The sequence below is a fragment of the Aedes albopictus genome, chromosome 2 (genome assembly GCF_035046485.1).
Source record: "Aedes albopictus strain Foshan chromosome 2, AalbF5, whole genome shotgun sequence".
Classification (NCBI taxonomy): domain Eukaryota; kingdom Metazoa; phylum Arthropoda; class Insecta; order Diptera; family Culicidae; genus Aedes; species Aedes albopictus.
This window is the reverse complement of record NC_085137.1, coordinates 191,184,617-191,256,705: the sequence shown is the minus strand read 5'-3', so window position 1 is coordinate 191,256,705 and position 72,089 is coordinate 191,184,617. Positions and strand designations below refer to the sequence as shown.

General features: G+C 38.3%; 1 protein-coding gene across 1 annotated transcript; it reads left to right on the top strand.

Annotated features, from left to right (window-relative positions):
• The first annotated feature begins 37,688 nt into the window (after window positions 1-37,688).
• On the top strand, window positions 37,689-64,638 carry LOC109408136 (uncharacterized). The gene is made up of 4 exons (XM_019693242.3): window positions 37,689-37,842; window positions 37,934-38,368; window positions 55,263-55,509; window positions 63,192-64,638. The coding sequence occupies exons 1-4, from the start codon at window positions 37,813-37,815 to the stop codon at window positions 63,476-63,478; spliced, it is 999 nt and encodes a 332-aa protein (XP_019548787.2). The 5' UTR covers window positions 37,689-37,812; the 3' UTR covers window positions 63,479-64,638.
• Window positions 64,639-72,089: the final 7,451 nt, after the last annotated feature.

Sequence of the window (72,089 nt, the reverse complement as noted above, 5' to 3'; positions counted from 1 at the left end):
GATGTGAATCTCATTATTCACCCTGTTGGATCATACTGTTGGAAGGAGATTCTTAGAAACCCGCGGATTTCGCGTAAGTGTCTCTACTTACGGGTCCGCCACACCCTCATTTGGCCCTTCATACAGCGGTATGTTGAATTCAGAGCGGTAATGAAATTTATTCTTCACTGTTAAGTGGAACTGCATGCAGAGCAAGACTCAAGCTAGGATGGTGGCTACCTACAGCATTACCACCCAAGCAACACACATGTCATATAAGAGTTCAACAGATCGAAAAAGAAGTGTAAGATTCTATGACATATGATGCACTTATTTGGAGAGTGGTATATCACACAAGTTTACATGACGTATTATGTAAATGTCATAAAATGTAATGTAAACTTCCAATATATGTCATGTAATTCAGCATGCTTCAAAATAGTTACATGATATATAACACAAATTTAGACAATGTATCATGCAATTCATCATAACACGGAGTTTACATGACGGAAATGAAGTATACATGTGTATTACTGGTTGTGTATTAGTAAATTTGACGTTATTCCAATATTATGTTAAAATGACGACAAGTTAACTCTCTTATAACCAAAACTTGAGCTGCCGTAATTCTTATACGACATGCGTGTTTGCTTGGGAATCGCCCACGCTGCGTTTTCTCTTCCAAAATCGCGCAGCACTCCAAGACCCAACTATTCTACCTCGAGCTTTCCGGTAACGTTCAGAAACTTCTTTGCTTAAATATTATTCAATATCATTTTATTGCACAAGTCTTCCATTATCAATGCGTTATATGAAAATATGCAACCCCATCCAGAGGCAATTGAACATTCTACGCATTTTACTTAAAAAAAGAAATCACTGTCCTGAACATAATGCCATGCTTACCATTCTTACCCAAAAGAACACTTTCTTATGCAATTAAGGCAGAACAGCTCTTCCCAACAGACCAATAAGTGCAAATCGATACTATCCCATTCACAACGTTCCCTTTGCTTTGTCCGTCTCACTGACTATGGAAAAGGGTTTGTTTGTGATGCTAAAATCCAGCGATAATCCGATTAAAAGCACCCAGTCGTTATCCAATGAACCATCCTCTTCAGGTCTAGGGTTGTCAAACGAATGCCTTGCCTAATCATCAGCTCCGGAACTCATAATGACCACCACCCTAACGCAGCGTCCCCTTTGTCCGTTTTTAATCCTTATCGGTGTCACAAAAAATGGCAAACGGATCGAAGTGCTAAACCAGGTCAGTAGCAAGCATCAGCTTCTCCTAAATGAGCATTATGCTTGGCACAGTCGGACTGCTGGCTGCCCCGTCGCGTCGTTGCTGGTTCTGGTTGTTCTGGAGAAGCAACCGCAGTCGAGCCGAGAGAAGCAACATTCCGATGCGGCGACAACTCTGCAGGGAGTCGTAGTGCGGAATCCTGCAGCTAATTGAATTACAGCCACCCAGGGTCCCACTCTCGATTACTACTTTAGTAGAGCTTCAGCAGCGATACGGATGGCTTTAGGACAGAAGGTCGAAGGACAAATGGTCGAAGGACAAAAGGTCGAAGGACAAAAGGTCGAATGGACAAAAGGTCGAATGGACAAAAGGTCGAATGGACAAAAGGTCGAATGGGACAAAAGGTCGAATGGTTCATGTTGTTGCTCATTGAGAGAAACATTAGGGTGCTTTTATAGTAATCATATGTATTTCAGCCACTGACATTTCTATAGGAAATTTTTCCTTCTTTTGTTTATAGGCTATTCTTTCAAGTTGTGTTGATGTAGTATTTGATGACAATTTAGTATGATGTTTTGTTCAGTAATTTTTCCTTCTTAAATTTATAGGCTGTTCTTTTAAGTTTTGTTACTGAATTAATTATCGACTATTAGGTACTTATCCTTCAATCCTTCAATCAGAAATTTTGCCTTCTTTAATTCAATAGCTGTTCTTCCTATCTCTACTGCAGAAAAAAATACTACTTGTGATTAGTGATCATCGGGGATGATTCATCCCCTCTTGGATTTACAGGTAGTTCCGACGAATTACACTGTATAAGTATAAATAATTTTTCGAATTTCGACTGCTGATGATTATGTTGGGAGGTATGGCGTTCAGTCTTTGCAAGAATAACTCAAAAACGGATTCTTAAGCTTTCATAAGTTATTCCTCCAAAGATTGAAAGCCATACCTCCCAACCCGTGAACCGTATAGTACATTTTTTTCATTATCGGATTTTGGAGGCATTCCAAAGAGCTTTAGAGCATTTTTCGGCGGATTTCACAAACGTTACGGAGGCGTTATATGGCGTTTTTGAGGGTTTCGGAGGGCCTGAGGTGCGTTACATGGGGTTTCTGGGGGTATTAGGGGGATTTTGGAGGCATTCCAAAGAGCTTCAGAGCATTTTTCGGCGGATTTCAGAAACGTTACGAAGGCGTTACATGCCGTTTTCAGGGGTTTCGGAGGGTCTGAGGTGCGTTACATGGGGTTTCTGGGGGTATTAGGGGGATTTTGGAGGCATTCCAAAGAGCTTCAGAGCATTTTTCGGCGGATTTCAGAAACGTTACGAAGGCGTTACATGCCGTTTTCTGGGGTTTCGGAGGGTCTGAGGTGCGTTACATGGGGTTTCCGGGGGTATTAGGGGGATTTTGGAGGTATTCCAAAGAGCTTTAGAGCATTTGCGGCGGATTTCACAAACGTTACGGAAGCGTTACATAGCGTTTTCTGGGGTTTCGGAAGGTCTGAGGTGCGTTACATGGGGTTTCTGGGGGTATTAGGGGGATTTTGGAGGCATTCCAAAGAGCTTCAGAGCATTTTCGGCGGATTTCAGAAACGTTACGGAGGCGTTACATGCCGTTTTCTGGGGTTTCGGAGGATCTGAGGTGCGTTACATGGGGTTTCTGGGGGTATTAGGGGGATATTGGAGGCATTCCAAAGAGCTTTAGAGCATTTTTCGGCGGATTTCAGAAACGTTACGAAGGCGTTACATGCCGTTTTCTGGGGTTTCGGAGGGTCTGAGGTGCGTTACATGGGGTTTCTGGGGGTTTTAGGGGGATTTTGGAGGCATACCAAAGAACTTCAGAGAATTTTCGGCGGATTTCATAAATGTTATGGAAACGTTACATAGCGTTTTCAGGGGTTTCGGAAGGTCTAAGGTGCGTTACATGGGGTTTCTGGGGTTTTAAGGGGGATTTTGGAGGCATTCCAAAGAGCTTCAAAGCATTTTCGGCGGATTTCACTTTCATGAATAACATTACTTTACATCCTTCTATTGGCTTCTACATCTACCATTCTAGGCATCTATTTCGGATTGCAATGCGGTAGTAAATAGCTGCATATAAGCTAATTGTCGTTTTTCTGTCAAATACTGACTACTTTATCATGTCTTCCAAATTGTCTACTGTCAATTATACCATTTGTTCTATTCGACCTTTTGTCCATTCGACCTTTTGTCCATTCGACCTTATGTCCATTCGACCTTCTGTCCCATTCGACCTTTTGCCCATTCGACCTTTTGTCCCTTAGACCTTTTGTCCATTCGACCTTTTGTCCATTCGACCTTTTGTCCATTCGACCTTTTGTCCATTCGACCTTTTGTCCATTCGACCTTTTGTCCATTCGACCTTTTGTCCTTCGACCTTTTGTCCTTCGACCTTATGTCTTTCGACCTTTTGTCATAGATTCTCCCAAAATGGCCGCCACAATGGCCAACTTTGGCACCTACTCACGATGTCGAGCGCACAAATCTCTTCGTAAACAAAACCAGCGCACTTGAGCCTCTTATTTTAAGCTTATTACAAGTGAGCAAGAACAGAATAATGAACTGCACTATTGTTTGAAGCTTGCCTCTTGAGATTTGTGCGTCTGAAGTTTTGATGCACTGTTGAAGCGGGATTTCATGACGTTTGTCCTTAAAACATTTCAAAACTCAGATGATAGTTGAGAATTGATACCATTGGTGTAGTTTGATAATCCACTAACACAAAACACGAAATAATGCTCTTGATTTGATAACTGCAAAAGTGCTCAAATAATATACCCCCCGTACGATCTTGATATTTACCGTATTTTTAAATATTCCAAGATCAAAGTTTTCTTGTGTTTTGTAGTATTTGTGTTTCAATGTACTACTAATTAACATTTTATTTCAGCAGGATTAAGGTAAATGTATCGTACGATATAAATAATATTTAAAAATATGTAACTGTGGCGAGCGTATCACTAATATGTAGCTTATTTGACGTACGATGTTAATATTATTTTATATTTCAGATTATCAAACGAAGAATTCAACCAAATGCAAACAAGATGACAAGGAAACCAGGATGAATTGGGCAGACAACTAATTCGAAGCAGTCTAACAATGGTGTGCCTGAACGTTGACCAAGCGTATCCTTTGGAGTTTACCCTTCCACTAACAACACCCAAATTCCCGTGACACCTAGGCCTGAGAGATCGTAGAGTTGTCTACATTTTTCATAGGTGTCCAAAACTAACCATCCTTTCCCATTCCTCAGCAGTCGCAAGGACGTGGCCAGGACAGTGCTCGACCATTGGAGGATTGCGTCAATCTTGTCTAAGAGTCAGAGATTAGTCCCAAATCTTTGTGCTTTGGTTCGGACGGGAAGGAGGCAACCCTCATAACAGCGGTCTAGGACTGTACCACCTACGAATTTGTGCGACTCGCTTAATGCTAATGCAAAAGTGCTCAAATAATATATAGTTATTTAGCAGGTTCTTCAATACAAAGCAACATTTGAATCCAAAATTATCCTCAGTAAAGTAAATTATGCTTCTAATTACTTACGACGGCCCAATGAAAACTTTGGTCAAATTCAATAACTCTAGAATCTTCCAATAGTGACACATTTCGCTGCATTTTATCTCCCTTTATCCTTAATCATAGTGTTTCTACAGCGTATTTTTACTATCCATTTGAAACACGCAATAAAATTTCTGCAAACAATTCACAAACTGCATTTTGTCAGTCTTTAATTTAAACAAAGCGCCAACTTTTCCGAAATAAAAGGATTCGAAGTTTTTAGGCAAGTTAAACTTTGCTAATTTATGCTTTTTCACCCTTGCTGCCAACCCTCCCTGATATCATGCCCGGCTTCTATCAACTCTCAAGGGCCCTGTAAAGCTTCCTGCTGACTCCGGGTTTCATCTTTCTTTTACGTTTATTCTTACGGAGAGAATGGCGACAGTCCCTGCAGCGTGTGAATAGTGTAGGAAGTTTCCGGGGACTACCTCCTCCCGCTGCCATATTAGCCAAACGACTGGTGGCGGCACGTCACCATCCCCACGTGCACTACTGTGAACGAGGATGATGGTGACAACACAGGGCACGGAAGTAGCCTCATAAATCAGTGAACGCTCACAAGTTCACGAGCAACTTTTAACGAGTGAGTTTTATGCGATTTTTGTCCCGGCGCCTGGTACCGCCCAACCCATTGCCGCACCGGTCGAGCCGAGCTGTTGAACGGTGTGCAGAATTTATCACTTTTAAGTTTTGGTCTGATGTTCCCTGCCGGCTGACTGTACTATCTAGATAGGTACTAGGGAATGGGCTTTTTCCACAGTGGTGGAACTCATGCACGCATGACCGTATGGAATTACACACTGTGCAAAATGAGAATGGTGCTACTATAGACAATTGAAATTATTGGGCAGCAAAATTTTAACATATACTGCTCGGAAATCTCGGAATTTCATTGATAATTAAGTTTTAGTCTTTGCTGCAGGACATATATAAGACCAGGGTTGGTCAATCTCAACATAACTCAGTTTTCAAAGTTTACTGTTTCGGTCCATCTAGGGGCCAAAACTTCCCCAAAGTTGGGGGTTCAAAAACATGATTTTTTCGACGACAAAATAATGGATTCTTATAAAACAGATGATTTTAGGACTCTAAAAGCCCAAACATGTGCTTACAATTGCGACATTGTCACTCGCTTATCCGGAAAAATAGAGCAGGTTGGCCTACTGGAAAAAACTTGTTGATTGACAAATTGATAGATCAATCTGAGAGAAAAAATCGTGTTCTGGTGGGATTCGAACCCACGACTCCGTATTCGCTAGACCGGCGCTTTGACTAACTAAGCCACAGAAAATGTAACTACAGGTCGGACTCGATTATCCGGAGTCGGGTTCTGAAGCTTCTCAAACATATATCTGGGGCACGTAATGCTCTATAAAGCTGAAATGTTGACAACTATGGCCATGGTCTCGGAGAAATGAGCGAGACCCAGCTAGGTGAGAAAAACAAAATTATTGCGGGTTTTGTTATTTTGTTACAACGATTTTTGTAACAACGGCTGTTATTAAGCATGTACCGTTAGTGATAACAAAAATTCTAACAAAACTCTCTCCAATTAAAACAAAAAATAACATATTGAGATAGGATCATAACAAGATTATATCAAACAATGTTGAAATATAACAACATAATAACAAATTATGTTTTTAGAACAAATTTGACATCATTACTGTAGGAATTGAGCTAAATTGATTAAAATTCGAGAAAGTCAAAAACGTTCCAAAAGCTAGCTTTTCGGGGGCGCGCAGAAAGTTGAAACGCGTCAGGACTGATATTGATGGCCAACACGCTTGTTTGTTGACATCCGCAATAGGGATAGCCAAGGCTAACTACAAGGAAGCAAAGCTACTACGTTCGGTACAATTTCGCGTCCCAGCGTGTGATTGGCCCCAAAAAGCTAGTTTTTGGGACGTTTTTGGCTCTCCCGAATTTTAATAATTTTTGCTAAATTTCTACAGTATTGATGGTAAAGAAACAAATAACCACAAAGCATTGGAGAATATGATGCCGTTTTAAAATATCCAACTTATCACGTACACACTTAGAAAAAATCATGTAAATTTCCGTCACTCTGGATGCACATATTCAAGCAACACATATGACGTAAATTTTAACGCCCAAGTGACGTAATTTTCGTCACATTTAACTGAGTATTTAGGCATATGAAACGTAATGATGCACGATTTACAAATTGTTTACGTCACATTGAACTCAATTTCACAAGAATGACGAATTATTAAGTCAGATGACCTATAAATTTACGTCATTAAATTGATTACGTTCTGTGGAACAAATTTACGTCACGAGTAATTTTGATGTTTTCGTAGTGTGTATATTAGGGTGCTCCAGAATAAAATCTATCACAAAATCCACTTTTTAAGGTTTTTATGATTACAAATGAGATAATTACATATATTTTCTTTAATTTTATTGAGATACATTGTTTGGAGAACTTGCAGCAAACAAGTATATCTTTCAATTTCTGCCGGAAGAATTAATTTTTGACAAGTTTTATTGTAGTTATGATTTTAGAAGTTCGAAAATAGTCGAAGAACACAAAATTGATTTGATGCACCTGATGTATTTGGCTGAAATTTTGACCAGTTACTTCTTTTAGGATGCCAATCAAAATATGGGGGTGGACTTGAGAATCAGAGAACATTTTTGAAAAGGTGGACAGGCCTAATGAATATCTTTCATTTAAGGGTTGATCACCTTGAATTTTCGAACACAGATTTTTTTTTGAGACAGTCTAATGCTCACTTAAATGGCTTGCTTATGATTAATTTATGAAATTTGAAACAGTATATCCTGGTGTTTCAAATTATCCAAGCAATGAAATCTACAAATACATTTTATTAACTGTATTTTGCAGCCTTATTTAATTGAATCAATATATTAATCAAATTTTGATACAAGTTGCTATCAATGTTTTTTTTACCATTGCGAAAAAAGGTGTTTGAATAGGATTTTTCCGAAATTACATACTTCTATGCAGACCAACCTACGATTGAGTATTAAATCTGATCAACTTCATTTGACATGTGATTGTTTGCATCGACGACAACGAGCATCACCAAAGCACTTCACTGCCAAAAAGAAGTACTTTTCAGGATTTTTTTAGTGATGAAAAGAAGACTGTTTTTTTATCATTTTGCTAATTTAAAAGTTAACTTTTTTATAACGCTATTGCAATATGGCAGTTTCATCTAAATTGATTTACTTCCTAAATAAATTTTGAAGTTGCAAAGAAGTTTAATAAGGGAGAGTATCTAGGTAACACACATGTAACAGAAAAGTCATGGCAGCGCAAGGGTTAAGAGGAATTTAGAAGGTCTTTCAGGGGAGATTCAGTGAGGCTTCAGAGGTGTTTCAGTGTGGTTCAGTTGGTTTCAGAGAGTTTTTCGAAAGATTCAGAGGGCTTCAGGGGCTTTCAGGAGAGTCACAGAGGAGTTGCCGATGGTTCCATGTGATTTCAAAATGGCCTTAAAGAATTTCAGTAGGTTTGAAGATGTTTTGGGTGTTTCGGGGAGCATAAGGAAGTTTCCCAAACATTTCAGTGAGGTTACCGTTTCCAGGGGTTTGCTTTAAGATTCTTGAAGTCTGGGAAGGAGGGGCTCTTCAAATCTCGTGGCGTTTCCTAAAATTTCGGCTGTGTTCTCCGGAGTGGAGAGTGGAGAGAGAGAGAGTAAGATGAGGCTGATTAGCTTTAAGGTTTAAAAGGGATTTTAGAAATGGTGTAAGGCGTTTCTAAGCATTACAGTATACCACAAAAGTTCAGCTTGGATGCAGTGCCTTAATTTCCTCAACAAGGGAGGAAAAAAAGCCTTACAGTGCCTGGAAGTTCACAAGTTGTTTCTTGAAATCACAGGAGTTTTGAAGGAGCAATCGAAGCGTTTCAAATCATTGCAGGTAATTTCAGGGGACTTTAGAGAATTCTGGGAGTTTCAAGGGGTTCCAGGAGAGTTTCAGAAAAGTTTCAGTAGATTACAGAGGGATTTGAAGAATACATTTCGTAATTCTTCAAATTATTAGTTAGTATAGTTAGAAAGTCCGATACCTCATACTCAAGCGAGCTCTTTGAAAATCTTAGGCTTTTCAATAGGGCCCCTTGCCTCCCTTCTCCCTTCAACTTCAACTCGTCCTAAAACCAAAAACTCTCTCTTTCACTCCTATACTGAAAACACACCACAAGTACCCTTACTGCTCTAAATACAATCAAATACCATTTAGCCAATCAGGCCAGAGGAGTCATATATGAAACCCGAAAGAAAACAAATTGTATAAATTACCCACATGATAAAAGTGAACTATGTCTTCGGCAATCTTATTGCGAATAATGTTACATGCACTATTTTTCAGATTTTTTGTGATTATTAAACAGTTGTTTTATATCTTAAACGTTGCATAACTTGTTGGAGTGTGTGAAATTCTTGAAAGTTCGAATTTCATGCTGAGACATAACCAGATACACCAGGTCGTCCAAACTAACTTGAAGTTCAGAACCCGGGATATAAAGGGTGTTTGTTTTCGGGTGCAGTGCCGATTCGTTCGTAGCCCAAGTAACATTTTTTAGGCAAATAGATTGGAAGGGTTCTTAAAATCATCATAGAAACAGAATAAAAGGTTTTATGACGGTTCACAAAACTGCTACAAGTGTAATTGGTCATCATAATGTCACTTTGGTGGGGCCACCAGAAAGAATAACTGAACTGAACTGAAATTTTCCAAATATTCTTTCGGAAATGTCATCGGATCCTTATAGGTATTCTTCCAAAAATGCCATCGTCATTCCTCCAGAAGAGGAAATCATGAAGATTGATACGTCACACGGCATGTCTGGTTGCAAACCAGAAATGTCTTCGATGACACCCCCGTGGAACATGTGCTAGATGTTCCGAGGTGGCCAGATTAGTTGATACAAACTTCAGTCTATTGTTTCTGACTCAGTTATTCGAAATTATGAAGATTGATACGTCGCACGGCATGTTTAGGTTGAAAACCAGAAGTGTCCCCAATGAGGCCCTGCGGAACCTGTCACGGGGATCCGGATGGGTCAACTTATTCAAATCTGGTTATCGCAGTTATGTTTCACTGTTCGCAACAAAAAATTCGCTGAAAATCTATAGTTCAAGCACAGCAACACACGAAATAATCACTTTTGACCCCAGTACAATCCGGAATATCCCCGGAATGGTTCCGGATATTGCATGGCCACTTGAGTATAATAAACTCAAACCAATTTATGATCGATTGAGGGTGGCTTCAATAAAATCAAATGAACATTATCGAAATGCCAGCATTTTGAAAATAAGTTGTCGGGTCCGTGAAGGTAAATCCAGTTCCGAGGGCATCTCTTCAACGCGTTCGCCACTGCCCACGAAGTCATTGACCTGTACCTGGTTTACTGATAAAGAATGTTTTGGATATTATGTCTTCCAACATTCTTACTACGTATCCAGCCCACTGGAGTCTGTCGATTTCAACGAAAATTTGACAGTAAATCACACCTATATTTTATTTGTAGGCATTAGCGAAGCCAGCATTTTCTTTTTTCTTACTCACTCTCCTAAACATACACGAGAAAGAGCGGGATGAAAGAGGCGGCAAGCTGCCCCCTCTTCTATCTTTCTCTTTCTCGTGCATGTTTAGGAGAGTGAGTAAGAGAAAAGAAAATGCTGGCTCCGCCAATGTAATGTAGGTATCTAAGGGAACCATTAGATTTTTTTAAGTTCAAGATTTAGATTGGAAAACCCTGAAGAATGTAGGGTACTCCAAAAGTGATAGTTTGAGGGGAACAAGTGAAAACATTATAAAGTTGATTGTATTTTTTCCAGATCTTCCCAAGTAACCAAAAGTTCACATAAAAGGGTAACTTTATAAGCTAAGCAGCTCGATCGAGGTTGCTCATTAACCTTCTCAGCAGCTTAATTTTTAAGTAATTTTGGAACTTGAAAGTTCACATAAGCACGCTGGATAGCCTTCTGGTAACCCTGTTGGTGGGTTTGTGATTCATGTCTGGAAATTTAGTGCGTTTTCCGCGGAAGCAGCTGCGTTGCATACCGCAGTTTGTCTAGCAACCAATACACCAACTATCATCTTGTCAGATTCCGCCAGCTGCATAACCGCTCTCAATGAAGGGAAATCAAATCATCCATTCTTACAAGCTGTCGAAAAGGCAGCTCTAAAGAAGAACGTGGCCTTCTGCTGGATACCAGGACACTCCGGCATTGACAAGAACGAACAGGCTGATCGTGCAGCCAATCGGGGAAAGATCTGCCACCAACACCAAGCATGATTCCCGCAAATTATGTCATCAACTGGGTTCATCATCTCTTCAAGCAGGCCTTCCAGGTTACCTGGGAATCGCATCGGCTAACGTGTCTGAAACGATGTAAAACTACAATCGAGAAGTGGAGAGATACAGAACATCGGCGAGATCAACGAATTTTAACTCGATGTGGAATTGGTCACACTAGATTGACCAAAGATCATTTCTGTATGTTAAAACATATTTCCAAAATTGTGACACGTCCCGAGCAGAAGGGCATACCTTACAAATACCATTCGAAGAGCAACATGTGCTCCAATACCTAAAATTGTTATTGCTGCGTTATTCTACGAAATGTTATGAGAACATCACAATAACAGTTGGAGGTATTTGAGCAGAGTTTGGTATTGATGTTGTATTTGTTGGTTTAGTAGTGAAAATAACCGAAGAACAAGATTTGCTATAACGTCATCTCTCTCTCTTTTCTTGGCGTAACGTCCTCACTGGGACAAAGCCTGCTTCTCAGCTTAGTGTTCAATGAGCACTTCCACAGTTTTTAACTGAGAGCTTCCTCTGCCAATGACCATTTTGCATGTGTATATCGTGTGGCAGGCACGAAGATACTCTATGCCCAAGGAAGTCAAGGAAATTTCCTTTACGAAAAAATCCTGGACCGACCTGGAATCGAACCCGTCACCCTCAGCATGACCATGCTGAATACCCGTGCGTTTACCGCCTTGGCTATATGGGCCCTATAACATCATGAAGTCATCGAAAAAATTAAACATTTAAGGACAAACGTTTTGAAATCCCGCTTCAAGAGTGCATGAGAACTTAAAACGCACAAATCTCAAGAAGCAAGCTTCAAACAACAATGCATTTTGTTATTCTGTTCTTTCTCACTTGTAATAAGCTTAAAATAAGAAGATCAAATGCGGTGGTTTTGTTTACGAAGAGATTTGTGCCCTCGAAATCGTGAGTAGGTGCCAAAGTCGGCCATTGTGGCGGCCATCTTGGGATTCTAACAAGTCTGTCCTTAATAACAAGAAATGTTACTAGTTTGTTATTCAATAACTTTGGAATAACAAATACAGCACTTAAAATTTTAGGTATGCATTCATTATTGAAATAACAAGATTTGTTATTTTGTAGGTGTTATTTATACAAAATTTTAGTATTCGTTTTTATTATTTTGCCTTTTATTACCACCTAATGAAGGGCATATCAAGGTATGGTAGTATTTAGTATAAAAACCTTGATAAGTTATTTACTTGTTATTTTCTTCTGCTCGGGGTGCCACACTGAACTCACTGTCGAACACTTTTTGTTAAACTGTATCAAATACGACTATATTCGTGAACAATTAGGAATAAGTAACAACCTACAAATTGCACTAGGAAACGACAAATTCGAAGAAGTCAAACTGCTGAAATTAAAAAAAATGTGATCTGTATAATAAGCTATAAAGGATTAATTACTAATATGAGGTGAATGAACCCGTTGGTTTGAAGTAAAAAAATGTCTGGAAATTACTTCTGATAATTATATTTTCACTATGTAGATTTGAACTGGATCCTCTTGCGTGAAAGACTGCCGACTTACCGCTGAGCTGCTGAAAACACTTGACAGAGTCAAGCTAACTTCACTACTGTGCAAATGTGCAAAACTACACACTCATTTTTGGTTTCTCTGTTCGGTAATATTTTTTACGGTGTTCGAACCGTAAAACACCGAAATCACCGAACTATCAGCTATTCTGTTGAAGAATAACTGATGTTCAGTTATTTTTTTTACAAAATTGCAAAATTCGGTAATCACCAATACTGAACGCACGGTAATATTTGCAATTTGCCGTATAAAATCAGTAACCCTGAAAAGTCAGTAAAATCGTTAACCGAATTTTCAGTAAAAATATGTTATTACTGAGATCTCGGTAAAGCTCAATCAAACCATTATCTGACACGCGTTCATTACTGTCAGGCGGAAAAATCCGGTAGAGGCGACTTCGACGAGAGCAGAAAAATCTCCGATTGGCTTCTGAGTAAAATTTAAAACGTTGCTACACACACGCAAAGGCCGCTGCTAGAGGAAAGCCGTGCACCTGACCGCAACAACTTACAAATGACGGCAAGAACTGGAGAGAAACCATCGCCCAAAAATGTTCGGAGAAACTTCATTCGTATAGCCATCAGATCAATTACGGACAGCGGGTTCCATTTTTTAAATCAAAAATTTTATGTGAAGTTGTACTACGATAAGCAGCTGGCCAACGTGTAACCCAACTAACATTTTCAGCGCTATAAGCTTCAGTCATTTGCTTTCTGTTGTGTAACCATCGAGTAAAAGCAGTCAACGCTGAATAAAAGGAAAGCATAAGCTAATACACGACTGCAGAACAAGCACCATCCAGCTACCAAACTCGGTTTTCAGAAATCCACTGGTTGTCACTGGGGCTGCCTTTACTCCACTCTATACCAACTCCGGGAGCTTTCCCGGAAGATGTGAAAACTTGAACACATCGAATAGGAGTCCCCACTAACAAAACAGCTGCTACTATACAGAACAATTCGTTATACTGACAAATCCCCAAACCAGCAGTGCTTTAAAGGCCGTTATGCGATTTCATTACGGCTAGAAGCTGTAATAAAGAAACTGTTGGTTTACCAACACGGCTTGTCGGATGTAAACATTATTGTCAAAACAAACTTTAAGCGGGATATATAGCTACTACACAAATTCTTTACAGCTATCCATCTCGGTGCTGTGAAATTATTTGGGTTGCTTTTATTGCACTTTAATTCAATGCCGGAAGATTTTCCGGAAGATGTGCAAATCGAGTAAGAGTCCCAGCCACTACAACAGCTGCTTTTATACAGTACGTTTTGTAATGTTGCCAAAACACAAAACAGCAGCGCTTCGTAGCCGTTTAAAGAACACTCTTTCAGCTAGAAGCTGTGAAGAAGAATCTGTTGGCGCAATCACACAGCTTGTTCAATGTAAACATTATTGCGTTTGACGTTCCACAAGCTTTTGCAGCAAGATGAAGTTGGGTAAGGTTTCTTGTGGCACAATTATGAAGCTTTGTCTGGAGTAAAACAAAACGGGCTATTTTCTATGTCATTTATATATAGCAGTGTGGCAGCGAGGACATCATCGGGACCAGTGGATACGGAGATCGGGAGTTCGATTCCAAATAGCGGCAAGTACTTTAATTATTCAATTTTGAAAGTGATAATTCCAGTTCCACATGTATTGCGTCACGGTATCCATAACCTAATTATATTTAATCGTTTAATTTGGGGATGCCGTATAACTGTTATTTAACAACTGCGAAAAGGCTGAAAAAGCGCCTTTTCAAGATGTTATTCAGTTAGTGGTTACATAGGAGCCGAGAAAAGAGCTATGACTTGGTGGCATAGAAGTTTCTCGAACAGCATATACATGCTGATTAAGCTCGCCAGATTCATTGGTATAGGGCTTGCATAGAAGCTTCCATTTATATGTACAACACAGTAACTCAGCATCAAGCCGTATTGAGGACGCTTTGTTGACGTTTACATTCACAATAAATGTTAGTTGGGAATGCAATGATAAGAAACGGACAAACGTTTCCGAAAAAAATAATATTTGCAAATGTTTGGGTTTCGCAGGAGGAGGATTTCTGGGTACACATATCATTAGCTGAAAAACCCAGTAAATCATTGTAAACAATACTTTTGCTGAAAAAGTCAGCATGTTTAGGGTTGCATTCTTTACTGACTAAATCGGTAATTATTTAACAGCTCAGGAACCCTGCACCTTACTGACTGTTCGGTAATAATATTTTTTACTGAGTTAACTCTGCTGTTCAAAAACTTAGTAAAAATTTACCGAGTTCGGTAATCAAATCTGAGTGTGTAGCTGCCGACAGATAACACTAGTTTACAGCATTTTTGAACTTGGTAAGCTGATGATCGTTTTTGGTGTAGAATCATGCCCTGAGTTCGAAAACGCAAAGGAAAAAAATTACAGTAGAGCGAAAAATTTTTCGACTTTCCATACAAGGTTGATGATTTGAAATCGATGTTTGTTCTATTTTTAAGCAACGTCGCTCACTTCACACATCTCATTCTACGTAATCAATGCTCCGATTGAGCTGAATTTTTTACTGTAACTCGCCTACATATGATATGTCAAATAAACGTTGAGAAAGAATTTTTAAATGGTTTTTTTCTTATTGAAAAAAATACATTTCTTCATATATTTTTGTAAAATTTGCTAAAAATTAAGGAGATCGTCCCTAAAACTCGCCAATATCTTGAAATTCATCAATCTGACGCAAAACCTGCATTCAGATGATCGAATGGTATTATATTCAGCTTTTACTTTATGGAAAAAGATTTAAAATTGGCTGATCAAAACGCAAGATATTTGAATTTTATTAAATTCCATATTTTAAAAAGTTATAAAACTCGATATTGAGCTAAAACTCAAAAACTGTTCTACTTTAAATTTTTTTCGAAATCAGCGCTAAATTATGCTTCAAAAATTTTGGTCGTTGACAGGAGTTCACGACTTTCGTTTTATTTTGTAAACTAGTGTAATCGATTCAAGTTGGAACCTTATCTGAACTTCGCGGAACTTGAAAGTGCATTTTGTCATGTGTCATGGGAAGCGGAACTTTTGGTTACTTGGAATTATTTGAGAACACATGTGCAGCTTTGAGACAGAAAGCCTGTTTCGGCCATGTTGTCCATCGCTCGACGGCTCAAAATTCATGACTGACTTTTCATCCACAAGCTGCTGGGAGTCCTTACCGGACCCGGTTATCCTGGTCTTTACAATCCTTCTGTACACTTATCTATTTTTTTTAGTTTTCATTATTGTGTTTTTTTCATTGTAGTTTTCTTATCCTCTAGACTTCTGATTACCTTGTTCACCTAGTATTATTTCTTATAGTATTTAAAGAAAAATGATACCTTTCTTATTTCACACAGTATACTTCACTGCCAACGTTCTACGATGAGTTCAAGCTATAGCCAAGGGAAGCAATGGTGCATGATATTGCTCTTGACTGCAGTAGTATAGTATATGTGAGGGTGATTCAGGTGGTTGGACTGGGAAAAACTTTGTCTTATGAGCTGCTCCCACAGACAAAAGTCACCAATTTGTTCCCTCCTATCGTCAGATTGGAGGACGGTTCTAAGGGAAGGCGTCAAACCAATTGCGGTGACGTGTTAGGCAAATTGATGTAAAATCCCCGTAGGAGGGGAACTCTGTTGTTTTATGAAGTTGAACGAACGAAGGCTCAAAGTCACGATTTTGGCATTGAATAAAAAGTAAATTTAGACAAATTAATAACTCAACATTTGGAGTGACGATGGCTGTGGAGTCTTCTGGAACTAACGAGACGTCGTGACTTTCCGTTGGCCATGAAATGGGACCATAATTCATCTGAAAATCACGCACTGCGCCTAAAATTAATTGGACTTCTTGGCTTCTCATGAAGAGCAAAAGCTTGTTGAACATAATTTTAACCTGGATGATCCAAGGCACATTTTCAGTGGTCGTCTTATTTTAAACAAGCACAGAGAAGATTCTCGCGTTTGGCGTACCAAGAAAAACCGTTGAAACCAAAGAGAAGTACGTAAATCAAATAATCTGGTCACGTCGTCGTTGTTTGCATGCATTCAGTCCAGATGAACCTCTCGGTCTGAGCTACTCCTCTAGCCTCTAGGAATGACCACAGTACGATAGGAATCCCGACTGATGATGGTTTTATTTTCATCACACCTCAAAACTGGTGATATATGCACGTACTTTCCGGTGATAATGACCCTGTATTGTCTCACCCCTAACGAGTGGCGTACAAATGAAGTCAATTAATTTCGAACTGTATAGGTAGAAGCTTTGCTATCTGTGAGTTGAGGTGCAAATGAAATTTATTCAAGAAGTGTTTTTATGTAAAACGGCTACCGGTTGGTGAAAGGAGCAAGCATCTCTGGTTCTGACTCTGACACTTGTAAGAAATGATTGGCTGGGTGCAACGTCATTGGCATGACAATGTTTTTCCAATGCATATTTTTAGTCAAGAGGAGAGATTCATGTCCGACGACGTGGTGCCACTAATTGAAAGACATGATTTACTCGACGTTCTGTACATGCTCAAATGGATCGTTATTTTAGAAATGATCGATTGTTTACGTCGTTGGATAAACATAAATTTACTTTTGATGTATGGTCTATGAAGCATTGCCTTCTCCTTGCTTCTGGTGGGTGCACGTGTTATTTCCCAATATGTTATTATGTATGTATTCGGACACTGAGCCTAATGTCGAACTGCAGTTCAAACTAGAAACAAAATGTTTATGGCAAATGGAAACAAAGAAGATAATCTTTTCATCATCTTTTTCTAGCGTTATCATTAAAATAGATTGCAGTTCTGTTCATTACAAAATAGTTTTCAACAACGTTGCAAACGCACCAAAAAGCAGAGTAACACGTGCATTTGATTAAGACCAATTGCACAAGTGCTCCTCCTTTAAGTGGAGATGGTTCTTAACCAACCTCCAACCGCAGTCAGTTTAGTAACAGGACTGGAAGCCAACCGCCCGCCCCATCACGGACGCAACGGATACCGCCATCCAACCCGACAGTGCCAGTGAAGTGACAATGCAAAAGAGTAGCACAATGTTGGAAGCAGGAGAGCTCCGAGCAGCAGACTCCTTAATTGTGGTTTCACAAGAGTGGTTGCGCTTTGTGCGGCAGCGAACAGATCATCATAATGATGATTTCAGTAGGACCGTTTTCCCGGCTGCTGGAGTCTGTGCCATCATAAATACAGAAGGCACCACCACCGTAGTGTAGTGTTCATCGCTTTTACTGTGCCTTCCATTAAAATTGTTGGCAGCAGCACAAAAGGCGGCAACATTTTCAAGAATCACTTCATCTGACATCAAGTGCACTAGAGTAACGACAACGACGATGGCTTTCTCCAATGGCGGCGCAGTAGCGACTTGCAAGATACTCTTGGTGTTTTGTGTAGTTTCTTCCAGTGAAGTTCTAGTTCGGTAAAAGGTTTTTGGGGGGGTTGGTATACTAATAAAGATTTCAAACTGATCATATCTCTGACAAGCTTCACCAATCAAGCAATAGAATGGTGAAGATATGACGAAGCCATTCCTAAAATCAAGAGCACATATCTGAGGAATCAAATAACGGATTACAATGAAAAGTTGATCGATTGGTCTCCACTAGCGGGTCATCAGTCAATCAGTCAACTTTTCAATGTAATGTGTCTTCATATTTCATGGCTCATATTGTTGTCAGCTGTTAACAAGGAACTGAGGTAGACAAATTCCACCATCACTTCCAAGATGTCCCTAAAAAGAAATAAGCAAAAAGATGTAGACTATCGTAGCCCCTAAAGCACGAAATTTCATGTTTCAATTTCACTCCCCTTGCGACACTTTTTTCTCTTTTTGCCTACGACGAAGGCAACTAGCAGCTAGCCGAATCGTTCTCCATCACCGTTCAATTTTTCTTCGCCAGATTCACTGCCCACAAAAGATTGACTGACTATGCATGAAAATGGTTGTGATGGATCCGATTCGAACAGGTAGAAATTGCTATTAGATTCAAATGAATATGGGATTGAATTTGAACTTCACTTATTCTTAAGGACATACTTGTTAGAATCCCTAAATTGCCGCCACATTGGTCGACTTTGGAACCTACCCGGGTAAACGTGAATATCATAACCATATCTTAAAACGATCAAATTTTGATGTCGTATCTTAATATGATATTGATGAGATATTCAAAGAGTTGTCAAATATTAAATACTTAATTTGATCTTCGGAAAGCCGCGTGCAACCCGCTGTACAAATGTCGAAATTTCCCAACATTGCGCATGAAAACTATTTTTAACTTTGATGTATACCAGCTTTTTGAGTTTCAATCAACAAATTGCGTAGTGATTCTGCCTCGGGTATGCGAACAGGCGACAGTCGTGACGGCTACGATCTTCTCAGTGTTTCCAAAGCTTTTCTGGGCGACTGTTCACAATAGGGCACGTTCAGTGAAGAACAAGATGTGTAGTAATGAGATGATTTTTTATGGTGAGAAGGAACTAGTCCAGGAGTTTCCACAGAGATTCTTCTAGGAGATCCTTCAGAACTTCTTCTAGAATTCCAACAAGGGATTTCTCCTGGCGTTCTGTAGGGATCGCTCAAGGAGATCCCTAAGGGATCATTCTGGGAGTTCGATCGAAGGTTCCTTCATGCATTCTTTCTAGCATCCCTCCTGGAATTTCTTCAAGCATCCCTTTGAGAAAATTTTTCAAAGATTCTTGTAGGAGTTCTTTCCTGGATTTCTCCAGAAGTTCCTTCGGTTATCTCTACAGGAGTTCATTCAGGGATCTCCATAATATCTCCAGGAGGATTCATGGATGCCTTCAGGAGTTCATTAGAAATTCCCCAATCTATTTCAACAGGAGCTCACTCAGGTATCTTTCCAGAAGTCCCTTCAGAGATTTTTTGAGGAAGATTCGTAAATGCCTCATGGAGATCCATCAAGAATTCCGTAAAAATTTTCTTCAGGAATTCCTGCAAGAGAGCTTTAGAAATTATTCTAGGAGTTCCTGTAGAGATTCCTTCTGAAGCTTCTTTAGAAGTTCCTACAGAAGTTCTTGCAGAAATAAGTCCAGCAGTTTCAGCGATTCTTGCTGATGTCCAGAGATTCCTCCTGTATTTCTTCAGGAATTCCAACAGAAGTTCCTTAAGATATAAGAGGAGATCCAATGTAAGAGTTCCTTCTAAGATTCCTCAAGGATGTCCATAGGGGATTCCTCGAGAAGTTCCTTTAGAGATTCTTTCAGAAGTTCTTTCAGAGAGCGCTCCTGGAGTTCTTCACATTGAAGATTGAGATTGAGATTTTCCAAAAGGACGCATTTTTCACATCCTCCAGAAATTACATCATATATTTCTCCAGAAGCTCATTCAGGAATTTCCTTAGGTATATATCACCAGAATATTCTTGAGCGATCTTTCATGGAGTTCCCCTCAAGAATATTACCCCCCCCCCCCCCAGGCCTCCATTATCGATTTTACATGCACTAGGCACCCCTCCGCTTTTTGCAAAAATTAGGAAAGACCCCTACCTTGGCGCCATTTCTGTGCACGAGCCTGTCCTCCTGGGATTACTTCGAGAATTCTTCATGGAATTCCTCCGGGGATTCCTTCTGGACTTCATTTAGGGATTCCTCCCAGACTTCCTTCGGGATTCCTCCTAGAATTCTGTGATTCATCCTTCAATTCTTTAAGAGATTCCTTTTGAAATTCCTTCGGAGATTTCTCCTATAGTTTCTATGGGTATTCCATCTGGATTTCCTTCGAGGATTCCTCCTGAAATTTCTTCGAAGATCCCTCCTGGATTTCCTTCTGAGTTTCCTATTGGAATTCCATTGGTGATTCCTCTTCGAATTTCTTCGGAGATTTCTGTTGGAACTCCTATGGGGATGTCTCATGGAATTCATCCGGGAATTCTTTATGGAATTCCTCCAGAAGCTCCTCCAAAAATTCCTTCGGGAATTTCTTCTTGAATTCTCGCGGGGATTGCTCTTGAAATTCCTTCGGTGATTCCTCTGGATATTCCTATGGGATACGTGCTGGAATTCTTTCGGGGTTTTTTCTTGGAATTCCTGCGGGGAGTCCTCCTAGGATTATTTCAGGAGTATCTCATGGTATTCCTACGAGGATTTCTCCTGAAGTTCCTTCAAGTATTGCTTCTGGATATTTTTCGATGAATCCTCCTACAAATCCTTTGGGGATTCCTTCTTGATTTCCTTTGAAAATTCTTTATGGAATTCCTCCTGAAATTCTTTCGGGAATTCCTCTTGATATTTTGTCGTGAATTTCTCCTAGAATGCTTTCTGAAATTCCTTAGTGAATTCATCCAGGATTCCTCCTGGAATTCCTTTCGGATTTCCTTGTTGAATTTCTTCGGTGATTCCTCCTAGAATTCCTTCGACAATCCCTCCTGGAATTCGGGGATTCTTCCTAGAGCTCCTCCGGGGATTTCCTCTTGAGTTTCATCGGGGATCCTTTCTGGACTTCCCATGGGGATTCCTCTTGGCATTCTTCGGGGTTTCCTCTTGGAAAACTTTTTAGGATTTCGCTTGAAATTTCTTCGGGAATTCCTCCTGGAATTCCTTCTGAGACTCTTTCTGGACTTCCTTCGAGGATTACTTCTAAAATTCCTTTGGAGCTTCCTCCTGACATTCCGTCGGAGATTCCTTTTGGATTTCCTTCTGGGTTTCCTCTTGGAATTCCTTTGATGATTGCTTCGGGATACCTCACAGAATTCCTCTGGGGGTTCCTTCTTGAAATTCCTCCGGAGATTCCTTCATGAAATTCCTCCGGATATTCCTCCAAGAATTCTTTCCAGGTTTCCTCCTGGAATTCCTTCAGTGATTCTTCCTTAAATTCCTTCGATTATTTGTCCTGGGATTTTATCCTCTCGGAATTCCTTCGGAAATTCCTCCTAGAGTTCATTCGGGGATTCCTTCTAGAATTTCTTTTGAGGTTTCTCCTGGGGGGTTCTTCCTTCGAGGATTTCTCCTAAAATTCCTAAGAGGATTTCTTCTGATATTCCGTCGGGGATTTCTCTAGAACTCCTTCGGCATCTCCTCTTGTAATTTCTTTCGTTATTCCTCTTCAAATTTCTTCGGAGGCTCCTCCTGGAGTTCCTTCGGGGATCCTTCACGAAATTCCTCCGGGAATTCCTCTTAGAATTCCTTCGGAGATCCTTCCTAGAAGTCCTTCTGGGAATTCCTGTTAAAATTCCTTCTAAAAGTCCTCGTGGAGTTTTTTCGGCAAATTATTCTAGAATTCTCTCAGGGATTTTTCCTTAAAAGATTCTTCCTGGATATTTTTCGTTGATTCCTCCTAGAAATCCTTAGGGGATTCCTTCTCGAATTCGTTAAGAAGTTCCCGCTGGAATTTCTTCGGGTATTCCTTCTGGAATTTCTTTATGGATTCCTGCTGTAATTCCCTTAGGATTCCTGCTTGAATTCATTTGGAGAATCCTCCCAGAATTCCTTCGAGCGATTTTGTGTGAAGAATTAGCATTAAGTTAAAATTCACAAATACAAAGAAATTAAAAAAATCGAGCGATTTTTCCTGGATTTTCGTCTGAAATTCCTAAATAACTCCAACAAGAGATTTCTTCAGAAGTTTCTGCAGAGAAATCTCTAAGAGAAATTCTTGATCCACCAGAGATTCCTGCAGAAGTTTCTTCAGGGTTTTACTAAACAGTTCCTGCAGAGATTAGTCCAAAAAGTTCTCACTGTATTCCTGCAGGAATTCCTTATGAGATTACTCCCTGAAATCATTCGGGGATTCCTTAGTGTAAATAGTACAACCTTATTATCAAATTTGATAGCTTCTGAAGGCTCAAAGAAAACAACAACTGTAGCAAAATTAATATTTACCCTTTATTTGCATTGGGGTAATGCAACATGCACTACACTATGGATACGGGTAATGTCACAATAGTTCTGGTCGCATTGACGAACCCGAACAGAATTAAAAAGGCATTCATTCAAACCTACTAGTTTATGTCATCAATGGTCATGTAAAGCACAGACTACAACTTCTACAGCGTAATGACAATTTCTTTACTTTGCCAATGTTGACATTATGATCAAATTCTGGCCACGCCGGTTCACGCCACCGTCTAGCAAAATATAGTCGGCGCGCAGGTCTAACTGTAGGTTCTTCCATTTGAGCAGACAACACTGTACATCATTACCGAATCGTAAATTTTTAAGGAAATCCCCGGAGAAGTTTCAAAAGATACCCTATTTTGCAAAAAAAAATATGAGACACATAAATCTACCTTCAACTTGTCAAAGGACACAATAAAATGAATCAAACTCGGCCTGTGAATAATATGTGTTTGTTTTACATGCAAAATTTCATGGCAATTGGGGCTGTACTTTTTGTTGTAGCACTGAAACAGTAGAACGTCCCAGGTAACAACTTGATGCTGTACAAACGTTTTCTAACTATTACAAAGTAGCCTTCATTTGAACAAAAGCTGAGCGCAAGAGGTACAACCACTTATTCAGCTCCTAAATATCTTACTTTGGTGATTTTATTCAACCTTTAGTTGATTTGAGGTTCATTAAAAGGTTGATTCAAATCTTAATATGCGTTTATTCAGCACGCAATCAAATTTATTTAGGCCGATGCAAATATTATTTTTCTTTTATGTTCGAGACCTCTCATTGGGTACGAGGGGGGGGGGGACAAAAAATAATAAGGAACAAACAAGAAAAACCCAGATTAATCCACCTGGTGGTGATAGCGCCTTTCTCGTCCAATATATACTCATGATTTTTACGTCGACATAAGCCGATCCTGAGAACACTTATACCACAGACAAACACACGTAACAGCTTGAACGATTTTCATGGAAATCCATCGCTCAGTCTACACTACCATCACCTGGTGGAAAAGATGCACGAATCACTGTGTTGTGCAATATCATCAACAGAAGGCGCTAGTGTGAAACGTCAAACGCGTAGAAAAACGATGCGCGCGCCTGTGGTTGTGAAAGCCACAACTATGAAAATTTAAAATGATCGTTAGCGTGGTCGATGGAAATTTCGCAAGTGTTACGTCTGTTTGTCTGTGCTTATACGCTTAATACGATTCATGTAAAATTTGACCTCCTTATGAACCAAATTGTGCACAGTAATTTTAGACGCAAAAGAAGATTGGAAAAACTTTATTCAGTGTTGATGCTTTATATTAACACCACAGGAATTTGAAATGGAGTGGTTTGATGAGATTACTTTGGTTACGATTTTATGCTCTTGTACATATATGAAGACTTTGACTATTTCTTCACTTTTAATCTTACCCAACGTTTACCAGGCTATCAAAAAAGCCACTATTTGATTTATTGCTAACATTGGTTTTGTTCACTTTCATAATTCCACTATTTTAAGTGCCGCATGCTTGGGTTTGGTTCAATTTTACGTTTGACCATTTCCGGCGGACACCTGGAACCGATTCCATGGCACTACTGGTTGTCCCAAATATTGTATGGATATGGCTATTTTCTTGTCAACTGGTTATCAGGCTGCCTGAAAAGCCGCGAATTGATGTGTTCCATGGGGAGCATCCATTAAGTGCGTCACGCTCAAATTGGGAATTTTCGAAGCTCCCCCTCTCCTCTTTGTACGGGTTTTTCCTGTACTTAACCCGGGAGCGGTCGCATCGTGTATTGAGTACACGCACCATGAAAAAAGCTCACTTGTAGTACAAAGCGTGTACGTAGTGTCGCTGAGGGTGGCTGAAGACGCGACTGCTCGAGGGTTAAAATAGCTTGTCACCCCCCTCTCAGCTCAGCTTACAACCCCCTCTCCCCCTAGTATCGTGACGTACTTAAAGGATGGCCTCGTGTATAATTTTGGTTTACTTCTATATTTAACCATTTCCGGCGGGGCACTCGTTACCTGTTCTTCAACACTACCGGTTCTCCCAAATGTGCGTCTGAGACTTTTTGCTGACAAACTGTCAATAAGGTTATTGAAAAAGCCGCGATTTGGTGTGTCTCATGCATAGGTTCGGCTTACTTTTATATTTTACCACTTATGACGAGGCACCCAAATTCGGTTCCCGGACAGGTCTGCGACTATTTTTTTTTGCTAACCGTTCAACAGGTTACCGAAAAAGTTGCTGTTTGATGTGTCGTATGCATGGGTTTGGTTTACTATTATATTTGGACACTTCCGGTGGGACATCCGGAACCGGTTCCGGAACACTACCAGTTCAGATATGGTCGTAGACTAGTTTCTTGCTAACCTTTCATTAGGTTATCAAAAAAGCCGTGCTCTGATGTGTCGTATGCATGGGTTTGTTTCACTTTTATATACGGCAATTTCCGACGAGACACCCGGAACTAGTTCCTTTATATTTGGCCACTTCCGTCGGGACCCCACGGAATCGGTTCCGGAACATTACCGGTTCAGATATGGTCTGCTACTGTTTTCTTGCTAACCGTTCATCAGGTTATCGGAAATGCCGCTGTTTGATGTGTCGCATACATGGGTTTGGTTTTTCTTTTATATTTGGCCACTTCCGTCGGAACCCCCGGAACCGGTTCTGGAACACTACCTGTTCATATATGGTCTGATACTGTTTTCCTGCTATCCGTTCATCAGGTTATCGGAAATGCCGCTGTTTGATGTGTCGCATGCATGGGTTTGTTGCATTTTCATGGCTGACCCCTCCCAAGGGTACCTGTTCGGAACACCTAAATGGCCATAACTCCGGAACGGCTGGACCGATCCGAACCATTTTCAATAGGAAACAATGGGACTATATGCCGCGTCGAATGAACCATCGGTCATTAAAATCGGTTGAGGTTAACTACCAAAAAGTGATGTGAGTTTTTTGTACACACACATACACACATACACACACGCACACACACACACACACACACACACACATACACACATACACACACACAGACATCACCTCAATTCGTCGAGTTGAGTTGATTGGTATATGTGACTCGTCCCTCCGGACCTTCTATCAAAAAGTCATTTTTGGAGTGAACATATAGCCTTTCCAGTTCACTTAGTGTACGAGAAAGGCAAAAAACCATTGAAAAATTTAAAACTATACACACTATTGAAAAAAATATTTTTCGGCTATTGAAAAATTGTTGCTTGAAAACAATTTAACTATTGAAAATGGAGTCATTGGCCGCCATGTTTTTTTTTCGCCCCTTCAATATTTTCGGATTTTTGAAGGGGGGGGGGGTGACATAAAACAAATTAAATATTTGCATCGGCCTTATTGTGATTTGGAAAAAAATAAATTGCAAGCTTTTTTACCATTTGTAGTTTTCTATTTCTGGAAGAGATGCTTGGGGATGTAAAAATGTATGGGAAAACTCGGAATTGAACACGAACCTCCTGATTTGCAGTCACTCACCTTAGCACCTACAACACAAACAATTGAATAGATTTCCTCGAAAACGAGAGCATTACTTGTTGTATCTGAATAACCAAGAACATAAGTTGAACTAGGCCTCTATTGAGGCTAAAGAAGCTTTGTGGATATTTCAGATAATGTTTTGACACATTCTCGCCCCTTTGACCCATTGTCACCCCAACGACGGTACATACTATTCTATTCTACTTGATATTCAGCCATCTATGTATTCCCAAGCAGAGGTCAAATACTGACGATCAAAATGTGATATTGGTTTGTTTGAGATAAGAGGTAAAAGTACTGAGAGTAATAGCGAAAATTTGTACTTGAACCATCTAATCAATAGCAAAATTTGATATTTGAAGATCAATCAAATAGCTCACTGCTATTGGTTAGATCTTACCAGGAGCTAACTGTGCTATGATGATGAAGTTCCAGGAGTAAAATTGAGATATTATTTTCAGTGCTTTTACCTCTTATCTCAAACAAACAAATATCACTTTTAGATCTGCGTATCAAAATATGCTATTATTGAGCTATTTTACTCTGCTCGGGTTGCTGATTAAAAAGATGATGATGAAGCTGGCCTTGTTAGGGGAATATCTGCAAGTAAAAAGAAAATCGTGTTAAGTACTGTTCTTTTGAATTCCACTAAGAATTTGCATCCTTTGACAGATACGTATTTCGACCTTAACTTGTCGGCGTTAAATCAGAGAGGACCATATGTCTTTTATCTAATTTCTAGAAAACGACTCTATAGTTTGCAACTCTATAAGTTTTGCACGGATGCCTGGCACAATTTTGAAGGAATCATAGTAGTATTTTTTGGAGATATCCTCGGAGCTGTTTGTAGAGGAACGTTTGGAAAGAAGAATGTATTGAAGAATCCGAGAAAAACCATCGCAGGAGTTTCTAAAGGGAATTACTTTTCATTCGACGAAAACTTTTCACCGACTGGAGTGGGAATCCAACCCGTGGTTTAGAATACGCCTGAACGGCTACGCCGCTAACCGCACGACCACGAAGCCCGCGAAGAAAAAGGACAGTTTTGGAGGATTTTTCTAAAAAATCTATGGTGGATTTTGTGTGGAATTACTGTGGAGCCTTTGGATACATTTCTGAAGGATTATTTTGAGACTTTTTTTGATTAATCTTTGGATAAATAATCACGGAAACCCATCAAAGAACCCTCGAAAAAATGTTTGAAGATCTCCTAGGTAAATCCCTTAAGAAATTTATGACGGATTCATCTGAATCGCGTCCGAATGAATTCTATTGACGCATTTAGTTGACTGCCATTCTCAACCCAGACGATCTTCCAGGAAAATGCATAGCCCAGATGTTTCCGTGAGTGCATTTTGCATTCTATGGTTATTGTTGTCTATCAAGCGCAGCGCAGGACCTCTGCGGGTCCGGTTAGCGAAATCGTCAAATTTGTCACGTTTCCCACACTTGCTTTAGAGTGCTTGATAAATTTTGACGACGTTGTCAATGATGTAAATCACGAAAGAGGTGCTGTAATGTGTATTAAATATTAAGATTACCGTCGATGGGGGTGACAATGGGTCTGGGGGGTGAGATTGGGTCAAAACGGAGAAACATGAAATTTGAAATAGCTCATCAACTATCGCTAATTTATATTGATAACTTTATATTGTTTCAAAGAGAAGATGTTTTTACACGTCACGATGCAGAATAAGATGTTTAGCAATAATCGTTTTTTTTTTGTTAAATTTGTGGCTAAACTTATATGATGAAACTACTAGTAAATCACTCTGAAAAAATTTCTCCTTAGTAATGTTTCACACAAGTACCCAACCATAAATTATCTTAAAAGTGGTTAGCTGTAGGTATTACCTGGTTGATGCAACGAAAAAAGCGGGCTGTCCTTGCACTTTTTATTCAAAAATTCAATATTTTTGTCCCTATGTCTAAATATTAAGAATGGGGGTGAGATTGGGTCAAGCAAGTTATCGAGTGAACATAACCTTAACAAAAATTCAACTTGTTATCCAGTCCCCATTTGACGTTAGTGTGGTGCCATGTTTACAGTATCTTCATAAGAGCACGATTTTTTCGAAAATATGTCGAGGAAGTGTCAAGCGAGTGTGTTCATACGTTTAGTGCCTAAAATCATGTATAACAATAAACCCATGCGTTTGGACAGCTCCTCTGATCATCAGTTAACTTTAATGTACTGCAATATCGTTAGCTCACAAAATAGACTTGATAGCGTTTTTCTTCTCCACTCATTTTATTAAATTTTAAGGAAATATCGTGAAATTACCAGACGGTAGTGGCCTTCAGGAAATACTGGGGCCATGAAACCGGTAACATGACAAAATATCAGAAGACGAACGAACGACGAAAAATATCATGTTTTTTTTTCAATAAATCTTTCAATGCGCCTCTCCCTCATTGTAATCCCTCCCCCATCCTCTCATGGAGGTTGAAACTTTAAATCAGGATGATTATGGTGGCTAAAAATGGCGATACAATATACAAACTTTATTTTATCAAATTTCAACCATTTTTTCGATTGTATTAGCCCTTTTAGGTGGATTAATCATCTTTTAAAATTACCTAAGTTTTTATTCGTCATGGTTACATTGTATTTTAAGTAGGTTTACTAGATATGATCAATAAAACTAACTTGTATTCTTAGATAGGCGACTTCGAATACTTTGACCCATTCTCACCCCCTCTAAGGGGTGAGATTGGGTCAATTTTCAATCATTTGTAGTTTAGTAGACAATTCATATAATGTGATATTTTCTTGCTAAACTATCATTACCATATAGAAGAGTATACATACCAAATAAAAAGTTATTCCGACTTGAACTGCATTTTTTATTTAACAAACAATCTTTGAGTATCCTTTTTTGACCCATTCTCGCCCCCAACGACGGTAAGCAAAATTAAGCAGTTCAACATTTCATTGACTCCTTCCTTACAACTTTTATATTCAAACAGTCAAAGAACCGTTTATAAGATACAGTTCGCAAACGACAAGTTAATCCTCTCCGTAATTGCCAAATTCCGCGAACCTCGCGACAAACGTTGCTCTTGCATCTATACCCTTTGGGCCCAATGAATGCTGTTTGCAAATAAATTATGCCGAGTTTAAGCATAATTGAATCCTACGCCACTCGCTCCTGCAAGATTTCCGCTGTGCTGTCTCGCATTTGATCACGTTAATTTGGCGTAGCCTGAGAGAGAGTGACTCGCGGGCGACCAACAAGAGTGAAGCTTGGCAGCAACATCTGGAAACGTTCCGGGAACTTCCTGAAGGGAGTAAATCTACGTCTCCGGGTTTACCGAGTGCTTGTAGCCCGAATGCGAGAGCTGAATGGTATGATTTTCTTGGTCTACATTCAAATGTCAGGAACGTAGGTAAGACGAAATGGTGGAAAGTGTGGATGTCAACGAGCGAGAAAATTGTTCTTTGCTTTTTCACTTCTTGGCGGTGGCTGCGAGGGTGACAGACTGCAACTAAGTGGATTGGAAGTTTTCATTTTTGATTTTTGGCTATTTTATTTATACCTTGTTATGGAAGTTAAGAAAATTTTCATGACGCTTGACCGTATCGAATATCGAAACCGATCGAAAAATTTTAAAATATCGATAGCAATTACATATCAAAAACCATAAATTAAATAAAAAACAAAAACATTCAAAAAATGTTGGCTAGCTAAAAATATGTCAAATTGCGAATATGTATAATCAAATCAACTGTGAACTTTATGCTCAACTTTATGTTGAATCACGTGCTTACGTTTTTGGTGCGAATCTATATGCAGGTTATCACAATCTCGTTACTAGCTTGTACATTCAAATTATGTCAAACCACCGAAACCTATTCACCCGTCAACCCAATGTGCCACCCACAGGCATCACAACGTTTTTCGATGGTTTTCACCACCTGTCCATCCATTGAGGACTGATCTGTGCGGGTGAAAATCGTTCACTAACCTCGATGCAAAATCGGATCAACTAGGTATATCACGCAATGCCACGTTGTTCATTGCCCGAAAAACCAGGTTGAACTATCAATGACAGGTCGGTGGTCGGTCACCCACCTATTGCATCGTCATGCACCTATCGTACTCGTGTTTGCCTCATCCCCATCATATCACAATGTGGAAAGAATGGATTCCGGATTTTCCACCACCACCACCACCATCGACCATTGTCGGACGGTTGGATTTCTGGATCACTGTCAGCCAGCTTGACATACATAAATTGGATCCGTGCCGAAAATGCCATTCCGGTGCATTCGAGGCGAGAAAACCTCCGAACGAATATGCAGCTGCATTGATGAAGGCCGACAACGACGCGGCTGTGTTGTGGTTTACATTCATGGGCATGAATCCTACTAACTGGCTTCGTTAGTCGAGAGGTGAACTTGTCCGACAATTTTAATCGATCGGAATTTTCAAAATGTTCCGATTTTTAGAATATTGGGATAAACCAAGATTCGCACCAACTTGTTATGTCAAGGTATAATCTGGGGAAAGATGATCACTTTTCCTCTATTCTTTTCAGTAAAATCAGGAACAATGCATATGATTCCAAACAAATATTTTTAAAACATGTACTTAGTAGACCTGAATCAAGTTCCGGAAACAAAATTCTTACAAGAAACTTTTATATTTTGTAAAAAATGTTCAAATAGTCAAATTCGAACACATTTAATTCGGAGTGAAGTTGCAACCAATGACAGAGCATTCTAAGATTGGAAAATTATTGAACAAACTAAATTTTATGCGGCTGAATTTGAATAAGTTTTTAAAATTCTTACAACTAATGTATTTTGTATATTGAAAATAAAATAAAGTTTAGAAAGTTACAGAATGGTTCTCATTTAACGCCTTAAGGTAGGCAATTTCTAAAAAAAAAATCGTCATACTTTCGCAAAAATATGCTATTTTCAAATAAAACTTATATGTTAACATCAATTTCAACTCAAATAGGGAATCGCGCCACTTGGGCGGTGGCTTCTATATTCGTCTGTTTGCCACTATAACTCAGTCAAATTTGAACCAATTGACACAATTATTGGAATGCAGTGAGAAAGGTATAGTATCTACCAGTGAACAACATTTCAAGTCAATTGGTTCAAAATTGACTGAGTTATATTGGCAAACAGACGAATATAGAAGCCACCGCCCAAGTAGCGCGATACCCTATATGTTCAATAAGTGTTTTGTGAGTCATCTGACATACAATGCCTTGATGAGATGTGATTTTTTGAAAGACAGTTTTTTCACCGAGTTTTAATATACTAAAAAGTGGATACTTTTACGTAAAATCTGAGAATTGGCATAGAAACCTTCAAAAATTCTTCAAATATATTCACACATTTGATTTACGTCAAAACTTCTTCCATTGAAACAGAATTGTAGTGTCCTCAGTGATTGAAGGACGTGAATCTCATGGTGATCGGCTTCACTCGCTGATCAACTTACTAGCCAAACACCGCCCCCCAGAGGTACACCATAAGGGATGGTTCTTACACACACCTGGCAATGGTATCTGTTGTTTGAGTGTCTTCAAGGTCGAAACCACCCTGTTTGCCAAATTATGTCTACCTTTATTTCCCTTCTCATTCTTACACACGAGCTATTTTCAAGTCTCTACATTAACCATTAAAGTTGAATTAAAGTGACAAATGGCACCACTATTGCTGACTTACGATTATTCTAGTATAATCGTAATTCAGCAATAGTAGCGCCACTTCCTTTAATTCAACTGTAATGGTTTATAAAGAGTAACGCATGTCAATATATGTGCGTTATTTATGCAATACAAACAGCTTCAACAGCGTGGTTACTTGGGGAGTTGCCAGTAGAGTGACTGAAAAGGAGATTAGAGTCTTGTTTTTATTTTGACAGGACTTCTATTCGTTTGAAATGGTTATTTGTATGGATTATGCACACTCTGAAGATTATTTTTACTGGCTTTCTCAGTCTGGGGAAATTCAAAACGACTAGTTTTGTTTTGCCCGACGATTTGGCCTTGTATTTTCAAGGGTAAACTAAAAAAGAATATACAGTTTTATTGTGTTACATTACAACATGGAACAGAAAACATAACATAAAACTACTCCTACACTGTCTGTCGTTCTGCCGTCTGTCGTTACATTGATCGATAAAACAATTTCGATTTTCAATAAATTTCCAGTTGAAATTCATGTCACGATCATTAAGCTGAAGATATGACGAAGCCATACCTCAATCGATTAACTTTTCAGCTCAAATTGCCATTTGGTTCATCAGATTTGCGCTCTTTAAAATTTGAGGTGTGCTTTTTTCTCCTTGGATTTCTGTCGGAATCGCTCCTTGGATTCCTTCAGAAAATGTTTATAATAAAATCCTGTCAGAAAGTATTTTACGGATTCCTTTCAAACGTTTTTTTAGAGCATACACTCCCGTTCAAAAGTTTGGGGTCACCCCCTCAAAAACATGTCATTTTTTTAGGCCCATATCTCCGCCAATTTGCGTCCGATTTCAAAACCCTAGGTTTCATTCAAAAGATAATAAGTCAAAGAAACTTTGAACATGATTTAAAAGAAACTTTTTCAAAAAATTTTCAATGTAAACTTAACCTAAAGTTGCCAAATTTTCTAAAAAATGAATATAAACTTACGGCAGTGTCGCTGGAAATTGGGTCGACAAAATTTTAAGATGAAAGCGGTAATATGACCCATTTTCTATTAGCTTTCAACTGCTTTTTACAGAACTTAGCTAAAAAATTTAGAAAAAAAGTTATTAAGTATATTAATCCTTGATGTCATCGACCAAAAGTTTGGGGTCACTATCGTAAAACATGGAAAAGTGATTTGTTGATATCTTTGTCATCTTTCATTCAATTTTCAAAGGATCTTGTTTTAGCCTATCTAGGCGTTTTTTAAGTAATCCTACAGGAATTATTTCAGAAAGTTTAATATTACTTCTGTAATTTCTCCAATTTCATTTGAAAATATTTCACAGACTCGTTTTTATTGAAGGATTTCTTCAGGAATTTTCTTGAAGATTACTCAATAAACTTTTCTGGGAATTCTGCCCAAGGCTTTTCCGGTTTTTCTCCCTGCTAGAAATTCTCAGGGGTCTTTTTCAGATATTTTCCTGGGGATTCATTCAAAACTTGTTTCTGAGATTTTAAAGAAATTTTACAAGATATTCCTTTACAGATTCTTTTAGAGTTCAGGAATTTCAGTGCGGGATTTCTACAACAATTCTGTCAAGGAGTTTCACTAGAAATTTATCGAAAAAAATATTTAGGGATTATACACAGATTCTTTCCTCTGGGAATTCTGTGATAAATACCTTCTGGGATTCCTACAAAAATTCCCACACGCTTTTATTTTAGAAATTGCTCCTGCAGCTCCGTCAGAAATATCTTTAAGGGTTCCTTCAAAGATTCATGTAAGGATTGTTTCAGATAGTCCTCCTGGAATTTTTTTCAGAAGCAGTTCCAGAAATTGCACAGAAATACCTTGAAGAATTCTTGAAAGAATTCTTGAAGGGAATTCTAAAGAAATCCCTTAATGATTGTCTGAAGAAATTTCTTCATAAAAAACGTTTTATACTTAGCAGGTTCCTAGAAGAAATTCTTGAAAATTTTCTATAGCGATTCTTGGACAAACACTACTTATGATATCTCATTAATTTCTAGAAAGTTATTTCAAGGAAAAACTGCTTAACATATTTTTGAGAGGAGTCCTGCAGATATCCTTAGAGAAATTTCTAAAGGAATCTATTAAAAATGTCTCCCATCATTCCTGCAAAAAATGCAGAAATTGATGAAATTCTTGAATAAATTCGTCAATAAATTTCTGAGAGATCCCTGAAGGAATTTTTGGAGAAATTCTTAGAACTCCTGAAAAAATCTCTGGAAGAATTCCTACAAGAAGTTTTTATACAATTTCTTCCGGGATAATAAGATACAAAACGCCGGGGCACGTGGAGGTAACTTCTCAGGGTTGGAATCAGCTTTTAAATCGAAACTCTACTGATCCGTTGCTGTCTTGTATGACACCATCGACCAAATCTTTCGTGAAGCTGTTCCCAAGAAACCTCAGTGGCATGAGAAAATACTGAGCCAGCCTTGGTGGACTCAGCAGCTTCGAAACATCCGTAAACCATTTACGAAAAGCTAAGAAGAGGTACTTTCGTAATAGGTATCCCATAACCAGGGATGGGAACACTCACTTGCGAAGAGTTACACTCACTTGCTGTTTTCTCAGCTCAGAAGCGTGCTATCAAGAAACGATGTATGGACGACTTTTGCCTTTTGGTTTTGTCTAAAAGTTTGCTGAACAAAGTATGGGTCGCACACGCATATCGAAGGCGTCAGGGAGCTGCGAAGGCAACTCTCCACGAGGTGAATGTAAATTACACTCACCTCGTGGAGAGTCGCTTTCGCAGCTCTGTCACGACTTAGGTATGGGTTTGCGACCCCTACTCTATTCGACAAACTTGTAGACAAAACCACAAGGCAAAAGCGGTCCATACATCGTTTCTTGATAGCACGCTTCTGAGCTGAGAAAACAGCAAGTGAGTGTAACTCTTCGCAAGTGAGTGTTCCCATCCCTGCCCATAACAACAGTTAGGGTCCCAGCCGATGTTGTTTTCCGCTCTTGTAGTTCCTGCTCGCCTGAAGCAAAACACAAACAGTTTCCCGTCCTTCTTCAGCTTCTTCAGGAAACATTCGATGACGTTGATATTCGTGTTGCTCTCAACAAAATGAAAGCATCCAAAGGTCCCGGACCTCATTTCTCCAATCTTCATTCAGCAATGTGCCCCTTTGCTCGCTGATTGCGGGAGTGTTTCCTGAAGCATGGTAACCCGAGTAGAGGAAAAGAGCTCAATAATAGCATATTTTGATATGGAGATCAAAAATTGATATGGATTTGATTGACATAAGAGATAAAAGATCTAAAATTAAAATCAAAAATTTACTCCTGGAACATCATCATCCAATCATATTTAGATTTTGTAAGATCTAACCAATAGCAGCGAGCTATTCGTATGATCTTCAAATATCAAATGTTGATATTGTTCAGATGTTCCAGGTACATTTTTCAGATATTATTTTCAGATCTTTTATCTCTTATATCAATCAAACCAATATCATGTTTTGATCGTCAGTATTTTACCTCTATTCGGGAAGAATTATCGACCGACATAGATTCTTATCTGTCAGGGTCAGGTGTTTGAGGGCTCGTTGCTATCCGGTTTGACAGTCGGTGATATCCGAGTACCAGCATGGGTTTGTAAAAAGCGATAAATAATGAATAATAAATGTATTTGATTAAAAATACCCAAACAATTAGGCAAAATAGTTAAACTCATCGGATTAATTAGGATATTTTCTGGGCGACACTAATTTCACTTTGAAATTCATAAATTTATTTGCGTCCTCCTCAAAATGTTGAATTCTGACAAAAATTTCCCGAGGGGCGAGAGACAAGAGAGAATTAATTTGTGTCAGCCGTATTTGATATACCATTCCTAAGTAACATATAAAGGCTCTATAAGAGATCTTCATGACCAATTTTATAAAACTTGCAATAAAACTGATTTATACATCAAAACCTCTTGATAGTTTCTTAAAGAGCATCATCCGGCAAAGTGGACTACTCTCGGAGAGGTTTTACAAACCACATTAAGAGCAGCAATAAAACTGTTTAAAAACCTTGTTGAAAAATTTTCCATTCTCGAAAAGAGGTTATGATGATTGTTGTTGTGTTGTTGTTTTTTAACAAAATCTATGACAGCTCAAGATGCAGCAAAGCTTCTTCGATGGCACGTAAAGTTCAGGAGGATACATCATTTTTGTAAGTAGAAAGCGATCATTTAAAAGTAATATTTTAGTTGTACTTGTGTTGGTAGGCTTATGCGCATTCAATTTTACCGTGAATATTGGGGTTCAGAAACATAAAATTAATGCGCTCCGAAAATAATAAATATTTTCATCTTGGAATGTAATAAATTAATTTGTTTATTTAGTAAAACTATCTCGAATTACAAGAAAACTCAGCTGAGATAATTTATTTATGTGAGCGTGAAATGGAAATGGCGGCATACTATTGATTTATTGCAAATTTGAGCAAAATTAACTATTTGCTATTCACGTCAGCTAATTCTTTAATATTGGTTAGCGACACTAAAAAGAAAGCAAGTTTACTTTTATGATTACCGCAATAAACCTACACACTTATTTCTGAATTGCCTGTTCGGTACTTTTTTGACGAGATTATAACAGCAGTACAATCTCGGTAGTTTCGGTAATAGATTTTACTGAGGTGCAGTAAAAGAACTGTCAAAATCGTATGGAAAATGTAAACAATGCATTTTTGCTGAACGAGTTCGGTGCTCAGCCCCAAGTAACACACATGTTATATAAAAGTTACGACAGCGCAAGTTTTGGTTGTATAGAAGTTTATTTTACGCTATTTCAACACAATGCTAGAATTACGTAAAATATACTTCTATACAATCAAAACTTGCGCTGTCGTAACTCTATTATAACATGTGTGTTGCTTGGGGCAGTTTTAATCTCGTCAAAAAATTACCGAACTCGGTAATCGAAATTAAGTGTGTTGCAGTGTCATAGTTTCTGATTTTCCACCAACAGATGGCGTTACTAATCGAACGGATCGCCATCTGTAGAGAGTTTGAACCGTTTTATTGCGGTAATAATGAATGCTAGAAGGATTACATTGTTTAATTATGTGTGCTTGATGATGTGTGTTACTTGTTTGGTTTTAGTATAAATAAATAAGTGTTTAACTAACTGTTAACCGGTGTATACATTTTGGGCCTATCTTGCCGATTTTCTTATCAACCGTTTTTTTTTATTGGTTGGATAGCATCCACAGTTTTCCTCCGCGAGGGAATTACTTCATTTCCGTCCTTTGCTGCGCTGACGAATGCGTTTCCAGCACTGCATTGGCATCCCTCCAAACAAGCATATTGTACTTTCAAAATATTGTGATAATTGCCTACTGCCCTTCGATTTTATCGTACCAATGAACCCCTATGCATATGTAATGTATTCTTATGCCCGCTTGCATATCTATTATCTACTCAATACGGCGAACATTTGTTTACCTTTCTTCCGTTATCTATCCGAAGCTAATATATCGAGACACCTAAAGCTCCCATCAGATAGGGGAATGCCAGTTTCGCATAAATATTGCCATTACTCAGCGTGCCAGCCAGCCAGCTCGGCCATATGAAAACATTCACTCTGTAGAATAGTCGTCATTCTAAGTGGATGTCGATAACAACCGTCAGGGCTTCGAATTTGGGGCCTTTGGTGGTCAACATACCTCAGTGTATAAAATAATATGGAAATAAATCAACGCTACAATTTCATATACATGATCAAGGCTTGAATCTCAAACTGCAATGTATAAATTTAAGCAAGAGGAAATGTTTTAAATTTTGTTCGTTTCAATATTTGGTCAATATAGGAGAAAGTTGTATGTAAATGTTTGAGTTCGATTTAACAGTAATTTTCATAGGCAGAGATATCAATTTCTACCAAGTGGTATCCAAAGAGAGGTGCCAATACGGTTTTATCACTCTTATCTTTCTCACCTAAGTCGTACTTGTCTGTACGTTCACTGGAAAAGAGTGCGACCCACGCTAGTAGTTGCTCTTTCAGCTTGTGAGCGGAAAGCATTATTTCCATTAGTGTGCCCATTTACTAGTGCTCTGCGCCATTGATAATGAGAAAACTATTACCACCGCCAAAACATGTTAGTGTTTTATCACGAGAAGAGGACCATCCACCTCCCCCATCCCTAACAATGATAATAACACATCGTTCCCATCTCATTTCCCTTGCAGATGACACACCTTCAGCGGCACCGGTTGGAATCGGTCAGCGACAATAGTGGTGCCAGTGCTCCGTCCACATCGAGCAAGTCGGACAGTTCGGACGGGTCCGCATCGGAAATATGCGATGCCATTCACGAGTGGTCCCTGGATGCGGCCAGTGAGTCCCAGTCGATTCCCAGTCAGAACAGCAGTGGCGGCGAAAGTAGTTCCAGTAGCAGTAGTGGACATAGGCATCATCATCACCACCATCACCATGGGCTTCACAACCATAGTCGGCATAGTCAACAGCAGATTCAGAAGCAACCATTCAACGGGAACTACATCAACGAAGATGACAACGAACTTGAGTACAGCAAACACGATCTGATCAGTTTGGACGGGGGTATGATAACTGACTTCGAGCGAGCCCAGGTGGAGAGCTTTTTCAGCGGACTGGGAACGGAGGTGAGTTTGAGGGCGGGAGAGGCTTTGTTTTGGGTGTGATTAATTGGTTGTGTGTTGTGTGCGGGTGAGTCATGTTCGTAATGGGGAATATTGAATATGAATTCGTGGAAATCATATCGTATGGTTTGTTCTAATAATATGACGTCAAACCAGCCTCTGGATTAAAATGCTGCAGTTAAATGATATAAATCTAGAATTGATTGTTGTCGTGTAGCTGTAGACAGCATAACTACTTAGCACTACGGACCATTTATGCCAATAGTGCACCAAACAGGGAATCCCAATCCTATATATGACCCCTGTTGAGGGATGAATGATTGAGAGGGTTTGAAAAGAACTCGGTAGTTATCGGAGCCTGTAAACTGGGTAGATCAACTGTTTGTGCCTTAAGAAATTTCCCTAATATCCTCTTCATTAATGGCCCTTCTCAAATATACAAAGATTTCCCAAAGACTTCCAAGGAACTCTCGAGCTAAATTCTCCAAGAATACCATAGATCCCATTTCGAAGTATAAAATGCGACTTTTTCAGGAATTTCTTCAATAACGCCTGCAGAGAATTCTTAAGAGGTTTGATTTGGAATACATTCATAGATTATTTTGAACAAATATGTAGGGTTTCTTCAGAAATACCTACAGAGATTTTTTTCTACAGTTATTGCAAAGATTCCCGGGAATCCTTCGAGGGATACCATCGAAAGCTCCTTCAGAGATTGATTCAGAATATCACTAACGAATATTCTTCGAGTATTTTTTTATGGAGCTGTTTTGAAATTTTTCTGAAATTTCAAAGAAATTTTATTCTATTGCATTATTTCTATTTATAAATGACTATTGACTATGAATATGATTAAATGAATCCTAGCCGGAATTCTTGTATATTTATCTCAACAAGTTTTCGTATTAGTCTAAGAAGAAATTTTAAGATGAAATTTGAGAGATTTTTTTTTAATAAATATTGGGAGAAATTTTTCAAAAAATCAAGAAGGTATGCATGGAGAGAATCCTAAAGGAAAAACTGGACGATATGTCGTTGAAATCCCTGGAGAAATTCCTGATAGTAGATTTAGAAGTTTTTCTAAGAAACGTCTATGAAAACAATCCAAAGAATGTTCAGATAAATTGCAAAAGGAATCCTTGGAGGAAGTCCCAATGATTTCCTGAAGGTGTCTCTTAATAAATTCCTTAAGAATTTTCTCAAAGAATCTCAGGGGCAATTTCCTGAAGAGGTTCTTGCTCAAAATACTTGGATGAATTCTACAACGAAGTCCTTGGTAAATTCCCAATGCATTGCAATGGGCTTTCTGGAGGAATTTCTCAAAAAGGTTTTGAATGATGTCCTTGGAAAAAAAATTCGTTGCCTGTATAAAATGCCGATAGAATCCGCAAATAAATTTCTGAAGAAATTTTTGATAGACCTCTCCGACTAATCCATTTGGAATCCCTGAAGAAATTACTCAGTAAATATAAAAAGAATATATGGATTTAATCTCTATTCTTGGAGGAATTCTACAAGGAGAATGTTCTGTTATATCCCCTAAAAATCCATCGAAAAATTTCCAATGATTTTCAGAAAGGATTCCTTGCTTATAGAATCCCTAAAGGATTTCCCCAATCAGTCATTTTTGGAAGTATCTCTAACGAATATCTGAAGTGATTCACCAAGGAACCCTTTAACATCTGTAGTTAATTCATCAAGAATTTCTGTAGGAATTCATTGAGGATGAAGAAATTCTTGGTGAAATAACTGCAGAGGCTTTCTATGGAACTCCTGGATGAACACTTGAAAAAAATCTTTAAAAAAATCCTAACAACTCCTTTACAAATTTTTCAGAGATGTCTGAAAATATACGTTGAAGAATTTTTGGAAATATCTTAATGGTATTCCTTAATAAAATCTTAAAGGAGTCTGCAGCAAATCTTCTGAGAAATTCTACAAGAAATCAGTGAAGTGATTATCCTAGGAAATCCCGATGGATTCCAACAAGGAATTCCGCAAAGAGGATGCTCTGGAAGAAATCCATTTTGTATTACTCGAGAACTTTCCGATAGAATCTATTTTTGAATGAATTATGATTTTCTTAAAGGATTCATAAGAGGATGCCTGGGGAAGTCCCTGAAAAAATAATGATAAAGTTTGAGATTTTCCAACGATCCATTAGCAAGTCGTTTAGGTTGGCCTGATTGGTTACTTCCTGTATAGCGTGAGTAAGTTGCTGAATCCGAGTGTTGAGATTTTGATTAACTATGATCTGTTGTGTTACGGGTATTTTCGGCTTTCAGTCTTCGCGTAATCATAAACGGATTTATGCTGTTGGTTGTTTTGGTCAATCAAGTCGTTCATCGTAGTATTGATGGCTTGGAGATCAGATGCGTCGGGGGTTCCCGCGATCCATTTCCACACAGTTCCAACGGTGTTCTACCTCCTTGATCGGTGGTGTGGTTGAGGTTTCAGTTGATATACCGTCGTTGGGGGTGAGAATGGGTCAAAAAAGGATACTCAAAGATTGTTTGTTAAATAACAAATGCAATTGAAGTCGGAATAACTTTTTATGTAGTATGTATACTCTCCTATGTGGTAATGATAATTTAGCAAAAAAGCATCACGTTATATGAATTGCTTACTAAACTACAAATGATTGAAAATTGACCCAATCTCACCCCTTAGAGGGGGTGAGAATGGGTCAAAGTATTCAAAATCACCTATCTAAGAATATAAGTTAATTTTATTGATCATATCTAGTAAATCTACTTTAAACATAATGTTATCATGACGAATTCGAACTTAGGTAATTTTAAAAGATGATTAATCCACCTAAAAAGGCTAATACAACCGAAAAAATGGTTGAAATTTGAAAAAAAAAATAACGTTTGTATACTGTATTACCATTTTTAGCCATCATAATCATCCTCATTAAGAGTTTCAACCTTCATGAGAGGAGGGGAGATTACAATGAGAGAGGGGCGCATTGATTGATTGTAAAAAAAAAACATGATAGTTTTAGCATACTGCATAAGGAATGTTTAACCAAACCCTCCATTATAAACTCTCATGTACATGATCATTGGCCTCTATATTGCTAAAGCAAATCACTCCAATCTCAAGATAGAGGGTCGTTCAAATATTATGTTAAGTCTATTTTGTGAGCTTACGATATTGCAGTACACTAAAGATTAGCTGATGATTAGAGGAGCTGTCCAAACGCATGGGTGCATTGTTATAAATGATTTTAGGCACTAAACGTATTAACACACTCGTTTGACACTTCTCGACATATTTTTGAAAGATAGCGTTCTGTTATGAAGATACGGTGAACATGGCACTACTCTAACGTCAAATGGGGACTGGATAACAAGTTGAATTTTTAGTTAAGGTTATATACACTCGATAACTTGCTTGACCCAATTTCACCCCCATTCTTAATATTTAGACATAGGGTCGAAAATATCGAGTTTTTAAATAAAAAGAGCAATGACAGCCCGCTTTTTTCATTACATCAACCAGGTAATACCTACAGCTAACCACTTATAAGAAAATTTATGGTTAGGTACTTGTGTTAAATATTACACCGGAGAAATTTTTTCAGAGTGGTTTACTAGTAGTTTCATCATATAAGTTTAGCCACAAATTTAACAAAAAACGAATATTGCAAAACATCTTATTCTGCATCATGACGTGTAAAAACATCAAAAATCAAGGACAAGGTACAACGCTTTATCAACCTCTGTGAGACGTGCCTTGAGAACCGGAATAATCCCCTTACTGATATTGACGATCACCCTTACTCAAGCACAAAAACTAACCATTAGAAACCTGCACGACGAACCTTTATTGCTTGTAAAGGAAAGACATTGTAAAATTCAAACTGGAACAATTAAAATAATCCACCCGATAAATCTGTCTTCTATAGAAGAAACAGCGGAGATCCTGATTAAATCATCTTACCATAATAATGCCCAAACTACTAATCCACTAACAAATATTTTAAAGTATAAAGCGAAGAAATTATACAGCAACATACCGTCGATGGGGGTGACAATGGGTCTGGGGGGTGAGATTGGGTCAAAACGAAGAAACATAAAATTTGAAATTGCTCATCAACTATCGTTAATTTATATTGAAAACTTTATATTATTTAAAAGAGGAGATGTTTTTACACGTCATGATGCAGAATAAGATGTTTTGCAATATTCGTTTTTTGTTAAATTTGTGGCTAAACTTATATGATGAAACTACTAGTAAACCACTCTGAAAAAATTTCTCCGGTGTAATATTTAACACAAGTACCTAACCATAAATTTTCTTATAAGTGGTTAGCTGTAGGTATTACCTGGTTGATGTAATGAAAAAAGCGGGCTGTCATTGCTCTTTTTATTTAAAAACTCGATATTTTCGACCCTATGTCTAAATATTAAGAATGGGGGTGAAATTGGGTCAAGCAAGTTATCGAGTGTATATAACCTTAACTAAAAATTCAACTTGTTATCCAGTCCCCATTTGACGTTAGAGTAGTGCCATGTTCACCGTATCTTCATAACAGAACGCTATCTTTCAAAAATATGTCGAGAAGTGTCAAACGAGTGTGTTAATACGTTTAGTGCCTAAAATCATTTATAACAATGCACCCATGCGTTTGGACAGCTCCTCTAATCATCAGCTAATCTTTAGTGTACTGCAATATCGTAAGCTCACAAAATAGACTTAACATAATATTTGAACGACCCTCTATCTTGAGATTGGAGTGATTTGCTTTAGCAATATAGAGGCCAATGATCATGTACATGAGAGTTTATAATGGAGGGTTTGGTTAAACATTCCTTATGCAGTATGCTAAAACTATCATGTTTTTTTTACAATCAATCAATGCGCCCCTCTCTCATTGTAATCTCCCCTCCTCTCATGAAGGTTGAAACTCTTAATGAGGATGATTATGATGGCTAAAAATGGTAATACAGTATACAAACGTTATTTTTTTTTTCAAATTTCAACCATTTTTTCGGTTGTATTAGCCTTTTTAGGTGGATTAATCATCTTTTAAAATTACCTAAGTTCGAATTCGTCATGATAACATTATGTTTAAAGTAGATTTACTAGATATGATCAATAAAATTAACTTATATTCTTAGATAGGTGATTTTGAATACTTTGACCCATTCTCACCCCCTCTAAGGGGTGAGATTGGGTCAATTTTCAATCATTTGTAGTTTAGTAAGCAATTCATATAACGTGATACTTTCTTGCTAAATTATCATTACCACATAGGAGAGTACGAACGGAGAGTATACATATATATATATATATATATATATATATATATATATATATATATATATATATATATATATATATATATATATATATATATATATATATATATATATGACTTTTCCTATAATTTCAGCTCTTGATGGGGAATTAAGGGCATAATAAGCATTTTATAAAATACTAGCTGTCCCGGCAAACTTTGTCTTGCCATCTTGTGGTGGTTTGACAACTGTTGAGCTCAAAATAGCACCGCACTCTAGATTGATTTCATTTTGGTCATGTTGCTTTCCTTCCCAGCTCATGAAAAATCAGTACTTTTGCAATTTTGTTAGGTACTTTTCTAGCTGATTTTCGTAACTTTTTGTACATATAAACAAAGCCACCACGAATACGAACCGAACTGTGCAAGAGCCATCCGGATCGGTTCAGCCGTTCTTGAGTTTTGTTGCCTCAAAGGCACTTCAAACTCATTTTTATATATATAGATGTCAAATATGCGCTAAACTGATTAAATAGGGCGTCTCAAAGCACCAAGTTATATATATTTAAGATGCCTCATTTACTCAGTTGTGTGCATATTTGCTACAAATTAAGATAAGAGTTAATGCTTATTATACCCTATATTCCCCACCTAAGTCATATGTTTTAACTATCCTTTCGATTACATTGGATTCAGAAACAAAGGTCCATCAATTCGGACATAATCAAATGGGGGAAATCAATTCATTCATGAGGCGACAACAAATCAGGGCAAATTGGGGTAAAATGGACAGCTATTTGTACCCTCCCGTGAATGATTCTAAACCTTATCGATAAACCGCATTTATCGATAAGATATTTATTTGCATATGATAAAAAATTATCTAAGACTTCATGTTTTGCAACCAGTGACATTACAAAACAATAGAAAAAATGTTATCATCCAGCAATTTTAGGGGCATGTAGGGCAAAATAGGGAAAATATATTTCATTTATGCGCATGATAGCTTTTAGCTTCCAATTGCAACTAAAACTAATTTCAACGTTCCATTACAGTATCTGTTTCTTATAAATACATTTTATATCTCATTTTTCTATGATACTAGGGCAAAATGGGGCAAATTGGACATCTACTGAAGATGATTCTGGTGATAACAGATCTAGCGCTTTTTGTTTATGCAGAAAAAAAAGAAATTCAAATCAGTAACATTAAAGATCCATTCATAACCATGTAAAATTCACAACTTCCAGCAGTTGTTGGGGCATATAGGGCAATATAAGCATTAAAAACAATCTTTCATATGTTTATGATTTCTATTAACCTCTAATTACACCTGCAGGTATTTTCAACGATCTACAGTCGTGTTAGTTGTTTGAAAGTACATTTTGATTCTCTTTTTGTATAAAAAAGGGCAAAATGGACGACTTTCCGTGCCGTGCGGTGAATGAATTTAGCACCAATCGATTTCTCGTACTTTTTTACGTCCGAAATGGTCAACTTCACGTACCGAAACTAGCGGCGTTAAAAGATCCGTTTTATGGGTCTATATTTCCCACTGTGCATCCGTTTTACTACTATTTTTTCTTCACGTTTTCGAACTCATGAGCAGGAAAGATTTTAACACTAAAATCATCATCGGCTTAAGGACAAGGTATTTAGAGTACATGGCTCAAAATTTCTAGAGCACCGTTTTTAGAACTGTTGAACGGATTTGGATGAAAATGCATCACGCTAATTGTTCAGTGGTTGTCAACAGCGTGATGCATTTTAATCGAAATCCGTTCAACGGTTCTAAAAACGGTGCTCTAGAAATTTTGAGCTATGTACTCCAAATACCGTGACCTTAAAATCGAGTAAAAAATGCTGAAAACTAGTGATAATGAGAAAAATGAACAAGAACACAAAATTAACAGAACACTAGTACTTCTATCAACACTACTAAGCCAAAAATTGTTCCAGGTTTCCAGATACCACAGTCGATAGTTGCTTCTAAGCTTTACATATATCATGTAATAGAAAATTGAATCACCTTATTAGCAATCATTTAGTGCTCTCAGAGAACACAGCGCCAATGCTCGTGTTCCGGATGCCGTCATCATCCGCAGGCACATCCGCGCCATTCCCACTTCCATCAACGATCAAAAACAAAACCCTCCAGCTGCGGCACGGCAGCAAGACCCGTTGAATGACAAAGATGCATTTAAGTTTCGCCGCCGCCAACGTAGACGACCGGTAATTTACAAGCCTCAAGTACCGTCATCATTCATCATAAGTCACCTTTTGACGAGAGAAGATATTGCGACTCCCGTGCTATGCCTGAGAATAGAAAACAATCCGCCCTATTGAGAGAACTATTCATAGTCGGTTTTTTTTTCTATTCCAAGGAATGTAATCTTCTCAACCCGTTAGAGTTAGACGACAACACATTGCGCAGCTGAATCGTGATTTCGATTCAGCTACCTATGTAGAAGAAAATCACGTGTCGAAATATGGGGATTCTATTCCAATCGGGTTGGTGGATTCCGATTGGATTTCGATGCTGATTTCGTATGCATGAAAAGTTCGGTGCATGTGCAATGGTGCGCGGATCTGGAAGTGTCATCACCACGGACTGTATATTGGGTAGTACGTGGACAGATGTGCATAATAAGATTTCTAGAATGACAGGTGGTTCGTACGAGGAGAATGCATTTGGTTTTGTATTGCATCCACTAGATAGATGCAAGGTAGAAATGAACACGCATCGTATCGTGAATGTTACTGGAGGGAATGACAAGTGCATTTCCTTTAGATCAATAACATAGAAGATTGCAATAGTCTTCTAGAGTACGTGTAAACTCCCAAGTAACATTTTTTTAGTCAAAGAGACTAAAAGAGATTATAATGTATTTTGAAACGATTAAGAGGTTTTGTGCCTTTTTGAGAACGATTTCAACATGTCAATTTGGAAATCACTCAAAGGGGCTTTTCCCTCTTACAACATTAAAAGTTGAAAATAAATAAATAAATAAATAAAAGAGCTTCTTACAGCCATCATAAAACCAAAATTAAAGGTATTATGTTTTACGTTGATTTTCAAAACCTGTTCAAGACTAATTGATCATCAAATTTTTTTTTGGGCTACATAGCAGTTTTTCATGTAAATGTTTAAAAAATCATAAAAGTCTCTACAAAGTTGAAACTTTAAAATGTATTTCATTATTTCAATAAATACTACGTCAAATGTTGATAGCAGGGCCAAGCGTTGCCAATCTTACAGATTTTTCTGGATTTTCCAGATTTATGAAGTCTTATTTTACAAAAATCTGCATGATCCAGAAACTTTTTCTGGAAATTATGAGGTTTTGTCTGGAATTTCAAAGGTTTTCTACACGATCCAGACTTTTCCAGACAAAACTTCTCAAATCATCCAGATTTTCCGAAAATTGACCTGGCGTCGCTTGGGTCAATATCTCAGCTCAGCTACTAACAACCGTTGTGCACAACTTACTCTCAGATACCATATGCTTCACATATTTCTGAACCATGGATGACCGTGAAATTCGTAGATACTATTTCGTGATTCACGAGAATATCTGGTAAAGACCAATCGATGAAGTCTGTGGTTAAATTATCATCCGCTTTGAGCATCTTTGGTGGGCGTTCGAAGAATACGTCGAGGTCTATGATGACGATCTTATATTATTTCTTTTGGGTTTCGTAGAACTTTTTCTCATTTTCCTCAGAGATTTTCTTAAGGGAATCTTCAAGGAATTCTTTCAGGGATTTCTCCTGAAGATCTATCTGGAATTCCTATACAGCAGTTCTTCCTTGGATTTGCTTTTAAGGCATTTTTTCATAGATATGCCAAAGTTTTTCTTCTGGAACTCATCAAAAGGGCCCTTCTGAAATCCCTCACGAATTTCTGAATTGTACCATCTTAGTTCCCCAAATATTTCCTAATCTTAAAACAATTATATTATACTTTACTAGAGTGTTAAGTCTGTGATAAAATTTCAAATACCAAAAAATATACCTGCGGTTATTCCAGATATTTCTGGAAATCGTTTTGAGAGTTTGTCAGGAATTTCAGGAAACATTTCTTCTAGAACTTGTTTCTCATATTCCAAAAGGAAGTGTGGAATCCCCAAGACGTTCCTTCTATTATTTATTCGTGAGTTTCCTCTGAAATCTAGGAAGAAGTTTTTGAAGGAATCATTAAAGATTTCTGGTACGATTCCTGATGAGATTTCTTAACAGGATCGCAAAAGACGTCTCTGCGAGGATCCCTGACAAAATTTCTAAATAATCTTCTGTTGTTTCTTCTGGAAATCCTTCTGAAATTTTTGTTTCTTGTGGGTTTTTTTTTCGGGAATCATTCCTGATATTCCTACAGATAGGACGTGTTCGCCGACGCACTTTTCCCCGGCAGTGGCGAACATACTAATTTAGAGTAGCAGCCGTGCCTAAGCCATCACCTTATCGCTAAAATGCAATTTGGCCAAAATGACTCATAGGACTGTTATGCGATTAACGTAAGAAAGATTGACTACCGCTCAGAATACTGACCTTGTTCATATTTTCTCTGAAGACACCAAATAAGGATCTCGAAATCTCGACGAGCTAGAGATTTTTTCCGTGTATTTTCAGCCCTGCCTCAGTGTCCGCCGTACACCCTATTTGGCGGCGACGGCGTAATTTAAAACTTTTTTTTTTAATTTTATCTACTGTGAGCTGCTACTAACTGCTAGTTTTATAAAAAAAATCAAGGTTATCATAATATATATATATATATATATATATATATATATATATATATATATATATATATATATATATATATATATATATATATATATATAATTCTCTAATACATAATCATTTTAGACTAAAGAAAATATCAATTCATGGTGCTAGAACACCATATGCTGCATAAGTCTGATATCTCAAAATTCATGATTTTCCAATAAAAACAGAGCCCACATCTAGCAGTTGCTGTGAAATACCTTCGGAAATTTCTCCTATAATTTCTCAAAAAATACAGTACCAAAAGTAACTCCAATCAAACTCCTGGATAGAACATTTTTAACATTTTTTTAGGAATTATTGCGGGAACAGTTATTATGAGTTCAGCTATCCTTTCTCCAACTAAACCTTCAGGAATTCTTTCAGATTTTCCTTAAAGTTTTGTTTCTTCTAAGTTCTTCTCTAGAAATGTTTACAGACATGCTTTAACAGGTTCCTCCGGAGGATTTTCTAGTTACTCCTCCTGCTCTTCCCTCAAACAATTGAATTCCTGCGGAAATTTCTTAACATAATTCAGAGGACTTCCTTTAGGGATTCTTTTGAAAGCTTCAGGACTATTAAGAGGAACCTTTCTCTAGTTATTTCTTCAGTAATTCCTCCAGAGATTCTTGCAGGTATTTTTCCAGATAAGATTCCACCGGGTATTCAAAGCGTAATTTCGCTAGAGATTCCTTAAGAAATTCAGATTTTTTTGGCAGAAATGCTTCTGAAATTTTAGTTGGAGTTCTTAGAAAGGGTGCCTCAGAAATTATTCTGAAGATACTCTATTAGGCATCTCTTCAGAAATTTCTCTAGAAAAATCTCAAGAGGTTCTTTTAGAAGATTCTCCAAGGGAGAAGTTCTTCAGATATTCTTCCAGTGATCATAAGGGTTTTTGGGATTTATTGAGTCAGGGTTTATTTTTTTACGGGGACCTTTTAGGAATCTCTTCCGAGTTTCCTGCCGGAATTCCTGCAACAATCTTTTCAGGATTTATTTATTTATTTTAAATGATAAGGCTTATTTTTAGCGAAGATGCATTAGAAATGATTGTTAACAATGCAACACTATCGTTAATGGAGCACTCAGCAACGCAGCGTAAACTATTCATCAGTATGCGGTCTGTTTTTATATCTGTGAGGCCACTCAAGAAAAATTCACGAAACTTATTTTCGCGCAGGAGTCTAAACAGGTAGAAGCTCCGCAACATTTTCTTGTTTTCCAGCCATTCTTCCAGATTGCTTCAAATAATTGCCATTATAGATTCCTTTAAAAATTCTACCACATTAATTTCAAATTTTGGTTTGATGGCCTCCTAAAATTCATCCAGGGATTACATCAGAAATTTCTTCAAGGATTTATGTCCGATAACACTTCAGACATTTTGCAGGAAAATATTTTAATAATTTCATCAGTTTTTTTAGAAATAATAAAAAAAAAACCTTCTAGTGCTTTTGTTTGAAATTTCAGCTCGGATTCCTGCAGAGTTTTCCAAGAAATCCTTTAGAAATTTCTCCGAGGTTAACTTCGTAAATTTCCCAAGGATGCCGTTGAAATCCCTTCAGGGATTATTCCAAAAACTTCTTTTGGATTTTTTCCTTAAATTCTTGAAAAAAAAAATCGTAAATCTTCTATGTATTGCTTTAAAGCTATATCAAGTAGTTCCTCCTGGTATTCCCCAGGGATTGCTCCAAGAACTCTTGCAAAAAATGATTCACAAACTGCTGCAGAGAACTTTGTTCAGGAATCTGTTCAGGAAATTTCCATAAATTTCATCTTGGAATCTTCTTGTAGAAATTCCTTAAAGATTGAAGATTTTTTCGTTTTTGGGTGCAGTTTCATGAATTACACTAGTTTACAGCATTTTTGAACTCGGTAAGCTGATGATCGTTTCTGGTGAAGAATCATGCCCTGAGTTCGAAAACGCGATGGAAAAAAAATACAGTAGCGTGGAAATTTTTTCGACTTTCCATACAATGTTGATGATTTGAAATCGATTTTTGTTCTATTTTTAAGCAAAGTCGCTCACTTCACACATCTCATTCTCCGTAATCAATGCTCCGATTGAGCTGAATTTTTTACTGTATCTCGCCTACATATGATATGTCAAAAAAACGTCGAGAAAGAATTTTTAAATTGTTTTTTTTTTCTTATTGAAAAAAATACATTTCTTCACATATTTTTGGAAATTTTGCTAAAATTTAAGGAGATCGTTCCCAAAACTCACCAATATCTTGAATTTCATCAATCTGACGCAACACCTGCATTTAGATGAACGAATGGTATTATATTCAGCTTTTAATTAATGGAAAAAGATTTAAAATTGGTTGAACAAAACGCAAGATATTTGAATTTTATTAAATTCAATTTTTTTTAAAGTTTTAAAACTCGATAATTCTGCTATTCTATTCTGCTATTATCAACAATTTTATTAAATTCAATTTTTTTTAAAGTTTTAAAACTCGATAATGAGCTAAAACTCAAAAACTGTTCTTCTTTAAATTTTTTGAAGCACGGTTTCGAAATCAGCGCTAAATTATGCTTCAAAAATTCTGGTCGTTTACAGAAGTTTACGACTTTCCTTTTATTTTGTGAACTAGTGTTACTTCTGTTAAAACCTATGAACGAATACCTGAAAAAAAAAATCCATAAGGAATTGTTGGAAATTTGAAGGATTCGCAGGAACAATTCTAAGGACGATTTTTTCTTAAGTTTCTTCAGCAACCCCTAAAGATTTTTTTCAAGTGTTTCCTAGAGAAAATCTTGGACGAATTTTCGGTTGAATCACTGAATAATGTTTGAAATAATCGCTAGGTGAATTTCTGATAAAAAATCCATGGAAGAATTTCTTATAAACCCTTTCCGGCATTCATGAAAATATGCGCTAATTACTGAAGGAGTCTCAAAAGATATTTCTTAAGGAATTTCTGATAGAGCTGAAGAAGAAATCCGAGGATATATTAAAAAAAAAACCTCCTGCCTCCACCTGTAAAAATACCTGGATATATTCTTAAAATAATCTCTGGAGGAGTATCTGGGAATGTCTCAGAAAAAAATCCTGAAAGAATCTTAGAAGGAATTGCTAAGGACATTCCTGGAGGAAAACCTGAAAAACTCCTTGAAAATCCCTGGGTGGATATTTTAAAGAATTTACTAAGAATCTTTGCGTAAATGCTTGTACCAAAGATTTTATTGTGTTTCTGTACGTATTTTTAAGGCATCTTTGAAAGAATGCTCAAAGAAAAAAGAAAGAACTAAATTTCTATAAAGATTCCTAGAAAAATCTGATGATAAAATTCCGAAGAAATTTCCGTAGAAGTTTCTATGTATTGTTTCTGAAAAAAATCTCAATTTACTGAAGAATCCGAGTAAAAATTCTGGAGGTGTTTCTAGAAAAAACATGTGGTGGAATACCCGGAGGAACTCCTGAAGAAATTTGCAAAAAATTTTGGGAGGAATTTCTGCAAAAATTACCCAGGCATTTTTTATTAGGTTTCCTGTGGAAATCCTGAATCTCAGGTGGAATTCATGATACAAATATCTGTACACATTTTTGATGAATCCCTGGAGGATTTGCGGAAGAAGCCACTAGAGGAATTTCCGAAAGAAATACTGAAGGAATCCCTACATTCTTTCGGGGATACGACTGAGGTTATGTACTGGCACGGTTTGGCTTCACAGTATTAAAATAAATGGAAAACACTAGTGTTTGATTATTTCTGACGTTTCGGTCCGTTTGGGACCTTTCAATATTTAAGGTTTTCTGGTCAAAAACTGTTTTGCTAAACTTGAAAAGTCATATGTTCGTCTTGGTTTAGTTTTAGTCCAATCAAGTATGGACCATCGTGATGTGGACATACTGTTTCTTATCTTCGGGCTGGAATTCGGGTTCTATCTTCACGATCTTCCACCATTACTACAAATCCCTACAAATATATCTGAAGATATCTCTGAAGAAATTTCAGAAGGAACCCCTGGAGGGGTTTCTTAAAAAACCGAGAATATTTTCTGGATTACATGGAAGACTTCCTGCCGGAATAGTTGGAAAAAAATCTGTAGAAATTCTTGAAAAAATGTTTTAAGGAAGCTTTGAAGAAAACTATTGAAAAATCCCTGTATGATTTTTTTTAAGAAACCGAATGAGGAATTCCTGAAACAGTCTTTGGATTATTTTACGAAGTAATCGAAATCATTCAGTAGGCTGAACATTTCTCCATGAATTTCAGCAAGGGGTTTCTTAAGATTTTTTTCCATTCACAGAAATATTTCTGTATATTTCAGAGTACTGTACAAAAAGTGTGTCATAGGGAGAAGATTGGCTGAAAATAAACAATGTTTACGTGACGTAATTTATGGACTTTCTAAGAAACTATTAGAGCTATATAATAAGGAACCCATAGAAGGTTCTCTATAGAAATACTTAAGAAAATTTATGACGAATTCTCTGGAGAAATAAATAAAAAAAACTTCTAAGAATTTTTAAAGGGAACCTTCGGTGAGCAAGCAATTAGTAGCAATATCAGCACTGTGTGTTGTTTTAATGACGAGATCCGTGATTAAGTTATTTGCAAGGCATTCCTAAAAATATTCCTAAAGGATTTTCTGAACTCTTGATTGAAAAAAAAGCCGTAAGAATGGCTGGGATGCGTGGCTGGTTTACTGAAAGAATACCAGGATAAATTTCTGAAATAATCCATGGAGCAATTTCTCACGCATGGAAGGGTTTCTGGAAGCATTCTTGGTGAAATTTCTGAAGGTGGAATTTTTAAATAAATATAGAAAAAAAACTGATGGAATCCGTGGAAATTATTCTGAAGGGAATCTCTGGAAGAATATCAGAGAAAATTCCTGAAAAACCCTGTATTACATTAAATATTCAGTTGTATTGGTAATCGAATTATCAGTCATCGGATAAGTGATTCAAAGCCTTAACCATTAGGCTAACTGGTGGTAACCCTTAAAAGTTCTAGACGTACTGCTTTTTTTCAAACGGCTACTACTTAAAACCGTACAATCAAAAAAAATGAAAGCAATTTTAAATCAAATGCGGTTGGTCTTCCAAAATCTGGATGTGATATCCCCCTGACCCCTTCTCGTTTGTGGGTATTGAGAAATGCGTTGCCACGAGGGAATTTTTCGGTAATTTAATTGAATCTCATACATATTTTCGTTCTGAAACATACATACAGACATCATCTCTATTCGTCGAAGTGGTCGAACTAAGTTGATTTGTATATGTGACTCGACTCTCCGAGCCTTCTATCGAAAATTAGTTTTTTGAGTGAACTTATAATCCTTCAGTACATTTTGGCGTACGAGAAAGGCAAAACCTATTACATTTTGTTAAAATTTGGTAAGGAGAAGAGAAGAGAAGAGAAGAGAAGAGAAGAGAAGAGAAGAGAAGAGAAGAGAAGAGAAGAGAAGAGAAAAGAAGAGAAGAGAAGAGAAGAGAAAAGAAAAGAAAAGAAGAGAAGAGAAGAGAAGAGAAGAGAAGAGAAGTAGATGGAAAATTATGTAAATGGAGAATCGAATGGACTATGCACATCAATTGCATTGCAGATTTTACTAGGCATGTGGAATTGAGCATGCGGCGAAAGTGGCAGCAGTGAATAGGGAAAAATACCACTGTGGTAAATGAAGTGAGAAAGAAATGTCACCATACAGATAAGTATTCAGTCCCTACCAAAAAATATACAATAAAAAAACTTTTTTGTCAATACCGCAAACTTTTTCACGCCGCGCAGCCACTCACAGAAGGGTTAACAGATTCAACGACCTAAAGCAAAAGAACTCAAACCCAACCAAACATTAGTCAGACAGACAGTGTCGAATGCTGAAAGCCTTTCGTCTATACCTATCCATGATAGTGAGAGGGGGTGGTGAGCAAAGTTTACTTGGAATAAACTTTTTGCTCTGCGTATTGCCTACATTCCAGGCGATTAGCTTTTTATTTGCGTTCTTTCGTCGGTCTGCGGGGACCAAGCAACAGCTGGTGCTAACCACCGTCAAAAGCTAGAAACTTTTGTGCGAATAGAAAATTGAAGGTACGTGTAGCTATGTGGATCCGTGTGTAAAAATACGTGTATGCAAATGAGGAGGTGGGTAAGAAAGTTGAAAAATGGAATAGAGTGGGTAAAAAGTTATGGATGTAGATTGTAGAATTCTTCACCTTACTGTATGGCCAACATAGGTGGAGGACCATATGCAAAAATGTGTCTGGCGAAAAGAAGAATCTGCTCTGCATGCATTACCACCTTCGTCGATCGGCACACGTGTCTCAACGTGCAAACTTTATGCAAATCGTTTAGAAAGAAATTTAGAGCGTGGCGATTAATTCGGAGCCACTTTTTTAGTTTACGAGTGGCTAGAAGAACCAATTTTAGGCATCTTTGTTTATAAACCTTGCAGACTTTTTGGGGACAATGTGGGTTTATTCGAAGTCTCTACACATCGTCACTCCTTCCCCTCTTGTACATTTTTTATATGATACCCTGATATTTTTGTAAGAAGCTGAAGATTTTTCAATACCCAACCTCCAAACAAATGCTTACGTAATTAATAGACAGCCCCTAAGCGGGAGAGTATAGAAATCTATGTTGATTAACATTTGGTCGACATTAGTTGCTAAACAATGCATGATTCTATTATTACAACCTTTGGTGCCATGTTGAATTCAGCAGATAATAAGATCAGCGTAAAATATATTCCTATATGCAGAAAACATCTTAAAATGTAAATTATTCAAGGTATGGAAACTTTCCAAACAAAAACCGACACACCCCACTTTAAACCCACCCAAATGCAACCAAAAGAAAGTGAATTTTATTTCCATAAAACGCTAACCACTTTTCCCCCACCCCCTCCACTGTTTCGTTCTCTTCCCAGGTCTACGTCAGCACCTCGCTGGCCAATCTGTACGAAAGCATCGGCAAAGACGACTGGCGTCTGGTATACACCGGCATCCCGGTGCTGCTGCACGACAAAGGATGCACCCGATCGCGCTGTACGCCGCGGGTGAGCTTCGTCCTGGCGGAACGGGGCACCTGCTTCGCCCTCTGGAAGGACACCATCGACAATCTATCCGACTATAAGGTCGCAGCGGCAGCCTTTCACACCATGTGTCTCTCGGCAGGTAGGTGGATTATTGCCAGCCATGGATGCTGCTGCACCAACCCTCAAGCTAAAGCTAATATAGAACATAGCGTCTGTCTTTCTGCACTGGGCTGTGCTGGATGCTGTGCAAGCGAGTAAAGCTCTCATTAGATGCGTACAAAAAAAGAATGGAGCGATGATAGCGTTTATTAAAAGCGCATTGGGGATGCAGGTGCATTTTTTCATCAGCACGGTTATGATAATAGAATTAAGTTTGCAGATTGTGAGATACTCCGCAATGAAGGCAGTATAAGTCAGATGCAATGTAGCCTTTTTTGTACCGTGAGGTCGTCATTTACAGCTCGTGCTCCGGAATTCTTTCAAGAATTTCTTCAGGAATTTTTCACAAATTCTTTGAGAAATTCTTTCAGAAATTCCCTCAGGAATTATTTAAAAATTTCTTCCAGGATTTCTTTGTTGAATTTCTCAAGAAATACTTCTTAAATTCGCTTTGGAACTACTCCTAGAATTCTTTCAGGAATTCCTCCAAGTATTTTGTCAAGAATTCCTTCAGCTTGTTTTCCTCCAGGAACTCTTTAAGTAATTATTTCAGTTTCTTCATGAATTCCACCATGAATTCCTTCTGGAATTCTTTTTGGTAATCCTCCAGGTATACTTTGAGAAATTCCTCCACGAGTTATTTCACGAATTCCTCCAGGGATAGTGCCAAGAATTCCTCCAGAAAAATTTTAAGGAATTTTGCAAAGGAATTCTTTAGGAACTCTTCCGAGAAATATTCCATAAATTCCTTCAGGAATTCTTTCAGCATTTTTTAAAGGAACTCCTCCAGGACTTCATCCAGGAACTCCTCCAGAATTTCTTCCAGGATTTTTTCCAGGAATTCCTTCACGATTTTTCTCAAGAATTCTTCCAGGAATTCTTTCAGTAATTCCTCCAAGAATACTTTCATGTATTCCTCCAAAATTTCTTCCAGACATTCCTCCAGTAACTGTTCCAGGAATTCCTCGGGAAATTCTTCCAGGAATTCTTTCTAGTATTCCTTCAGGAATTCTTCGAAAAATTCCTCCAGGGATTCTTTCAGGAACTATTCCAGGAATTCTTCCTGGCGTCCACCCAAGAATCCTGTGGGAAATCTTCCAAGAATTATTTTTTTAATAAATTTCTTCGGGAATTCGTACAGGAGTTCCTCCAGAAATTTATCCACAAAATCCTTCAGGAATTTCTCCAGGAGTTCCTCCGGAAATTCCTCCAAGATTTCCTCCAGGAACTCCTCCTGGAATGCCTGCAGAAATTCCTCGGTAAATTCTTCCAGGAATTCCTCGAGAAATGCCTCCAGGAATTATTCCAGAGATTTATCCAGGAATTCTACCAGGAATTCTTTCAAGAATTCTTCAAAGTTCATTTTATTAATCAGGAATTCCTCTAAGAACTCTTTAAGTAACTCTTCCAGGATTTTTTTCGAGAATTCTTCCAGGAGTCAAACCAGGGTTTTTTTCCAGAAATTCTGCCATGATTTCAATCAGCGATTATTTAAGGGATTCATTCAGGTATTCTTTGAGGAATTTCTACAAGATTTTTTTTCAGGACTTCCTTCAGGAATTCTTTCAGAAATTCCTCCAGGTATTCTTTTAGGTTTTTTTTTCAGAGAATTCTTACAGGAATCTTTGAAAACTTTTCCAAGATTTTTTCATTAATTCCTTCAAGCAATTCTTCCAGAAATTCTTCCTGGAATTCCTTCACGAATTTCTCGACGACTATCTTCAGGGGTTTCTCCAGGAAGTCATCCAGGAAGTCTTCCAGAAATTTCTCCAGGACAGTGTGACACTCCTCCATAAAATTTTTCAGGAATTCCTCCATGAAGCCTACTTTTTATTCCTCCAGGCATTTTTTGAGAAATTTCTTCAGGAGTTCTTTGAGAAATTCCTCCAGGGATATAGGATAGGGATATAGGATATAGGATATAGGACTTTTTCCAAGAATTCTTACAGGAATTATATGGGAAATATTCCAAGAATTCTTTCATTAATTCTTTGAAGATTTTTTTCAGAAATTTCTCCAGTATTTTTTCCAGAAATTCCTCCAGGAATTTCTTCAGATATTTCTTCAGGAATAACTTTTGGGATACCCGAGGAATTCCTCCACGAATTCCTCCACGAATTTCTCCACGAATTCCTCCAGACCTCCAGGAATTCTTCGAGGAAATTCTCAGGGAATTCGTTCAGAAATTTCTCCAGGAATCTTGAAAGCATTTTTACAGGAATTTCTGTAAGATATTTTCCAGAAATTCATTCAGGTATTTTTCCAGGATTTTCACTCGGAATTCTTCCAGAAATTTCACACTTAATTGTTTCAGTAACTCCACTAGGAATTCTTCCAGGAATTCATTCCTCCAGGAATTCTTCCAAAAAATTGTCTTATAATTCTTGCAGAAATATCTCGAGGAATTCTTCCGGCAGCTCCTTCAGGAATTCTCAGGAACTCCTCCAGAAATTCTCTCACGAATTCCTCCCGAAATTTTTTCAAGAATTCCTCGAGAAATTCTTTCATAAACTCCCCTAGGAATCCTAAAATTATTTCTGGAATTACTTCCTGAATTCGTTTTGGAACTTCTCCCGGAATGCTTTCAGGAATTCCTCCAAGTATTGTTTTTTTCAAGAATTTCTTCAATTTTTTTTAAAGGAATTCCTCCAGGGACTGTTGAAATAATTCTTCCAAGAATTCTTTTGGGAAATCCTCCAGAAGTTAATCCAGCGGTTTCTTAAGGAATTCTGCCATGAACGCCTTCAGCAATTATTTAAGAAATTCCTTTGGGAAATCTTTCAGGAATTTATCCAGGATCTCTTCCAGGAATTCCTCCAAAAATTCCTCCAAGAACTGTTCCATGAATCCCTCCAGGAAATTCTGTCAGGAATTCCTCCAGGAATTCTTTCAGAAGTTTTTAGGAACTCTTGCAAAAAAAATGATTTTTTTTTTCAAGAATTATTGCAGAAATTCCACCCGGAGTTCAAACAGGAATTCACGCAGGATTTCCTTCAGGAACTCTTCTAGAAATTCCCCCAGGAATTCCTCCATGAATTCTTCCAGAAATTTCTCCAGGAATTTTACAGGCATTCATCTAGGGATTCCTCTAGGAAATTTTCCTGGAATTCCTAGGATATTTTCCAGGAGTTCTTCCAGGATTTTTACTAGGAATTTTTCCAGAAATTGAGCAAGTAATTGAATTACTCCAGGAATTCCTCCAGGAGTTTCTCCAGTATTTCCTCCAGGATTTCTTCCAGTAATTTCTCCAGATATTGCTTTAGCAATTCTTCTTTATAATCTTCCCGGAGTTCCTCCAGGAAATCCTCAGACAATTCCTTTTGACATATCTCCAGGAATCTTACAGGCATTCTCCCAGGAATTATTCTTGGAAGTCATTCCTCCAGAAATTCTCACAAAAATCCCTTTGGGAATTCCTCCAAGAATTTTTGCAGGAATTTCGCTAGGAATTCTTCCAAGAATTCTCCAAGGATTGATTGATTGATTTGTCTTTATTTAAGAGACTTTCAGCCCTTGGCTGGTTCGTCTCTCTTCTCCAAGGAACTCTTTTAAGGATTCTTTTGGAAATTCTTTCAGAAATTCTTTCATAATTCCGCCAAGATTTTTTTCAGGAGTTCCTTCAGATTTTTTTTAATGAATTTCTCCATAATTTCTTTAAATAATTCATACAGAAATTCTTTCAAGAATTCCTCCAGGAGTTGATCCAAAGGTTTCTCCAGGAATTCTGCCATGATTTTTTTCAGGAATTCTTTCAAGAATTTCTTCAGAAATTCCTCCAAAAGTACTTTCAGAAATTCCTCAGGGAATGCTTTTAAGAATTCCTCCGTAAATCTTACAGGCATCCCTCCAGGAATTCATTCAGGATTTCCACTAAGAAATCTTCCAGGAATTTCACTAGTTATTTTTGCAGAAATTCCACTAGCAATCCTTCCAGGAATACCTCTAGAAATTTTTCAAGGAATTCCTTCAGGAATTTTTTCAGGACTACCTACAGGAATTTTTCGCGAATTCCTCCAGGAGATCTTCCAGTATTTCTTTCAGAAATTCTTCCAAAAATTTCTCCAGGAAATCTTTTAGGAATTCCTCCAGGACTTCGTCCAGGAATTCCTCCAAGAATCCCTCCAAAAATTTCTCCAGGTATTCTTCCATGAATTCCTCCAGGAATTCTTCCAAGAAATCATCAGGGATTTTTTCAAAAATTATCCCAGGATCTCGTCAAGGAATTCGCCCAAGAATTCCCCAAGGAATTCATCCACGAATTACCCAAGGAATTTGTCTAAAAATTCTTTAAGGAATTCGTCCATGAATTACCCAAGGAATTTGTCCAAAAATTCCCTAAGGATTTCGTCCAAGAATTCCCCAAGGAATTCGTCCAAAAATTCCCCAAGGAATTCTTCCGAGAATTACACAAGGAATTCTTCCAAGAATTATACAAGGAATTCTTCCAAGAATTCCCCAAAAAATTCGCCCATGAATTACACAAGGAATTCGACCATGAATTCCCCAAGGAATTCGTCCAAAAATTTCCCAAGTAATTCGTCCAAGAATTCCCCGAAGAATTTGTCCTCGAAATCCCCAAGGAATTTGTCCAAGAATTCCCCAAGGAATTCGTCCAAGAATTCCCCAAGCAATCCGAATTCCGCAAGGAATTCGTCCAAGAATTCCGCAAGGAATTCGTCCAAGAATTCCGCAAGGAATTCGTCCAAGAATTCCCCAAGGAATTCTTCCAAGAATTCCACAAGGAATTCTTCCAAGAATTCCCCAAGGAATTCTTCCAAGAATTCCCCAAGGAATTCTGTCAAGAATTCCCCAAGGAATTCTGCCAAGAATTCCCCAAGGAATTCTGCCAAGAATTCCCCAAGGAATTCTGCCAAGAATTCCCCAAGGAATTCTGCCAAGAATTCCCCAAGGAATTCTGCCAAGAATTCCCCAAGGAATTCTGCCAAGAATTCCCCAAGGAATTCTTCCAAGAATTCCCCCAGGAATTCTTCCAAGAATTCCCCAAGGAATTCTTCCAAGAATTCCCCAAGGAATTCTTCCAAGAATTCCCCAAGGAATTCTTCCAAGAATTCCCCAAGGAATTCTTCCAAGAATTCCCCAAGGAATTCTTCCAAGAATTCCCCAAGGAATTCTTCCAAGAATTCCCCAAGGAATTCTTCCAAGAATTCCCCAAGGAATTCTTCCAAGAATTCCCCAAGGAATTCTTCCAAGAATTCCCCAAGGAATTCTTCCAAGAATTCCCCAAGGAATTCTTCCAAGAATTCCCCAAGGAATTCTTCCAAGAATTCCCCAAGGAATTCTTCCAAGAATTCCCCAAGGAATTCTTCCAAGAATTCCCCAAGGAATTCTTCCAAGAATTCCCCAAGGAATTCTTCCAAGAATTCCCCAAGGAATTCTTCCAAGAATTCCCCAAGGAATTCTCCCAAGAATTCCCCAAGGAATTCTTCCAAGAATTCCCCAAGGAATTCTTCCAAGAATTCCCCAAGGAATTCTTCCAAGAATTCCCCAAGGAATTCTTCCAAGAATTCCCCAAGGAATTCTTCCAAGAATTCCCCAAGGAATTCTTCCAAGAATTCCCCAAGGAATTCTTCCAAGAATTCCCCAAGGAATTCATCCAAGAATTTCCCAATGAATTCTTTCAAGAATTACCCAAGCAATTCTTCCAAGAATTCACCAAGGAATTCTTCCAAGAATTCACCAAGGAATTCTTCCAAGAATTCACCAATGAATTCTTCCAAAAATTCACCAAATTATTCTTCAAAGAATTCACCAAGAAATTCTTAAAAGAATTCCTCAAGTATTTTTTTCAAGAATTCCGCAAGGAATCCTTCCAAGAATTACCCAGGGAATTCTTCCAAGAATTCCCCAGGGAATTCTTCCAAGAATTCCCCAAGAAATTATTTTCAGAATTCCCCAAGAAATTCTTCCAAGAATTCCCCAAGGAATTCTTCCAAGAATTTCCCAAGGAATTCTTACAAGAACTCACCAAGGAATTCTTCCAAGAATTCTCCAAGGATTTCTCCCAAAAATTCCCCAAGGAATTCTCCGAAGAATTCCCAAAGGAATTCTCCCAAGAATTTCCCAAGGAGTCCTTCCAAGAATTCACCAAAGGAATTCTTCCAAGAATTCCCCAAGGAATTCATCCATGAATTCCCCAATGAATTCTTTCACGAATTCCCCAAGCAATTCTTCCAAGAGTTCCTCAAGCAATTCTTCCCAGAATTCCCCAAGGAACTCTTTCAAGAATTCCCCAAGGAATTCTTCGAAGAATTCCCCAAGGAATTCATCCAAGAATTTCCCAAGGAATTCTTTCAAGAATTCCCCAAGTTTTTTTTCAAAAATTCCCCAAGTAATTCTTCCAAAAATTCACCAAGAAATTCTTCCAAGAATTTCCTAAGAAATTCTTTTAAGAATTCCCCCAGGAATTCTTCCAAGAATTCCCCCAGGAATTCTTCCAAGAATTCCCCCAGGAATTCTTCCAAGAATTCCCTAAGGAATTCTTCCAAGAATTCCCAAGGAATTTTTCCAAAAATTCTCCAAGAAATTCTCCCAAAAATTCCCCAAGGAATTCTTCCAAGAATTCTCCAACTAATTCTTCCAAGAATTCCCCAAGGAATTCTTCCAAGAATTCCCCAAGGAAATTTTTTTTTTCAAGAATTCCCCAAGGCATTTTTCCAAGAATTCCCCAGGGAATTCTTCCAAGAATTCCCCAAGATATTCTTTTAAGAATTCCCCAAGGAATTCTTTCTAGAATTCCTCAAGGAATTCGTTCAAGATTTCCCCAAGCAATTCGTCCAAGAGTTCCACAAGCAATTCTTCCAAGAATTCCCCAAGGAATTCTTCCAAGAATTCCCCAAGGAATTCTTCCAAGAATTCCCCAAGGAATTCTTCCAAGAATTCCCCAAGGAATTCTTCCAAGAATTCCCCAAGGAATTCTTCCAAGAATTCTCCAACTAATTCTTCCAAGAATTCCCCAAGGAATTCTTCCAAGAATTCCCCAAGGAATTCGTTCAAAAATTCCCCAAGGAATTTGTCCAAGGATTCCCCCAAAGAATCATTCGTTCAAGAATTCCCCAAGGAATTCGTTCGAGGATTCCCCAAGGAATTCGTTCAAGAATTTTCAAAATTCCTTATGGAATTCTTCCAGGAATTCTCCAAGAATTCGATAGAAATTCTTCCAAGAAATCCTACAGAAATTCTTCTTGGCTAGGATGTCTTCCAGGGATTGCTCCAAGAGTTCTTCTAGGAGGAATAATTTAAGAAAGTCTTCCAGGAGTTCATCCAGGAGTTCTTTCAGGAGTTCTGTACCCATCAATTTCTTCAAGAATACTTGCAGATTTGTTTTCTAGAAATTTCTTGAAGGGTTTCCAGAAGAGTTCCCCCATCGATTTGTTTTGGAACTCTACAGGGATGCATTCAGGTACTTGACCAGAAAATTCTCCATGAAATCTTTCAGGCTTTCTTAGAATATTTTTTTCCTAGAAATTCATCAGGAGTGCATTCACGGATTCATTGAGGAATTCCACCTCCAACCAGGAATTCCTTCAAGAACGCCAAAAATGTATTGTCATTTTGATGAGAAATTACCATGGTGAATGCTGTGTTTTAATCGTAATTCTATATCCATCCATTGCACTCATATCCCCTTTTTCCCCATTCCAGATCACCGCAAGGTAATCGGCTTCAGTTTCGACTCGAACCAGGCCGCCCGAGAGATGTGGGTCCGCGTGGAGGAACTCATCAGCAATCCGGAAAACATTGCCCTATCCGCTCCGGGCCGGAAGCGAAAGCCGAAAAAGACCGCCAAACCGATCATTCTACCGCCAAAGTCGCAAATTTCGCAACCCTGTCAGTTCCACCACGTTACCAGCGTTACTACCAACGACATGCCACGTTACTTCAGCCTGCAAGCGTTTGTGACCCCACCGGTCAAGCACCGGGAACCCTAGGGTCGGGCCAACGGTGGCCGACCATTTTATAACTTTTTATTTCCATAATTTTCACAATTAGCCGTAATGGGCGAATGGGCGGGCGGCCACGCGTATCATACACGAACAAGCATTATGAATATTGATAGAGGTTATGATTTTAAATTAATGGGCACTGATTAACAGAGCATCACTCTAACGTTTTAATCTGACCCCCGTTTAACGATAAACGATGAACGGGAATTTTAATTTTATCTCGCTGATTTCCGATCAGGAAAATTAATGCGATTACGGAAAGTCATCATTATTGGTACTCCTCCTCGGTTTGCCCTCGTTTGAATTGTTTCCGACGATTCACAATTGATTTGACAAAATGATAAAGACTATCGAAGATACATAAGGGTAGGTTAAGTTATCGTAACATTTAATTACCTATTGTTTAACTAAAAGTTACAAGTATGTAAGAGAAATGAAGCTTTTGTCAATCTTTAGGAGAGACGAACTGGTGGATATATTGAGACAGTAAGAGAATATAAGGAAGAATAAACACACATTTAATATGAGACCACTCTAAATAGTCGTACAATCGTGTACATATTGTGTCTGTGATAAATTGATGGTATGTGAAGCGAAGGGTTAATTACAGAAGACAAAAATTGTGAAAAGCAAACGAAGAAAACTCCTCAGTAAACGAATGAACAGCAATATGTAGGAACCACGTCGATGGTCGACTGCTCGGTTCCAGTGGGATATTTTAATTCAAATTATAAACACGATTTCATCCCACCAAACGCAGGATGTGACGAAATCCATTGTCAATCTTTTAATTAAAACAGCAAATTTCCACGAGCACTTTAATTGAATTCGACTTTTTCTCTTTGTCCTCCTTCCGAAAAAAATAAAACTGCGCTCATTTTTTCACATTATTGAAATTTCATCAAACCGCACAACGCAATTGTGACCCGGAGGGAGGACATAACGAATACCGAACAAGACCAGTAGCTGGAAGGATTTTTTTTAAATTGAAAATCCGCTTTTCAGGGAAACAATTACGGCCGGATAAACGGCGCACGAAAAAACATACTTAACTTCGCCATTCATAGTGAATTACCAGTTCTATTGATGTAATGGAGAATATGTTCGATCACTAGGGTTAAGTTTTAAACACATATGTAGACTGCGTAATTCGTTTTTATTTATACCATCGAGCAACAGTTAGTTATGCGAGCACAAATTCACACAAGCAGCTAGAAAAAAGTCTTCGGGATCTTCCGGAGTTTTACTTTACTCTGAAACATAGTCATCCTTAGGTGGTAAGAGTTCAATGAACATTGAAATTTAAATTAAGTTATATTACATTGGAGAAAAGAAAGCAAAATGTATCTTGCTGTGTAAATAATTCCATGTAAGTTCAGATACTGAAATAAAGCAGATATGTGCAAACAAAACTGGTTTACTGTAAATATCACATTCAATAACAGAGTATAGTTTTGGCCATCTCAGACAGACACCACCCGCCCCCTCCCCCCCGGGTCACCCTCATAGAGCTTCGTCCATACTAAAATTTTAATGTTTGTATGGAGCGTAGACTTTGGCCAGACTCCCTCTCCCACCAAAAAGTCTACGTAGTTTGTGAAATGTCCCTAAGGCAAATAAGCACGATTTTTTAACTTCCTCGCGCACTAAGTATCCAGAAGGAAACTATTCCTAAAAGTTTTCAAGAGGATTTCTGGGAAAAAGTTTTCGTAGTTTTCTAACTGGTCTAACTGCGGCGACGAGGGGTAGTGCAAGAGGTCTGGGAAGGGATGACTGGGACATTAGTGGGGCATGGGGAGACTGTGAGGAATTAAATGGAGGTTTTCTTAAGGTGGTTCTTGCAGTACGGTTTTGCAAAGAATCAATTTCCGAAGAGGTTCCAGGGAAACTACAAACTTTTGCGAGTAAAGGCCTTCAGGTATCAGGTATCAGTAGGTCGGCTCTAGAGGCACGTTCTCCTCCATTCGGGAAATTTGTGCCATCGCCATGAACACGAGCCTATTCATCATTTACCTGACGGAGAGGGGAAGGAAAAATTATAGGACATGGAAAAGGACAGGTAAGGGAATAGGATCGTCATACTCGCAAAAGCGTACCACAATGGGTTCACATAGCGTCCTGAAAAGGACACTGTAATAACGCATAAGCGTGCCACAATGGGTTCGAACAGCGCCCTGAGAAGGGCACTGTGATAATGCATAAAGCGTAAAGAGAGCCTATAGCTCTTTACCACAGCGGGTCAAGAACAACAGAACGTCCTGAAGATTCAGGTTTCTGTTTGACAGATTTGTTAGATACTTTGCCACCCCTAGAGATGGCTCAGTACAATACAATTTTGTTTGACGACATGACTCCAAACTATTCCAGCATTGTTTGTGCTGAGTGGCAGCCCAGGTGTCAATCTGAAGCTTCACCCAACACTTGGATACCGGAATAGCTGGCTCAGGGCCAATGAAGTCATGTGATGCTCCAGTGCGAGCTAACTCATCAGCCAATTCATTTCCAGCGATGGAAGAATGGCCAGGTACCCATACAAGGTGAACAGCGTTTGCTGAATTCAGCTCCTCAATTTGAGTTCGACAAGCGATAACTATCTTCGACCTGGAGTTGGCCGAAGCAAGTGCTTTAATAGCAGCCTGGCTATCTGAACAGAAATATATTACTTTGCCCATTACGTGCTGCTGAAGTGCTGATTGCACTCCGCACATAAGAGCAAAGATTTCGGCCTGAAAAACGGTGCAGTGTCTACCAAATGAGTAAGACTGATACAGCCTTAGCTCACGAGAATAAACACCAGCACCTGCTCGACCTTCGAGAAGGGAGCCATCAGTGTAACATACGATGCCGTCTGAAATACTTCTCTCCAGATAACCAGATGTCCACTCTTCCCGGGAAGGGAATTTCGTGGAAAATGTCCTATATGGAAAATTACAAGCAATTGTAAGATCACTTGGAGCAAGGACAACTTTGTCCCAATTCACCAAAAGTGGAAACAACGAGGTGTGTGTTGAACTGCAATTCACAGGAGTTTTCTCTAGTAAACCGAGTACCCATAGGCGGTAAGTGCAAGAAAGTGCTTCTTGTTTGAGATGAATGTGTAGTGGGGCAACGTCAAAGAGAACTTCGAGTAGAGCCGTGGGAGTAGAAAAGAACGCTCCAGACATCGCCATTAAGCACATCCTTTGGAGATGGCCTAACTTTGATTGGACCGTTCTCACTTCACCCTTTTGCCACCACACAAGACATCCATAGGCCAATATTGGCCGAACAACAGTTGTGTAGATCCATTTGATATACTTGGGTTTTAGACCCCAAGTTGTACCAAAGGTTCGAAGGAAAGCTTGGAATCAAGAATGACTCCAACGTACTTTACCTGTTCAAGTCACATTGATTTCAGAATCAAAGAGACGTAGAGTTCGAACACCATTACGGTTTCGTTTTTCCGTGAAAAGAACAATAGATGTTTACTCGGATTTACCGAAAGGCCGTATTGGCGACACCAACCCTCAACTACCTGAAGAGCGTTTTGCATCAGGTCGAAAAGGGTGCTGATGCACATACCGACTAACAATGTTAGGTAGTCGTCGGCAAAACCATAAGTAGGAAAACCGCTATTATTGAGTTGCCTCAATAGCGTATCTGCTACGAGATTCCATAAAAGTGGTGATAAGACTCCCCCTTGGGGGAACACAAACACTCAATTTCCTAATCGCCGCTTGACGCAATGTCGAGAAGAGATGTCGGTTTTTGAGCATTTGGTGAATCCAATTGGAAATCATTGGAGATATACCGTGACCCCGTGCGGCTTCCAATATGGCATCGAAAGGCACGTTGTCAAAGGCACCCTCGATATCTAAGAAAACACCCAAGCAGGATTGCTTTTGAGCGAATGCCTTCTCGATATCGTAAACAACTTTGTGTAAAAGAGTCACAGTGGACTTTCCAGATTGGTAAGCATGTTGGTTCACATGAAGAGGCACATTGGCCAGATGAACATCACGGATGTGATGATCGACTATGCGTTCTAAGCATTTCAGAAGAAAAGAGGTCAAACTGATAGGTCTGAAGCTCTTTGCTTCTTCATACGACGCGCGACCCACTTTCGGAATAAACTTCACAGTAATATCCCGCCAGGATTTGGGAATATACCCTGTAGCAAAACTGCAAACAAGTAGTTGTTTCAAAACATGTTTGAAATGATCAAATCCCTTCTGAAGCAAAATAGGATAAATCCCATCTGCCCCAGGAGATTTGAAAGGAGCAAAGCTATTAAGTGCCCATTCAATCGATTCTAAAGTTATGATACTCCGAGCCGAAGCTAAAGAATCATAACTACAAGAAAAGACATCAGGTTCATCCGAAGATGTAATATCCACACATCCGGGGAAGTGTGTACTGAATAAACATTCCAAAACTTCCTCATCAGAGGAAGTGAAATCACCATTTGGCAAACGAAGTTCGTTCACTTGAAAATCCTTAGATTTTGCAAGGATTTTGTTCAATCGACTGGCTTCACTCAGACTGGAAACATTTGTACAAAGGTTTTTCCAGCCGGATCGTTCAGCAGACCGAAGAGCTTTCTGGTAGGCCTTGCGAGCCGACCTGAAAGCCTCCGATCCAGCCGAACGTCGTCTGTTCCAACTCTTTCTACATTGTTTCCTGAGCTTCGCCAGATCGGAGTTCCACCAAGGGGTTCCTCTTGTGGTCTTCACAGACCGCAGAGGGCAGGCTTCTTCAAAAGCTTCCATGATGAAGGCCGTTGTAGTATCAACGGCATCATCTAAATCACTTGGAGTGTCAATTGATGGTGAGTATCCATGAAATTTGGCTGCAATCAAATCGGTAAAGAGATCCCAGTTGGTTGACCGGGGATTCCTGAAACGCAAAGTTTGCGAAGTAACATTCACATGTTCAAACAAGATGTAACGATGGTCAGATAAAGATTCTTCATCTGACACATGCCAATTGGTCAGCTCATGACTAATTCTGCTAGAGCAAAGCGTTACGTCTAACACTTCCTCTCTACCAGATACCATGAAGGTTGGGCGGTTGCCTATGTTAAGTAATCCAAGATCTGTACTACTTAAGTATTCCATCAAACTGGAGCCTCTCAAATTGATGTCTGAGCTGCCCCAGATTATATGGTGAGCATTAGCATCACTACCAACAATTAGCGGAAGGCCTTTTGAAGTGCAGTATGCAATGACTTGTCAATTTCTTGATTTTGCTTTGGCTGACCAAGCCATGTGGGAAATTACACTGTTGAAAATGCTTTGACATCCATGTGCACAACAGAACATGTGCTCGATGAACAAATTGAGATTTGAAATTATGAAAAGAGTACGTGGATTTCGTGTGGCAGCCATGAAGACACTCTATGTCCAAAGAAATCCATTACGAGAAGTTCGCTTACTGCATCGACTAAATAGGCCCTCAGAAGCATAGTTCTGTAGATAATGAATTTTCAAATATGTCATCCAAGAACTTTTGCGAGTAAAGGCCTCAGCATCTATAAGAGTAATGAACGGGTTATTTTTGCATTACTAATGCGCTGTTGCATCCTATAGGTCCATGAACCATGGTTCTGTAGAGAACTAGTTTCCAAAGATTTTCTAGGTCATCGAAGAACTTCCGTGTAGTCTTAAGGTTTACAAACATCAATGGAATATTGGTACATTACTGATACCGTGCAACATCCTTCAGGACCATGGATTCCATGGAGTTCTACAAAGAACTAATTTCCAAAGATGCTCAAGGTTATCCAAGAATTTCCGTGAGTGAAGGCCTATAACACAGCGCAACATTTTTTTTGTCTCAAGAGCAAACTTATGTGTCTCTGACAGATTTTGGGTCGCTGAATCCGAATCCGGGCTCAGATTTGCTCCAACACGTCACAATTTTGAGCTATACCTCAACTTATAGGTCAAAATAAGCGAATTTGGGCTTTTTTGACTGCCAGCAATGCAGCATGGAAATATTTTTTTTTAAGTTATCAAAAGCTAAATTGGTCAATTAATATCTATTCTAATGACTCATGCGAAATATTTCGTTTTACTAAATCGAATTTGATAGTTTTAAGCGATTTATGTTAGGTACAATATATCTCATACATGTCACAAAGTTGCATGCAAGTTTACTTACTAACATAAAGTGCTTAAATCTATAAAATTTGATTTAGTAACACAAAATCTTTTGCATTAGTCGGTAATATAGATGTTAATTGACCAATTTACCTTTCGATTAACTAAAAAAAATATTTCCATGCTTAATGGCTGGCAGTCAAAAAGCCAAAAATCGCATATTTTGCCCTATGAATTGGGGAATAGCTCAAAATTGTGACGTTTGCTTAAGAGTGATTTGTTACACTCTTATACAGCAAAAATGTTTGTTGGGTTACTGATACGATGCTAAATCCTACAGGCCCATATAACAGTTATTTATGTAACGTGTTGCAAAATGATGATTTTTTACAGCGCGAGTCTAAATGTACGACCAAACAAGCCGAGTTGGATAAATATGACAAGTGCTGTAAAATCGAGTTTTGCAACGAGTTACACACACCATTTTTTGCAATGAGAAAAATAATCACTGTAATATGATCATTTCCATCAGTATCATCATGCATCCTGGTGGTTGAACGGGATCACCCACGTGGATCATCAAGCAAGACGCAAAACTTGAATCAAGCAAGCTGTGCTATAACCATCACAGCTTTTCAAGCTCTTGACGTGGAAACACAGGTTGTTGGCCGAACAAACGCATTATGATTCATAATGCAACTCAAATGAATTGCATTATGAACCATTATGCAACTGCTTTTTATAGTGTGAAAAAGTAGGCTTCAGCATTTCTTCATTTTTTTGGTTTTTAATTTTTTATTAAATAACGAAGCAATATTTTCAAAATCGGTTTTCGTGCACATGTAGAGCATTGATCAAGGTATCTTCAGATTTTTTTTTGTGGTTAAAAAAGTTTTCCATTTTTGCAGAAACCATTTTTTTGTGAAATTTTATTCAAAAATTGTTTCTGCGAAAACGAAAGACATTTTCCATCACAAAAAAATTAGGGAGATACCTTGATCCATGCTCTACATGTGTTTGACATGTGTACGAAAACGGATTTTGAAAATATTGCTTCGTTATTTAAAAAAAATCAAAAACCAAAAAGTGAGGAAATGAATCCAGTTTCGCCTTAAGTCTATAAGGATGAGGATGACTCATAACTTCAGCTTACCAAAGTCATGTATCGGCCGGGGCCCGTGACGCAGTGGCTACACTTTCGCTTCATAAGCAGATAGTCATGGGTTCGATCCCAGCCCCGGCACTTCGTCAGTTGCTCTTTCCCCCGAGAGCGGCTGGCAATTGACCCTCTTCTGAGCTCTCATAGCTCAAACGGACCCGGATATTTGGATATCGGCGAACGGTAACCCATAATGGACGACCCCCAATCGGAACAACAGCCACACGTCATTTCATCATCGTGCTCATCATTCTACCAAGGACAGGACAGAAAAGTGGAAGCAGCACAAAGGCAAACCAGTTCGATATAGTAGAATAAGAATATAAAAGAATACATTTAGGCGCTGTACAAAGTGTAAGTTCAGCCGCCAATTGAAATCGCTCACTTTGTACCCTAGTGGACAAAAGAGCTGCAAAATAGGTTAAGTGGTTAAGAATTAAAAAAAAAATCATGTATCAAATAAAGACAATGAAATGTATGAGCGCAGTATACCTCCCAGATACTGCAGTTGGACCTATTGTGCCGAGAAGCAGGATTAGTTCCAGTTGGTACGTTACGATAAGACGATTCTGCAAAGACATCTCAATCTCAAGTTTGGTCTACTCAACATCATTGCTTGCAACTGAAGCACAAAAGAAGTAAAGAATCAACTGAAGTCTTATGTACACACTCTAAAATGAAAGTACAGGTCGGACTCGATTATCCGGGGGTTCGATTAACCGAGGGCCCGATTATGCGGGGCTCGATTATCCGGAAAAAAATGGCTCGATTATCCGGAGATCAAATAATTTTTCGTTTTGTTTGCACAATTTTAGATGGCAATATGTTAAAAGATGTAGCAAATGTCAAATACAATACCCATAAATCAGATTCAGCCTATTTGAGAATTATTTTAATTATGCAGATTTTTTGGCTAAAATTCCATACTAAACAAATATGGTTATAATCATGTCAGCCGTTGAGTTTGAGAACTATAACATCATACAACCTTGCGTCTATGTTTATCGAACTGTTTTTGATTGATAAATCTGAAAAATAAAATAAAAAAAAGTTTGGTTCGATTATCCGGAAATTCGATTATCCGGGGAGAATTTTTTTCGGAGTTACCCGGATAATCGAGTCCGACCTGTACAGAGCGCACGAGTAACATTTACGCAGCTATCCTAAAAACGAAGATTTATGTACGACTGGATCATCACAAAAAATGGCAATCCAGCGTTACACTAACATTTGTGACTACTTTGTCTTTTCGAACGCGGCGTGGAAATTACTCTAGCACTGTGTATATCAAGTTTTGCGTGCACCAATAAAAGGTAAATTTGTACCCAATGTTGCACAGTACATTTTTTTATGGGAA

What these genes read in the sequence shown, in the direction of transcription:
- LOC109408136 (XM_019693242.3), top strand. Translation starts at nt 37,813, where the DNA reads ATGAGAAAACTATTACCACCGCCAAAACAT. An exon ending in TATTACCACCGCCAAAACAT is followed by an intron (nt 37,843 to 37,933) that starts GTTAGTGTTTTA and finishes TTTCCCTTGCAG; the next exon opens with ATGACACACCTTCAGCGGCA. An exon ending in TCAGCGGACTGGGAACGGAG is followed by an intron (nt 38,369 to 55,262) that starts GTGAGTTTGAGG and finishes TTCTCTTCCCAG; the next exon opens with GTCTACGTCAGCACCTCGCT.